General features: G+C 28.0%; 2 protein-coding genes across 5 annotated transcripts; one reads left to right on the top strand and one right to left on the bottom strand.

The window, feature by feature from the left end:
- Positions 1 to 6,447: 6,447 nt before the first annotated feature.
- Positions 6,448 to 27,823, bottom strand: LOC122506309 (failed axon connections). 2 transcript variants are annotated; one of them, XM_043618426.1, is made up of 4 exons: positions 26,787 to 27,823; positions 12,246 to 12,584; positions 9,873 to 10,010; positions 6,448 to 7,782 (listed from the first exon to the last, which is right to left on the bottom strand). In XM_043618426.1, the coding sequence occupies exons 1-4, from the start codon at positions 27,108 to 27,110 to the stop codon at positions 7,435 to 7,437; spliced, it is 1,149 nt and encodes a 382-aa protein (XP_043474361.1). In that variant the 5' UTR covers positions 27,111 to 27,823; the 3' UTR covers positions 6,448 to 7,434. The 2 variants fall into 2 exon arrangements, with proteins under 2 accessions (XP_043474361.1, XP_043474366.1); XM_043618431.1 differs by lacking the exon at positions 26,787 to 27,823 and adding an exon at positions 19,623 to 19,754.
- Positions 27,824 to 31,805: 3,982 nt separating this feature from the next.
- Positions 31,806 to 63,356, top strand: LOC122506298 (amyloid-beta-like protein). Of its 3 annotated transcripts, XM_043618399.1 has the most exons (16): positions 31,806 to 31,951; positions 33,404 to 33,542; positions 41,436 to 41,489; positions 41,990 to 42,121; positions 43,384 to 43,510; positions 45,898 to 45,988; positions 46,109 to 46,239; positions 46,472 to 46,724; positions 46,929 to 47,136; positions 52,917 to 53,099; positions 55,424 to 55,495; positions 55,608 to 55,798; positions 55,877 to 56,037; positions 56,345 to 56,571; positions 56,691 to 56,837; positions 58,248 to 63,356. In XM_043618399.1, exons 2-16 carry the CDS (start codon positions 33,486 to 33,488, stop codon positions 58,356 to 58,358), a joined length of 2,145 nt encoding a protein of 714 aa, XP_043474334.1. In that variant the 5' UTR covers positions 31,806 to 31,951; positions 33,404 to 33,485; the 3' UTR covers positions 58,359 to 63,356. The 3 variants fall into 3 exon arrangements, with proteins under 3 accessions (XP_043474334.1, XP_043474344.1, XP_043474352.1); XM_043618409.1 differs by lacking the exon at positions 31,806 to 31,951 and having other exon boundaries at positions 33,051 to 33,542; positions 53,022 to 53,099; XM_043618417.1 differs by lacking the exons at positions 31,806 to 31,951; positions 52,917 to 53,099 and having other exon boundaries at positions 33,053 to 33,542.
- Positions 63,357 to 63,928: the final 572 nt, after the last annotated feature.

Raw genomic sequence — 63,928 nt, 5'->3', positions numbered from 1 at the left:
CATATTTTAATTACAGATTTACAGTTTTCACTCTCACCTCTACTGCCTGCCTGCCTGCGCAGGCAGGCGCCATAAGAGTGAGAGAGAAAAAACATTTAATTTGAATTTTCTGACTCTCTTATTCTTATGTGTTACCATGTCAACCTGCAGGCAGGCAGGCAGGCAGTAGGAGCTGTGCTAGCGCCTTGATATGTCATTTCGGGCACTTAAAGTGCGCGCAAAGTAACTGATTCTCGCCCAGGGTCGGGGAAGCGGGCGCAAAAGTTCTTTTATGAGGAATCCACACTTCGATCTAAGATGCATATAAGCGGGACGCTTTCTCGTGACGCACTTATGCGTATATAGATATAGTAAAACATAGGAAGCGCCACGAAAAAGCGTCCCGCTTAGCTTCTTAGATCGAAGTGTGGATTCCCTATATGAGATGCATATAAGCGGGACGCTTTTTCGTGACGCTCTTATATATTCAAAAATTTTACTAGCTTCAGAATAATTTGTTTTTAAAAAATTTTTCAAAAATCTAAGTTATTTAAAATTTCTAATTAAATTCATTAAAAATTGAAATTTTTTCAAATTTGAGATTGAAATCTTTTATGAAGTTTATCTATTTTTATGAAAATTGTAAACTAAACTCTTTTAGAATTTAATTAATTTTGAAATATTTAAGTAAAATTATTCATGAAATAATTTCTAAATTTTTATGACAGTTGGTTGAGAAGGAAGTTATTTAAAAAAAATTATTTTCATAAAGAGACAAAAAATTGAAAGTTTTGTATTTGAATTCGTGGTAATTTTCCTAATTTATGAGGCAACCAAAAAGATACTTATAAAAATTCAGAATTTTCTTATGAATTCTAGAAATTAAATTTTTTCTATCTTAAAAGATCAATGCAAAATAGGAGAGGCTTATTGCAACACGGAGAAAAATAAATAGTAATAATTATACTATTTTTGATGAAAAATTATTACTTTCAAGTGGTAATTTTGAAACTGTTCAAGAAATAGTAACTTTTGCTTCGTTTTCAAACGATTTTTACTTTTTTAAAAAAGTATAATTTACTTCAAGGAATCTAAATTTTATTAAAAGCCGAGCAATATTTAAAATGTCCCGAGCAATTAATACTCTGAGTGAAGTAACTTTTATTACGAATAAGAGCAATTATTACTATTTCGTAAAGATTTTTACTCGAAAAAGTAGTAATCCATACCCACACAATGACGCACCTTACACCGAATATTCTGATTTTACTCTAAAAATTATTAGATATACCGAAAAAAATTTCTTTTACTTATTTACGAATTTCTTTAAATGTCAAACTTGGTCAAACTATTCAGAAACATCAATAACTTCCTTTTTAAATTATTATTATTTGTCCATAGGAATTAAAATTCTTCAAAGGATTCGAATTCAAGCCTGTTTGAAATTGAACAATTAAGTTATTATAATTTGAAGGGCTACAAAACTTACTCCGCGAGGAAGGGAAATACTCATTAAAACTTCATTTTGTTTTGAATTGTTTCTATTTCCAACTAAAATTTATAAAATAGTAACAATAATCCATATTCATCCTGACCACAATGGACCCTTAATACAGCCACCGTCACAGTTGCATCCAAACACATTACAGGGTCCAACACCGCAATAGAATCCCTCTTTTTCCTTACCATCAGCGCATACTGTGATACAACACGCCTTGGATGATGGATCTTTATCATTCAAACAAGGACCAGGAGCTTTACCACCTATGTTGCAACATTCAGCACGACTCTCATTAGGAATTAATAAAAATGTTACAACAAATAACAGCAAGTAAGTAGTTTTCAACATTGTTGATATTTTACAACTGTACTTTTTGCAATGTTTCAATTTTCAAAATGTTTTGGAACTACTTTATTATTTTTATTTTAATTATTAATCAAATACGCGTCCACTGAAGAAAGGTTTGAATTTATTAAACTCGATTGATAATTACGTGGCCTTAGAAACTGCAGTTTGTCATATATATAGAGGTACGCGAGTTATTAGACATAGTAATATCTTTTATAATTTCAGAGTAATTCCACTTACTAATTACACGTTGTTATATTTTTTCTTAAAGAATTATGACTATTTTTATGCGTCGAAGAAAAATAATCACATAGCAAATTTCTATGTTTCAAAAGAGTTAATTTATGTATCCGAAACAACGATAATTTTTCTACTATTATTTTCAATTTGTGTTTTACATATTTTTAAAAAATTATTTTTTTTAATGAAAAAATTAATCATTATTTTATATTATAAGAATATTGTTACTATATAACATCTTCCAAATTATTTTCATTATTTCAATTCAATGTTATGTTCTTTTCAAGAATTTTTAACTAAAATTCATTTTTTTTTATAAATATAGGTAAATATTTTTTTATTTTTAATCATTACTGAAAAAGTTGTTCGAAAATTTTCAAATTCCTTTGTTTACAAATCAATTTTACACGAAATTTCGATTACTTGGAAATTCTTCAATTAAATAATATATACTAGAGAATAAAATCTTGAAATTATTTCAAAAAAAATTAATTCTACAGAATTATTATAGTTAAAAGTATGAAAACTTCAGATTTTCAAAGATTTTAATTTGAAAGCTTTTCAAAATTCTATCCTTTCTAAAAATCTCCGTTATAATGCTTTCAATATTCAATATATGTGACGCTCCACGAGAAAAGGGACCTTATGACAAGAGTAAATAAGGTCCCTTTTCTCGTGGAGCGTCACATATATATATATTATATCTAAAATTTTAACTGAAATTATTCATTTTTAAATCAACTTTTATTACAAAATTCCACGAGAATTCAATTATTTAAATACAAAAATAAATAATTTATTGAATAATTGAATGTTTTGATGAATTTTAAGAATAATTACATTTGTCGAGTAATTTGATTAACATTGAGCCTCCGGAAAGTATAACCACACATAAAATTCTGACCAGTTCTATATAAGAAGAGACGCTTGCATTCTCAAACTTAAACAAATATTATCTTTGTCTGATTTTTATCACATTCTGTTTTTAACAGAGTGTTCTAATTAAATTAATTATTTTTCTTTCTTTAGGTTTAGATTAGTAATTTAATTTTTTTTTTTTTTTAAATTTTTGCTATATGTTGGTATTTGTAAAATATTGATTTCAAACGTTGGTTCAGTATTGGTAACCAATAAATAACCAAGCATTAATTTAATTTTAAAGCATTGGTAATTAATTGGTCACTAATATTGGTCCAATCTTTGTTGCCAATGAATATCCAACGCTTGGAAAGTCCGGCATTTGTCTTGGCAGCCAATAGTGATCCAATATTGGCTGCCAATGCTTGGCAAAGTCGTGATCATCCCAAGACTCTGGCAATAGTGGCCCAATATTGGTTGCTATTATTGCACCATCATTGGTACTGCTGGCTCCCAATATAGGACCATTATTGCGCCAATGGTTAATTTCCCATTGGGTTTATTTGATATAATAAAAAAATTAAGAATGTCGTAGAGCGTATATTTTATTAAATAATAAATATTTTTGAAAATAATGTAAGTGCAGGAATTACCGTGGTGCTCAAAGCTTCATGATCGGAATACCGTGGATGATCTAGTTACCGTGTGCCTTATACCGCGAAAATTTCAACTTGTATAGAATTCGCAAACGGTTGAATGAAATTAAACAAATTTGAAACAATGGTCTATTAATTTAACAATAAATTTAAATATTCTTATATTTTAGCAGATACTAATAATAATCACAGAATTCGTTATAAATCTATTAATAACTGTATTTAGTGATTTATTTAGTACCTAATAAAATTTAATTATATATTTTTTATGAAAATAGTATAATTATTATTAAAATAACAATAATAGTATTTGGTCTAAATGATTTTGAAATTATTTTTTAATTCCTGCGGTTTTCCATTAACTTGAAAATCACGATTTATCACTTTACATATATTATTTTTAATGATAATAACGACCCACGGTATTTGGCGCACAAGTTCAAAACGTTATCCAATTACCGTGTTGATAAAATAAAAATTAAAATACGTTGAATCTTAATTTACCACGAAGTTTTGACTTTAAAAATACATTAATTAATCGAATATACAAAAATTAACAATAATGTTTAAAAGTATTAATAATAAAAAAAGCGATTTATATAAAACTGTATTTTTGCATTACAATGAGCAATTTATCAAACTTTCCGCACCTACGAGATTTATAATTTTTTTAAACGAGAAATGTAAGTTAAATAACAATAACTTTTTATTTATTAAACACGTACAATATTAAAGTAACTATCTGAATTTTATGGGTCAACAAATTGGAACATAAATGATAAAATTTGCCAAAAATAGCGAAACCACGGTAACTCACGCACCCACACGGAAAAAATAAATTTAGCAGATTTTACGAGACTGTTACGGAGTAGCGGATACAGCTTTTTACGAAACTGAGTTTTGTAAAATGTAAGGAATATTTCAGGATAAACTTAAAACATATTCAGTATAAACTACGAAAATTCGGAACTTTATGTCTTTATATATCCTGAAATATTCCTTACATTTTATAAAACTCAGTTTCGTAAAAAGCTGTACCCGCTATTCCGTAACAGTTTTGTAAAATCTGCTAAATTTATTTTTTCCGTGCACGGTAATACCCACATTCACCCTAGATTTAAAAAATCATTGAATTGAGGAAAATTTTTAAGAATAATTGAAATTTTGACAAGAATTTTATTGAAATTTTTGAAAATAATTAATTTTTGAAGAAGATTTTTGGATGAATTTGAATTAAATTCTTTTGCGAAATTTTATGAAAATACTGTAGATATTAAAAATCATTGAATTTCGAATATTTTTTTAAAATAATTGAATTGTTTTAAAGAATTTGATTATAATATTTGAAAATAGTTTTTTGATTTCTAGTATATGCGAATTTAAAGTAGTGGAAATTCTAAAAAACAGAAATAGTAGCTTTTAGTGGTTGAATTCTAAAAAAAGTACCCAAACAGTAGCATAACGTAAAAAAGTAGTAAATAGATAGATGAGTGCGAAGCCTGATATTATAATTTTTGATAAAAAAAAGTTAATTATTATTTTCAGACAAAAAATTATTATTTCACATCCGAAGCAGACTTTAAATCCAATAATTTCGTGGACGTAAACGTTGGTAACTTTATAGTTTAATCTTTTTTGTTCCGATTCTTTCAGATTCTTTGTTATGGATTTTTTCTTAAATCAAAGTTGATATTTACGAATAATTATTACAACCTGTGAAAAAAACCTGTGTAACCTGTGTGTTTTATAGATAAAATGATAAATGATAATATATTCACAGCCGATAATCAGTATAGGAGATGAAAAATTATTTTTTGAGTCTTTAGCTTCAAGTTACACTTGGTGTTTTATTTATATGACTCTCGAATTAAATTTTTTAAAATAAATAAATGAAAGATACACCCTGAGTATACTCGCGGGTTAAACCGTAGAGAGGTTAACTAAATGTGAGTTTTAATTTTATTAAATTAAGTAGACATTAATTATTATTAATTTTTAGTTAAAAATAAAATTGTATAAATTAACTAAAAAATGTAGTCAACTTTTCTGTAAAACATCAACAAACTTCTTATCAAAATCACTAGCCGTTTACAAACTATATAAAATAACTATAGAAGAACATTAGAAGGAAATATCGGTCTGACAGACCGAGAAAATACAAAGCGTGAATTTTTTGCATACTTTAAAAGTTAAATCTTAACTCATACATTCATAGCACTTGGAAAATAACTTCTTCTAAAAATACGAAAAAAATGCAGAATTTCTTACCTGTGAAGCATGGCTGTAAGTATATTTTTTGTTCTTAATAAATTATATTGATTAATCTAAATAAAAGCCCATGTAAGCCGCAAATATTTGTATTTCAACTTGCGTTTACAGATAAATATTACAAACAGTATTTTATAAATTTTTCGTAGTACAAAGTAAACTTAAATAATGGGACGCCTAAATTTTAAAATATAAAAAAAAACAATTTTTGTACATTTATTTTTTTAAAGCTATACTGAATAATAAATCAGTTAAAACTATCCAGAAATGTGTTATAAGTGAAATATGTCATAAAATATTTGAAGACTCAGATGTAGGCTTATGTGAGATTTTTAAGTTTTCCAAAAAATTTTTCTACTTCTTGGTACATAGTTCTTGAAATTATTTAAAAAATCAGTAAATTTTATATTATCACATGGGTACAAAAGTGGTCTAAAATTACCTTATTCTTAAATAATGTTAGTTACAGTCCGCAAACTTCGTTTTATTTTATATAAAGTTTCATATAAACTTTAATCAAGAAGTTTGAAAACAAAATAACTTTCCAAACTTTATTATTCTTCTAGGAATTAAAAGAAAATAATATTAGTATTCTGAAATTCATGTTTGGAATTAGCAGCTTTCACGGAAAACTTAAATGTCTTATTTTCTTGAAGCCAAAGTATCTAAGTTTCAAGATGTTTTGTGACCTAAATATTCACAAATAATAGTTCTTCGTAGTTACTTTTACTAGACTAGATGCTCGACATGGGCGAAAATTTGTCCATCGTTAAAATCGCTTGAGACGCATCACGAAATTTAGACGTCCCCTTAAAATATTTTGCTATTTTGGCAATTGTGAAACAACAGCAATAATGAAAATTTGACCATTTAAACAATATAGTAGCAAAATATTTTGCAGTAATTGTTACAAGAGAGCATTGCAATGCGCCCATCGAGTGACAAAATTCAGAATTCATTCTCTTGGCAGTACATATTTATGACACCTACGACTGCACATTAAATGTTGATAACCTGTGTTAAATGTTTAATTATATACTTAGTATAATACATATTTTTTAATAAAAAGGTTTTACTTTTGTTAAAAATTTTCTACAAATTGCTGTGATATTCATGTTATAAAGACTTCATTTTTGACATGATTTAAAAACATATCAAATTTATCCATTGGCAGATGTCAACGTTTAAGAAAATGTACTTAAATATTGCTTTCAATTTTAGATTCCAAAGATGATGAATCTCCACTGGTAGTTTTAAACTTCTTTATCCAGACGGAGAAGAATCTTCTTTGGGTATATTTATGTTCTCGTTGCTTGTGTGGTTGACTCCTAGATAAGTAAAGTTTATGCAATATCTATACTAGTTACTATGTAATCATTTTTTATTTAGATATAAATACTGATATTTGTATGAAGGTAAAAAGAGAAGAAAGATTCTGATGCCAGTGGTTTCACGACTGATACACATGTTTATTAGACGAAAAAATCCCTATCTGTTCCCTTTTTCTTAACATACATTCTCTTTTTCTACAAAATAAGCTTAAAAATTGTCATTTTGCTTAGAATAACACAGACTTATTGCTTTTTATTTTTCATCCTTCTTATTACCATCGATTTCCTTTTCCTTCTCAATGTCTTTCTCTTCTTTATCAGATTTCTCCTTGTCTCCTTCCTTTTCTTCTGTTGATTCTTTCGATTCCTTAGCGTCTTCTTTGTTCTCCTTGTTAACACTCTTTAGTTCCTTTGGTAAATGCGTGTTCATTGCTAATGAAGTGCAAATCTCGTCCCAATCTGTGAAGCAGCGTTCTTTCATTCGTGAACAATGTCCTACTAGATTTGGACATTTATCCTGAACGAAGTCTCTCAAAGGAAAACGAATATCCTTATGAATGTATAAAATTTGTGCTAAATTTGCGAAGGCCACAACATCTAGCTGTAAAACAACAAAATTATCCATTTTACATACGAAGAGTATTTATTAAATTCTAAAATTAATTATTAAGATTGTTGAGCGCGATCTCCTCGGGCAAATTTAAAACTAATTAGTGCCTTATGCTTTTAAAGCTAAAGACATTGCTTGCTGCAATAGAGACCGAGACCAAACTATAAAGCTGCTGGAGGTGGAAGCAGCTTGTATTCGAAAAATAGAGGAAGGATGTCCAGAAAAACGTCAATATGACGATCAAGGACGGACTAAAAGCATAACAGTTCATACAGGAGATCAAGAACAAGCACGCAGCTGCAAAAAAGTAGACAAAAGGTTCTACCAAAAATTGGTTCGCAGCAGTTCTGGAAAAAATCCGTGAGGAGGTAAACCCAGAAAATAGCCATACAATTTGTGTGGCAGCTAGACCCACCAAGTGGGAAGACCTCTTTATCAATCTTGTAGGTTCTTCTGATAAGCAAGCGTTCACCAATGAGGTGACAAGGGTGATAGGTGACTTGGGTAAGGTGCAGATTGTGGACCGGCCAACAACTTTGGAGATCCACGATTTTGATTATCTTACAGAACCAACAGATGTCCAGGAGGTCCTGGATAGAGTTTCAACAATGCCAGTAGGAAACATAAAAGTAACGGTCCTAGAACCTAATAAGCGAGGTGTCAAGCTCGCTATTGTAGTAACCAGACAGGAAGATGTAGAAAAGCTAAAATGTATATAAACTCGACCACATAAGGGTTGGCGTTTTGTCTTGTCCAGTGAGGAATAGAGTTATGGTCACAAGGTGTCATAGGTGCCTTGACTACGCCCATATAGGTTGAGATTTCCAAGCAGTAGATAGGTTGGCTGTGTGCTTCAAGTGCGGAAAAACCGACCACAAGGTAGCCGATTTTAAGAAGAGCCCATGCTGTTTCTTATGCCAAGCGACTCAAACTCATAGGTTAAAAAAAAAGTTTTGGAACCGGTTCTAAGAGTTCTTAGTGATCTGCAAGAGTTGGTCAAGCAGTTATAATGCGTGATCTATATTCGCCAACGTTTGGTCCAGTACCGAAATCTCCGCAACATTTTCAGTGCAAAGTAATTCCTGTCGAGTGTGACTTGTGTCAATCAGCAGCCGAGTAGAAAGGTGCTGCGCTTACTACATCTACACTGACCTCAGACGCATTATCTAAAAATGGGTTTCGGTCTTCTAACAAATGCAATAAAGGTAAATTGATCATAAACTTCTTTACTACATTTTTCTGATTTTCTATACAACTAATAAACACCGAATTTTTAAAAGTGGTTTGTTGGTCTAAATAGAAACTGGTTCTCTTTCACGAGTTCTCAATATTATCTCTGACATTCAAGAAAACCTATTTGTAACTTAATTTAATAATCAACATCTAACATTTATTGACCCTTATCCTCATCCTAAATAAGATTTCTTCGGAATTTCTTATTTAAAACGAGAAACTAAAATGTTAAGAAGGTAGGTCACATTACGACGTAATAGGAAAACTATTTGCCAGTCTTGTCCAGGCGGAATTCCCTCTGACGAGCAAGAGAGTCTCAGAGGTGTTGTTTTGTGAAATTTGGTTAGTTTTTAAATTTGACTAGAAAATGAATTGACGTCTAACGGCGAAATTTATTCATTAAAGTTTTTAAATTTTATGTTTATGTTAAAAGTGTCAGATTCTACTGACGTTAAGCAGAAAGTTTAATTTATTTAAATTCATACATCGTTTACACAATAGAGATTGCGACCTAAGCGACAATGTCACTCGCTGCCGTTTTCAAATTACAAGGCAGTACAAGTTCCTATATGAGAAAATCTTTTATAATATAGTGATGATGTATGATCTCATGTACATTTGCACTGTTTCAATTTCTCTTTTGGGAATTTGTATATGAATATTGAAGTGATGAACTTGTACCAAAATTTGAAATTGTCCGGACAAAATCAGCTTTTCATTTGAAAAGTTGCAGAACTACTGCTGTGTCTTGATCGCAGTGAAAACACCGGGGCTTTAGCGAGCACCGAGGTTTCACTACCTGAGCTATATAATTGGCTATTAATGTAAATATTATATTATATCCTTACCATTGTTGGTTCATCTCCAAAAAAGAATGGTTTGTCGGCAAGAACATCACTAAGTGCCTTCAGATCCTCATTGCCAAAATTGACCACTTGATCAAAACTAAATTCTCCTATTCCATGAGCCTTTACTTTTCTTGCACCCTGAAAATAATTTAACTATGTGTATTTAGAAGAGCACACTGTTTGACATTTACAATAATTATTATTCTCAAATATTCTTCAACATACAAATATTTCTGTTTATATTTTCTTATTTTTCAATAAGGATGTTTCTTATTAGTTTAAGAAATCACATCAAGCTTATATCTCTTGATTTTCAAGAAACTACTGTCAGACACTGTTTGAATTCGGAAGCCAAACATTTGTCAGAAACACCAATTGGAGATTTAGACCCAATAAATAAAGTATGAGATAAAGTTTAGACCAAGGTGAAGTGCGAGTCTTAGTCAAAGTCTTGGTCAAGTCCAAGTATTAGTCTTGGTTAAAGTCCAAAATGGATTATTTTAATCTTTTTTGGTGTTAATTTAATCTGCAACGCGTTTTGATACCTCACAATTTACTGTGGCAAGTAGCTTAATTATTTTTTTATTTGTACTAAAAATCGAAAATTCTTCAAATTCAACATTTTCCCTTTATTTTAAAGCAAGTAACTTAATTATTTTTGGGCTCTTCAAAAATACTTTACTCCTTTTTTATGCTTCAACCTTTGGTAAAAAAAAATTACCCTTACCACCAGCGACAAAAATCGAAAATTCTTAGGGTACGGTCCCATGTTGAGCAGAAAACACAATGCAAAGCAGAATTTCGTGAGAGTGGAAAGGATAGTGATATCTGACTATCTCTCTTGCACTCACGAAATTCTGCTTTGCATTCTGTTTTCTGCTCAGCATGGGACTGCACCCTTAAAGTTCAACATTTTTCTTCTATTTTAAAGCAAATTGCTTTTTTATTTTTGGGCTCTTCAAAAACACTTAACTCGCTTTTTATGCTTCACCCTTTAGTCAAAGAAACTACCCTTACCATTTGTACTAAAAATAAAAAATTCTTAAAATTCCACTTTTTTCTTTTATTTTAAGGCAAATAGCTTAATTATTTTTGGGCTCTTCAAAAATACCCTAACCATTTATTGGGCTCCAACCTTTGGTAAAAAAAACTACCCTTACCACTTGTTCCAAAAATCGAAAATCCTTCAAATTTAAGCGCTAAATTGGGCGCTAAATTATAGGATATTGATAAATATTTTTTTTACGATTTTAACGCGTTTTTTGTATTGATCTGGCCAGCGGAAGAGATTGAGCCAGCTTCACAGACCTTTTAAACACATTTGGTTGAATTGAGTTCGCAAAAGCGAGACTGCATTTTCATTTATAAGTCGTAAAAAACTTGTTCCAAAAAAGCTTATAAGGATCAGTTAGTAACTTTTAAAGTTATTGCGTTATGGAAATTTTTATGAAAAAAATCTCTGACATTAATGGTAGTCGCGCATTACATAAATACAAAAACCTGTTTTTTCAAAATTCACATATTTTGAATAACAAAACAATTAAGAACTTATTTTTCCAAAGTATGTATCATACAATAACTGATAAATTAGTAAAGAAGACACGAGTTCACATGAACTTTTCCTTTACGTCCGTAAAATAAAACAACACCTGTAATAAATTTTGAAAGAAAAAAATCTCTTACAATTAGTGTAGCACTTGAAAGTAGTCGAGTACTGATATACTGAAAAAGCTAAAGCTCGTTTTGGTTCGGCTCAATTGAAGGGTAGTCCAAAATGGGCAAGGAAACGTTTGAGTAGTGCGTTTTATCTGAATACATTTCTATTCTAACTAACGTGCTGCTCGAACGTTTACATGCCCGTTCCCGACCTGCTTTAAAAACAAACTTTGAATTATGTAGCAGTTTTGAAACAAAATGCTTTAAATGCGCTTTCGACTTAGTTTTTCGATTACAACGCAAAATTCAATAAATGAATTTCAAAAAGTTTCAAATTAAAATCTTTGAATATTTAAATTTTTCATACTTTTATCTAACAATTCTGTAGAATTAATTTTTTGGAAAAATTTATAGATAGATAGTTAGATAGATATAGTTAGTTAGATAGTTTTCTGAGCATCTAATAATTTTTAGAGTGAATCAAAATATTCTTTAGAGTCATGGAAAAAATAAAAATTTTGTCTGTAAATCAAGGAAAAGTCAGAGAAAAACAAAATTAAATTTCTGTGGCAACCCTGTAGTAGCAAAGTAAATTTTCTTTTGCATATTCTATGGTGAAGGTTCTTGAACATTATAAATACCACCGTAAATTATAAACATGAGAAAAATGCAACTAAAAATAATGAACGTTTATAATTAGAAAGATTTTAATCTTACCTTGCGCCCAAGTGTAATTTTAAAGAAGAAATTTAATATTCCATTAGGTATTCGTGAACCTAGGATTTGCTGCAAGTTGAGATTGTAACCCTTCAACACTAGATCCAAATTTTTTGTACGCCAATATGTGATAACCCAAACTAGATGGTTTTCTATCATTCGTATTAGAGCATGAGATACACATTTTTGTTCATTTGTCAGAGTAGCATCCAAATCCTTTTCGAATTTCTGTCTTAATTCTTCTAAAATAATGGCGCTGTCAGCAATTTCCTCTCCATTCAGTTCAACAAATGGCAAGCGTCCCTTTTTTGAGCGATATTTGAGTTTATGATCTACGTTCTGAAAGTTAAAAAGTTTGCTTCATTAATTAATCATAAAAAATAGAATTAATAATAGATTTTGTATAGTTCCTTGTGATACAGAAAGCCATTGATCATTAACATTTAGTGAATAATTTTTAACAAACACTTCGTTTTCTTGTTTTTGGGATCGCTGATTACGAATTTTTGGAGTCAGATTTAAAAAATTCAAGTTTGGTGGACATTTTTTTCAAAATTACTCATATTCGCTTGAAATTTGTTAATCAGGGTTTTTCAGGGTTGCCATTTTGAATTTCAAAAAAACTGTCGTCAGATTCGTAATCAGCGACCCTGAAAACTCACAAGTATCAAATTTTATGCAAATTTGAGTAATTTAAAAAAAACGTCTGCCATATTGGATCCGCCATTTTGAATTTTAAAAATTTTGAAAATCTTACTTTATATTCGTAATCAGCGACCCTAAAAATCCCCGAATAAAAAGTTTAAATAAAATCTACAGTCTGGGTTTTCCGGGGTCACGAAAGGGTTAAAAAATAAACCAAAATTGCATTTAGGTTGTATCTGAAAAAGTAATACCAACTTTCTAAAACTTATTTAATACGTATGAAAAAACTCGATAGCCATTCAAAAAATGTCTATATATTTAAAAATTATGTCAATTAAATTTTGTGATATCTTACACTGAAAAAAAAGTGCTGTTGAATCAAATATCTCCATGCTATTGAATTCCCCGTCATTGATTCAATGACACATTTATTAATCGAAAAGTATATTGCTTAAAATGAAAAAATGAAACTGTTTAAATTAAAAGTACGGTACTGTAGAATTAATGATATTGTGCAAATTGTTTCTATAGTTCATCTGTACATAGCAACAGAATAATTTATTGCTTCTTTGACATTATTCATTTGAAGCATCTAATAGATAAATTTGAAGAAAATGCGTGTAAATTTAAATCAAATGAAAAATTGTTTGCTCTAAAGAAGCGCGCTCTGAAAACGAAAGCATATGCTTTCGTTTCAATGAGTGGTGCTATTGCGGACTGCCTATAGCATATGCTATAAAAATAAGAACACTATGTTTTGAGACATTGACAGGTACTAAATTTATTGAAATACTTACCCACATATATTTATATGTTTATTAAACCTGTCGTTTTTGAGATTCCAATATAAAAAAGTATTATTTAAATTCTTTTAATTAATTAATGACTAGTTAAATATAAATTCCCTATATAAATTCCCTTATATACGCGAAAAATCTCGAGCACGGTATTTAACCACAAAGTAAGTGCCCAACGTTGAGAAGCGGATGTATTACATTGCAGCGCGGCGGTTCTCGTCTATCACGGAAGTTAAGCGTCGTTGGTCGCGGTTACTAAATGGATGGGTGACCGCTTGGGAATAGCCTATTTTTCTGACTAAAAAAGATAAGTGTGTTTGAATGTGTATGTGTGTGTGTGTGTTTAGCCGTTGGGAAAAATGAAAATAATAATAAAGATGTATATGTTAGTGTGAAAAATTGAAAAAAAGATGTGTATAAAAAGTGTTGTGTTAAAGGTGTGAGAATTAATTATAGTATATAAAAAACATGTGAACAAAAATTCCCTTTTTTCAATTTATCGTTGGTATATATTTAACCACATAAAAGAATTGAATTAACAGTATGGTGTTATTCAATCGATAGCAACAACTAAAAAAATTAAGAGTACAAATTTTTGAATCATAAAAATGATGCTTTTAAATTTAAAAGTTATAGTCATTGACTCAAAAGCATATACTGTTAAATTAAAAAATGTTGTTTATTGATTCAAAAGGATTCACCTTCGAATTAACATAGTATGCTGTCAATTTAAGAAATATGCTTTTGTTTCAAAGAAAGTGATACTATCGAATCATTAGAATCGGTGCTTTCAAAACAACAGCATATACGTTAGGCAGCCCGTTATGACACTATTCAATGAATCAAACCCATATGTCATTGATTCAACAGCATTTTTTTCTCCGTGTATAATATTCAAAAGAAAATTCTACACTAATATATAATTTGAATATAAATATAAACTTTGTAAAGTTTAATTTTTCTCTATACACACTATTCTCAGTAATTAAAAAGTTTACATTGCGAAAAGTCCATTGACCCTTTTACTGTACACAGATCGATCGATTACTCATTATTCTTCAGTTAACTAAAGATATTATACATTTGATGAAACTTAAAATGAATTTAACTCTTTTTAAAAACATTTTCTGTATTACTTTTTATAAAATAATTACTAATTTTTAATTTGAACTCGATTTATTCTTGTACATAATAATGCTCAACAACTGTTTCTTTAGAATATAAAACTTTTACTTTATTTTCATAAACCTATTTCCGAAGGTATAATAGAAAGTGTATAATTATGTAAGCTTATGTCGTATATAACACTCTGTTTACAATTAACTCGTGATTTTATAATTACCCCTGGGAGTTGGGGTAAATGTAAACGAGCAATTAATCACTAAATATGTAAAGTAGAATTTTCAAACAAATTTACAAGATTTAATTATATATACGAAGAAGTAGAAATATTTTCATATAGTGAATCGTTGACGTATATTTAAGTTTTAAATTTAGCGAAATTTCATTGATTAAACTGTAAACATTAATTAAACTAATTTATCATTTATTATTCAATTTTCATATTTATAGTATTCGATTCTTTAGTGTTTAATAATGATAACATAATATTTAAATATTAATTTTCTCCATAAATATGTAAATCGACTAAGATTTTATAATTACATATCTCGAATAATATTCGAATATTATTCAAAAATTCTGAAAAATAATTGAATTTTGGAAGACTTGCATTTCAAATTTTCATAAAAAAATTTTCAAATGGTTTTACATTGAAAAAATATTAAATTTTAAGCCAATGCAGAATAATAAGTATTTAAATATTTATTTTAACAAAAATGATTGAAAATTTTGAAAAAAATAAGGTTTTTAAAAAATTGTAATTAAAATTATTTAAGATATACATTCAATTCCCAAAAATAATTCTAAAAAATTGAAACAATTGGAAATTTTGTTAAATTGCATTAATAAATTTTATATTTTAAAAAATTTTAATTTTTCATCTTTAAATATTATTTATAAATATAATTGTATTTTTTAAAATACATTATTTCATAAAATAAAAATTATTTTATTTAAATAATTCAATCCTCGCTGTTGAATTCTGATAGAAGTTGATTTAAAGAAAAATCAGTTAAAATTCTAGAAAATAATTGAATATTTAAAGCGTTATAACAGGAATTTTAGGAATTAATTAACATTTAAAAGACTTTTAAATTAAATTCTTTAAAAATTAAGCAAAAGTATAAAAGTATTAAAATTTTTATTTAAAAAAATTACTAATTACATTATTTTTCTTTAAAAATGCTTAAAGTTTTGAATAATTTTATTTAAAAATTCTTGAAAAATAATTGAATTTTAGAAGAATTACAGTTGCAATTTTTAGAAATAATTAAATTTCAATAGGTTTTTTATTAAAATTATTTGAAATTTCAATTCCTGTGGGAAAATAAATAAGAATAAGTTTTTAAATTTTTATTTAACGAAAAGTATTGAAATTTTGAGTGATTAAATTTAGAAGCTCCAAAAAAATTTGTTTCTTGAAAAAATGTAATTAAAATTTTTTTAAAATAATTGTATTTCCGAAAATACAATTTCATTGAAATAAATTTTATATTCTAACGAATTTGATTTGTTTACTTTTAAAAATTATTTTGAAATATAATCGTATGTTTGAAGAATTCTAATTGAAAATGTGGAAAATAATTGAAATTAAAAAAAAATAAACTAATGAAATATGCATTGACAATTTCATTAGTTATTATAACTATTGAGAAAAACATGAGAGCATGCAAAATGAATTTATTTGGAGAATCATTCATAAATATATAAGTACTCCAAAAATTAAAAAATGAAATAAATTTAAATTAATTTATCTCATGTCTAGAGTATAAATATATCATACTTATAGGTATTGAATAATTTTAATTTTCTTTATATTTATAATCCTACAATTGATCCTCTGACTGTTGGATTTAATTCAATAAGCAAATAAATAAATAAAATACAAGATTCTTTAAACTATGTCGGGGAAAAGTAAAAATAATATTCATGCTCTTGGTATAATAACTTCTACTTGATACAATTAATTAGCTGTTAATAATTTCAGCCTTAAAGTATATTATAATATATTAAGAATGATTATTAGATTTCTTAATAGTCGGCAGTCTTATTGTTGGAAATGTATTTTACCAGCATCCAGAGGATCAATAAAAGCGCGAGTGGCAGCATCAAGGACTTTTACAATAGTAGATATGTTGACTTGTGGAAGGGTTGTTGCCAAGCGACGAAAGCTGCCTACTGCGGGTTCGTCGTCCTCTCAATTATTTTACTAGTTAAAATTATGTACTGTGTACAGTTTTTTGTTTAAAATATTTTATTATATACATTTTCCGCCTTTATCCACAAATACAAGCTTGGATGTATTCTTTTCAAAATTTCACACAAATTAGTGGAGGCTTTTTAAAAAAAATGTTACATGAAGCTCATCAAGGGTTGTATTTATGAATATTCCAAGTTTTAATTATTTTATATTCGTATAAAATATAGCAAGATAAGCAAATAGGTGCTGCCCTGGCAAGAATTTTGTCAATAATCTGATGTTCGCAATCTCAGTTATTGAAAATTTTATAAGGGAATTTCTAGTGCTTTGTGGAATTTGAATACTTGGCAATGTCCCAATGGGAAATGCCAGTGTAGTGCCGATGTTCACCACTGGCTTAGTACTCAGACGATTGTTCGGCGTAGTCTAGCCGAGCCTCGACAATCAGTGCTGGCGCAGTACAGAATTTTTGTTTCGCCAAAGCTTGGACAAGCCACGGCGGCAAGTGCTGGCTGAGTATAGAAAAATTGTTCACAACGCTCTTTGCCAACATTGCTTTTTTGACATAAACTTGAAAAAAATTATAAAAAAAGTTTATAAATGTTTATAAATTTATTGAAAACATTAATATTTTACTTTTCAGTTGTTCATTTTTTATTCTTGTCAAATTTAATAATAACAATTTAACACAATTGTCTAATTTTGTAAATAATAAATTATTTAAACAAATTAAAATTATAAACAAAATTTAAACTTTAATCTCAATAATAATTTGGTTCCTATTAAAATACTATTATACTTCTTACTATGAATAAAAAATTATTAAAAAATTACCACGTAATTTAAGAATTACGTAAAATGTTAAATGCAATAAAAGTAAAGTAATTTAATTTAATTTTTAAAAATTTAGTTTAATTTATTTTATTTCAATTTATTATTTCTAACGTATCCCTATTTTTTTCTCATCTTTGACTCAATAATTGTATGTCTGAATGATACTGAGATATTAAAATTTTACTGCACACACGTGTCGTTAGCATAGTGGTTAGAGCGTTAGTCTGTTAGTCCGTAGGTCGTAGGTTCGATTCCCCTCGTCAGCAATTTTGTTTATTTTCATAGGTTTGCGATATTTCTAGGTTCCAATCGTTAGGTACTAAAATATGAAAATCTAATGCACACTTACTGTAATTGTTTATTATTTAATTTTTAAATGTTATAAACAATTTTTTTTACTTCATTTACTATATCCATATTGTTAGTCTCCATCTTTAATACAATTTCTTTAAGAAGAGAAATATTTTATGAATAATAACTATTTATTAATATTATTTACCATTTTGTTGTTAAATTATTTATAATTATGAATTTACGACTAATTAATAGCAATACGGCATTTATTGCGGCAATATTCTCAGCCAGCACTGGTCCAGTGCTGCGCCAGCGCTGTCTGGCAGCACTGACAGACAGTACTTCGGCAGCGCCGGACGGCGTTATCATCCCAGAGTTATGCCAGTGCTGGCTCTCAGCCTTGCCGCCAGTGCTGCCAGTGCTGGCGCAGTACTACGCCAGTTGTAAATTTCCCATTGGGGTAATATTATAAAAAAAATTTTATAAGTGATGTTAAAATTTGAATAACCATTTATCCTAAACCAAGTTGAACTCCACAACTCACGCAGTGGGGAAAAAAGTGACTTATTCTATTAAAAAAAATATTTTATTCAAAATTTCAATGGATTTCTACGATTTTTATTTTAAAATTCTCAAAAAGGATTGGACTAAAACATGTCACTACGAAATCATGTCAATTACTCAAAATAACCTTAAAAAATGTCAATAACTAAGAGAATTATAGAAACATCACAGGAAAAAAAAAGTCTGACTCCGTTTACACCTTAAATTCAGCCCATGTATTTCACATAAGTCTATCCTTGTTTAACGGGGCTGACTCCGTTTACATCTTAAATTCAGCCTCAAAAATAGGCTGAAAGTAAAACTTTTTTTTTAGTGTGATGGTTGCAGCAAGATTGCTGCAATGTTACGCGCTATATGGAATCTTTAATTTTTAATTTAAACCCCATATTTTCGTAACCAGAATTAAAAAATTCTGTAGTGTTTGCCTTTGAATAATTGCAATAAGCAACAAATTTATACAACCATGTTTCTTTAATTCTCTCAGTTTTTGACATTTTTTAAGGTTATTGTAAGAAATTGACACAATTCCTTTCTAGGAAATTTAAAATAAAAATCATAGAAATCCATTGAAATTTGTATTGTCGATGAATTTTTGAATAAAATAAGTCGCTTTTTTCCCACTGTGCAATGTTGCCTCGCTATGTTAGCAATGTTACACGATAATGTTGCCGCAATGTTATTGAAAGCTTAATATGTCCCACCTCCACAACATTATATGGCAAGGTTACCCCAAAATTGCACGGTAACCTTCCGGCAACATTATCGTGCAATATTGCAGTAATGTTATTTGGCAACAAGCCAACAAGCTTGGGAATAAAAGTTTTGAACTATTTTTTTATTAATTTTTCATCAAATTTAAACAATATGATGTTTAATGTAATTAAAAAAAACAATAAATTACAAATTATTTTGGAAACTTACTCTGAAACCTTGCAGCAACATTACTACCGTCCATAATTATAACTGGACACCCCTTTTTTCATTAAATATAGTGTAAAAAACGTTAAGCATAGAAAAGAATAGATATACAAAAAATATTGATTTTACATCCTTTTCTTAATTTTTCAATTTCTTCGAAGCTAATTAACATTTTTAACTCTGTTGGACTCATTCTAATTGTTATTCAATGTAGAATTAAATTTATTTATTGGTACTTTGGTAAATATTTTTCTTACAATGTGCAAGCTGGAAAAGTAGGATCATAAAATTTCGGAAAATTGAAGATAATTATAACTTTTGCAATAAAAAAATAATGTTTAAAAATCAAGTAAATACATTATTAGAAAGTTTTGTTGAATTTTTTCCTAATTTATAAAATTTACATATTTTATTCAACCATTTTTGACATCTTAATACTAATAATAATTTTTGTAATTTTTCTGATCCAAGTTTCATGACTTGCACCTAGTGAGAAAAATATTTATCAAAATACGGATAAATAAATTGAATTTTACATTAAATATCCATTAAAATGAGTCCAAGAACATTAAAAAATGTTGATTAGCTTCGGAGAAATTGGAAAATTAATAAAAGGGTGCAAAAATCAATATTTTTTTTAAATAATATCAAACAGAAAACTTTGACGTAAGCTCTTGTATTAGGTGTCATTTTTTCACAATTTTATTACCTTTAATAGAAAAAAAATGGAGAACCTTATATGTTAACGAAAATATTGACAACTTATTCAGTTTCATTATAAAAGTTAGTCTAATGTCCTGATTTCGAATAATTTTATATGAAAAAGATAAATTAAATTTAGTGGAAGCTAAAGAATTAAATTTTTAAAATTTTAAACATTTAAAAGTTGCATTTGAATAAAAATTGCAATTTTCTACCATAAAATTGTTATTTTTATTCAAATGCGACTTTTAGTTGTTTAAATTTTTTATCCTTCTACTTGTTTAAAGTTTTAAATAATTCAAAAAATAAAACAGATAATAAGAAAACCAATATAGTGTAAGTGTACCAATTACCGAGGGTATCCTATTTGTCAATGTTACCATGGTAATAACCAAAAAATATTGTCTAAAATGTCTCATTTGTTTGTGAATGTAATATTAATATATTTTTCACATTTATAACGCACAAGAAAACAAATATTTATCACTTTTTGCATTTACAATGTGATACAATGTTTAAATAAAATACAAAGTTTATGTTTACTCGACAATTGGTACGTTTACCCTATATCTTATTAAATATAAAAACACTGTGGTAATTAAAAAGAAGGCGGTAGTCATTTATTTTTTCAACATGTTCGGTTAAATAGTTTTTTAAGAAAAATAAAAGAAGTTATTTTCTCTGTTGCTTCTATTATAAAATTAATTTTTTATTATCATTACTAAAAAACTAAATTCCAGAAGAAATTTGATTTAAATAGAAAAAAGATATTTTATTTTAAACATATGAGGCATTCCATTTCAAACCGACCCCCTTTTGAAATAACTGCCAATGTAAGACAACTTTTAAATAAATATATTATCTTCTATTCCAATGTATATATTTTTCTAATTATTTAATTTAAATAGAAAATTGAGTTTAAAAGTCTCACACAGCACCAAAACTTTCGTTTCCTTAAAATTTATTAAAGATTTACTTGCAAAGTTTAGTGAAAATTTTGTAAAGATTTAAATGTCCCACTTCAATAAATGTTTAGCGTGAAACTTTCCTGAAAATGTAATTTAACTTTAAATTCAGGTTACCTCCGATTTTAATAAAAATTTTATCAAACGAAAGCTTGAATATTCTACTTTTTATTTATCAAACGATAATAATGAATATTTCAGTGATTCAATTTAAAAAAAACGTTTTTGAAGCTCGAGGTCTAAAAAATGTCTCATGAAAATTTCAAGCCCATATTTTAATAAATGACCAAGTTATAACCGGAAGAGTAAACTTCCGCCGAAAGTGTACCGAACTGCTCTCTGTGTATTGTTCCATAAGCTGCTTAACAACTAAAAAAACGCGTTTGACAACAATATTTCGACAGCATAAATATTTTATTTTTTATTTCATGATAATGATTTATTAAACTACAAATGCGTTTTTCTAAAAACCACGTTTTTTAAATTGGCACCAATAAATTTTCTCGATAATCTCTAAACCGATTTGAAATGTTTTGCGTTTTTTCTATATAATTATCTAGTACTTGACGTAGAATTTTTTTCCTTGCTTATCTTTTTTAATAGGCGCAAAATAAGAACCAAGTTAAAAGTATGAACATTTTGTACGCGATAATTAGATATTTTCAATTGTTTTTAATTCGCTTTGATCAAACTGAATTGATACTTGTCATCAATTTATTTTTTGGCAAAATTTTTTATGTTGAATTTTTAAGTTGAGATAATTGAATTTCTTATACAACTATAGATGAAAAGTTTTAAAAATGTGGATCAAGGGCTTATAAATTTTAGTAGAATTTATGAAAAAAGGAGAAGTTGGGAAGATATAATGATTTAATGTTCGAAAGTAGGTTGAAAAGAGAAAAAAGCTAAGGAAAAAGATTATTTTCAAGTACTGTGGTATAAAGATTCGTATCAGAAGAAGGCAACAACAAACAAAATTGGGTGGTAACAGGGAACAAGTATGGAGAGGAGCCATGAGGATAAGACGTGACTAAAGAAAGAATTGAAGTCATTTTTAGAAGGAAAAGAGTGGGTGGCTGGAGGGAAAGGAAGTAAGATAAGTGTGGTCAGAAAAAGAATTTAGGTTGATATTGTAAGATGGGAGCTGATAAAAGATACAGAAAAGGTTGTCAAATAGTGTTAGAGGTACCTATTATAGTTGAAAGGGAGAGAAAAGGAGTTCAAATATTTAGAGTTTAACATTCTATGGAGTATGATGGTAGTTGATTTGGTAAATTGAACACTTAGGTCGACTACTTAACTAATTGTAAATTAGGTTTTTGATATATATTTAGGGCCAGTTTCGCCAACTCCGATTAAAAGTTAATCAATGATTAAAGTCATTTTAACCGCCCATGATTGTTCGGTTAAGGATTTAATCATTGATTAACTTTTAATCGGAGTTGGTGAAACTGGCCCTTAGAGCCTTTACTTCTCATGTTAATTAAAAACAAAAATCTAGATTATTACCTATTATAAGAATATTATAACTTATGATAAAGTTATTATAAACGCATAATTGGAGTATTTTGTTAAGAATAAACTATTTGAAAAAAGTTTATTTATAATTGAATAAATTTTGTTTTATGTAATAAATAGAGTATCAGATTAAATCGGGCTAAGAGTCATCAGCCAGGATTTAACAATTTAAATTTGCAAAGCAGTAGCTTAAGGAAGTATCTTGAAAGTGCAGGGTGCCGTTAGAAAACTTTTATTGCTGTAAAACTGCCATAAAACACTGTGCCATTGCTGGGGCATAACAATTCTTATGACTGTTCTTCAGAGCTGACATATTTCGGCTCACCTGTAAACATTTAGAATTTATCCTTCATGAGACAAATATTCTAGTTCACTCTTAACTTAAAAGTATCAAATTGCAACATAGGTATTAATTCCACATCAAAACTACAACTTGAAAATAAAAATTCAAAAATTCATAAGAATTTTCTTTATAGGAATGAAATTCTCTGCATAAATATATTATAAAACTAATGGAAAGGATCAAAAATAGTTTTTTAATTATTATTTTTAAGAACTATCCCCATCCTCTAGAGATTGAAGTTTCAAATTTATAAAAATTTACACCGCACGAAGAAAAATTCTTTCTCTACATTTTTAGAGCTGATACAAGGAAATTTAAATGTTCACCAGTAATTTTTTTTAAAAACTACCCCTACCCGACTAAACCACTTCTAAAGTTTGAAATTCAAAATTGATAACTATTTACACAAATAAAATTTCTTTTAAACATATCTGGGATTTTACGGGATAAAAATTTATAGAAATCTATAAAAACTATGATGCATAAAGTGTTTTACATTTATGTATCCATACTTATAGTTAACCTAAACATTTTTTTTACAAAAATTATGCTGGAAATGCATTATTATGAAGATACATTTTAAATTAAGATATTTCAGGGTGGTAGCAAAATTTAATTTTCAAAATTCCCTGATTTTTCCCTGACTAATTTCTCATTTTCCCTGATTAACAAATTTTTTAATTATTTAACATTGCTGATTAAAAGTTTTATAATGCTCTTTCAGTAACAATTTTACTTTATAAAGGAAAACATAAGATGAAGTCTAAACACCATATCTAAACATTCATATTTTAGTAAGATTTTTTAATTTGTGGTTTCTTTCGATTAAAATTCAATGTGTAGGTAACGTAATTAATCTCTTGTACCTCTGAACAAATCGTCGATTTAAATAACACAACTTGCATTATGTCTATTAGATAATTCTTGATACTAATTATTCGACTAAAATTATAGATTCGAAATAACAAATATGTCGAAAACTGATAATTCTGTTAAGTGAGTTTTATGGGATAATCAGGATCCCCTTGATATTCCCGTGAAATGTCTTCCTGATTTTCCTTTAGAATGGAAAAATTCTGAGAATTGCTACTTTCAAAAATATTTTAATATAATTTTAAGAATCTGATTTTCATTAATTTTCATTTTTAAATTTACACTTGAAGATATTTTTCATTAAAATTTTTGACAATTTAATTATTTTCAACATTTTTAATGAAAGGGACTTTGTGGTCAAGGATTTAAAAAAAAATTATTTTGTGACGCGCTCCGAAGAAAGGTAAATAAGAAGCAAACGAATTGTAGGTTATGTTTATACTACATTTATCTTGATTAGAAGTTTATTTTTAATGATGTAAATTTGAAATCAGTTTCTGTTGAATATTTTGTCTGCAACTAATATTTGAAGATTAATAATTAATTCTTAGTAATAATAATTAATTCTCTTTTTGTATTTTTACTTCATAAATTAAAAACATAATCCTGAAACTGTTTGCTTCTTAGGTACGTTTCTTCGAAGCAGAACACATTTTTCCTTGAAAATGTTCCTTAATACCATAAAATTGAGGCTCCGGATCTTAAAAGGGCACTTTCACCATGTAAAGTCTATGCGGAAAGTGCCCTTTTAAGATCCGGAGCCTCAATTTTATGGTATTAAGGAACATTTTTGAAAAAATATGCAAAAAAAGGAAAAAAATTTCTGTGCGTAAAATAATTACTTTACCCATTCTTGTGACTGTTTGATGAGAAACAATGAAATAAAGCTTCTTTTAAACAACAATTTACAATCCCATTTTTTTATTTTAGCTTCTAGAAAACTTCATTTAACAGTTCCCCCACTACAACTGAACTTACAGTAATATTGGCAATATTGCTGCAAGTATCATAAATAACTATTTTGAGGTTTGTTGTCTACACAGAGAAAACGGTAATCTAATTGTAAGATAAGCTTCTACTTAAATAGGAGCCAATGGCTCCTATTTAAGTAGGCGTTTCTTAAAATTCGTTTCTTAAAATATCGTTTTTTCTGTGATAGAAAAACCCTTATGAAGAGAATCCTGTTTGAATTTTTAATTTATGTAAAATAGGTTGCCCGGAAACTTTCTCCCCGAAGAAAAGGTACTTTTTGAAAGACGCCACCTACAGTTGCGAAAATTAACTAAAAATACTCAAAAAAAAATTTTTATTCTCTTCTTGTAATATGTAACAATATCCAAAAGGAATCCGAGGCCTGAAATTACATAGTAATGTTTAATTTTATTACAATAATTCAAATACAAATTGTTTATGCATACATAGGATTGATGTCAATTTTTCAAAACAATTCTTTTTGAAAAACTGATTCTTGTTCAACTTGCCCTAAACCTTAAAAGCACATGCTTTCAACCCAAAATAAGATTAATGATGAAATAATTTTCAATAGAAAGTGTTAAAAATACACCAAATCTGTAGAGTTTGTTTTAAATGGTGTTTTCTCCATTTTTTCCACAATATTTTGAAATTAATAATACATTTAATTTGATAAAACCGTATATTAATTTAGAGATAAAGCTGAAATTTGATTTCTGAAATGTAATTCAGTTCAATTTTTCGTTCTTATTTAAAGAAATACTTGCGCACAAAACATTTAATTTAAAAAAATTCCATGTTTTTGATCTCGCATATTCTGTAGATGAAAAAGTCTTATTATTACACGGGAAACCAAATGCAATTTTTTCTATGTTTGTGGAATTAAATAAATTTTCATCCTATATTATGAAGTTGAAAGACTTATTTCTACTCTCTTAATTTACAATAAGAAAACAACTTACAAGGAAGAAAAAAATTACTTTCAAATTAAGGTATAGAGTTAATAAATTTAGTTTAAACAATAAAGATTAATAAGATAAGTTTAAGATAAAACCGAATCAATGATTAGACGAGTATTTTTATACGCAGATACTGCTGCTACTTGACTGGTCAAAAAAAATCAATAAGATGAGAATAATAATTTAAACAGATTAAGTAAATAAAAAGTACCAATTAATTACATCGAAATAGTTCAACATTTGACCGCAATAATTTGGAGATCAATATTTCAAAGATTGCCCGGAAATATTGAGGTGATATTGCCAGGAAGAAAACCTAATTTCGATAATAACCTGCCATCATATTCTGGTCAATATTGTTTCAAATTTTCAAGTATAATATTGCCTCAAGGAGAAAATAATTAAGTTTTCAAAATTACTATAGCACAAATTAATTGCTGTAGCTATTAATTAAGTTCGCTTTGAGGTAAAATTTCTTGAAAGACAATAATGGCCTTAATATTTGCACTTAATTAAGTATTTTAAGATTTGATATTGTCAGGAATAGCGATATTGATTCGTGGTGGACGTAATCAATATTCAAGTAATATTGCCTCAGTATTCAAAAGTAAAATTCAGATAGTATTGTAAGACCATACTATGCTACTTGATAGAGAATCAGAAATGCTTTTTCCTAGACAAAAAATTGAAAAATAACTATGAAGGGTTCACGTAAAATATGAAGAGCGAAAAAAGTATTGGTTCAAATTTAAAATTCAGTGAAAACGTTTTCGGGGATTTAGAGAAAAGTTTGTCAAATCTGTTGTTTTTGAGGAAATTTTGTAATGTTACTCACCTCATATTTTATTCCATTGAGACGCAACCATGTTTCTACTTTCAGACAATAGGGGGAAACAGAAGGTAAGAGAGGTGATCGTGGAAGCTGGTATAAATACACTACATCTTTTTCAAAATCACTTTTGTGTACCGGAACATCTTTTGCTGAAGCAACATTCGTATCTCCGGAAGTTTCCTTTTTTTCGCATTCTTCTTTCTTTGTATTCTCATTATCAGAATTCTGCTTTTGCTGCTTGTTTTCCAATGTTGTTTCAACTTCCTTAATATCCTTAGTATCACTTACTTCAACAGGTGGACTAATTTTCTCCGTTTCAGTAGTCATGATCAATTAGAAATTGTGATTTTCTTTTATACAATAAACAATTAACGTGCTAATATCAATATCACCCTAAAGATCCGTTTCTCTTTAATAAAAATGACTCTTTAACTGTTTACAATTTACTACTATAGTGAATAACAAAGAATTAGAATGCTACGTTTCTTAGAATAATTGAAGATAAAAAAGTATTTTTATACGAATAACAATGAGCCGCACGAAGCACTTCTGCAAGCATCTACAATTCCAACCCAACTCATTCTCATCCCTTTCTTTTCCGTATCAGGGATATCATTACGCATGCGCATGCGCCACACCCCGGCGCTGTTGCTGTATTTAATTTACTGCCACCCCTATTTCCAAGCGAACTCTGTTTTCTTCGAGAACAGCTTAACAGTTTTCAACACAGTATCACACATTTTATTTATTAAAACTAAATTGTCAGGATTTTCTTACAAAATTACAATCTACATGGTAAATTACTGTAGGAAGGTCAATTTTTTTAAATTCGATACATCAAAAAAATACTTTCTACATTGATCTTTAACAATTCTTTTTGTAAAATCAGTTATGAGAATACTATCCAAGCAGCATGTTATATTGTCTTAATAACACTGTAATATTACGTTGGATATACGTAATATTAGCTGTGATTTTGAAGTACCTAATATTATATCACAGACATCAAATATTAATGTATAATAATTTTTTCGACTATTTAAAAAAAAATTCGACTTTTCTTCCAAATACTGTCAAATTTTTCCAAAATTATTTTTGAATAATTTTTCAAATTATATTTTTGAAATATACAATTAAAAAGATTTCGGATAATTGAAATTACCCGTATGTAAAATTTAATTGAAAATAAAAAAACGTTTCGAAACGTTTGAGTAATTTTTATATTAAAAAACCAGTTGTCCGAATGTATTCGCGTAAAAAATTTTTTACCTACTATTCCAATTAAAAATCAACTCGGACGTAAAAGTTTATTCAATATTTTTTTAAGTATCTTATTACAATTTTTAAAAATCAACTTTTCCGATTTTGATAAAATTTAAATGTTTCACTGAACAATAAGGGTAATTTAAAAAAAAATTTATGTATAAAGAATTTTATCAAAAAAAAAACTCAAGAAGATAAAAATTTTAATCCAAATAAAGTTTTCTTGATGTATAAAAAAAATTTTTTTTAAAATTATTTTGAAAATCCACTTGAAAGAGTATTTTCTAAAAATTTCAAAGTAGTAACTTCAAGAATTTCTTTTTCGTTGAATTTTGATTCGACCAAAAAAAAAAAAATTCTTCAAAATTTCAAAAAAAAAATTTTATGAGTATTATGTAACATTTGTTGAAAAAATTTCTTTTAAATAACATTTATTGGTCCATAAAAAATATTTCAAATTTATCAAAATTGGTTAAGTGGTTTTTGAGAAAAATTGATTTTTTTATTTTCCTTTCTCCCTCCATAACTCCCATAAAAATGCACTTTTTGAAGTTATCCTTGGTGAAAAATTTTATGATGGATACCAACTTGTGAAGTAGGGGCAAAATTTTCATTCTAATTCCGCTAGGACCTTTTGAAAATAATTGATTTCTCAAAAATTTTAATAAAAAATCTTCAAGTGTAAATTTGAAATTGAAAATTAATGAAAAAATTAGCTTCTAAAAATTATATTTAAATATTTTTGAAAAATAATAACATTATTTTCAAAAAATTACCTCAAAATATTTTTAAAAAACTAATTCTTGGAATTGTTTTATGATAATTTTTTAAAATTCAATTATCCTCGAACAAAGTACATATAAATTAACAATTTTGTAAAATTTACTTTTTTTGATTTCTTACAATTTTCTAGAAATCATGTTCATATTTATACCCATAACTAAAATTCTTCAAAACATCCATTAATAAACTTTTTCTAAACTATGTTCTATCAGTTGAAGTAAATTACTAAATCCCAAGTAGAAATGTCCGGAGTTAGGACGGAGTTAAACACCGACATGGTACTGACTCAGTACTGACCGTCGGTACTGACTTTCGGAACCCGATCAGTACTGGGAGTATACTGACTCCAAAACCGAATCAGTACTATGTCGGAGTTAGAAAAGTTCTAAAATCAGTACTGGCAGAAAACTGGCTTAACACTAAATCAGTACTGCGAAGGAGTTAAAAAAACAATCAAAATTTGTTATAATGTAAATAAACATTAAACATCGTTTGATTTATTAACAATTAAAATATTTGCAAAGATTTGTAAAAACATTATTCATCAACAATAATATCAAACATTTTATTAATTTATTATTAACTAATAGATATATTTTAATAATATAATAATAAATTATTATTAATTAATTATTTTTAGAATTATTACGTATTATTAATAATAAAAAAAATTTTATTTTTTAAAGCTGTATATATATTTTTATTTATTTATTTAACAAAAATTTTTCTTAAATAAATTTTTTTTTATTATTATTTTAATAAACAATTAGATTATAAATAATAAATAAATAATTATATTAATAATTTTTACCATATTATTATGATGTATCTATTAATTACTACATAATGACTTGATAAAATGTATATAAAGATATATGTATAATAATTTTTCTTGAAATAAATATAATATGCAGTGGATTTATTATTAAAGCACTGTATATATCGGTCCCACAATTCAAAAGGAAGTTTATGCGAGGTAACTCCCGAGCTTGCGTGGCTATGCGGTATGTGTATTCGACTTGCGTCCTCGAGGTCTAGGGTTCGGTCCCCCGTGCGTGCGATATTTTTCCGTCTTAGTTTAAAGTGTTTTGTGTATAATTCTTAACAGTGTTACATAAAGTATAAGTTTAAATAATTAATAACCAGTAATAATAATAATTTAGTCATTAATTTAAATAAATAAGATTTAAATAAATAATGAAAAAATAAGAAAAATATTTTTTTAAAACTTCTTTTAATAAAAGGAATTCTAATAATTAATTAATAATAATTAAAACTAATAATAATTATTAGTATTCAATAAATTACTCCCCATGCTTTAATAATTAAATAAGGAGCTTATACTGACCGCCGGTAAAAATCAGTACTGGACAGCGTTACCAGCCAGGGTTTTCCCAGTACTGACTTAGTACTGGAGTCAGTAATGCAATACTGGCAGTCAGTACAAGATCAGTACTATGCCAGTATTACATTTCTACTTGGGATCAAACAATTTTTAAATTACTTACCAATTGCTACCCTTAAGTCATACATAATGTAATTGTTGAGTGCTTTGCAATTATGGTAAAATGCAAACAAAATTAAAAAGACGACAATAAAACTCATATAATTACGAATATTTTTAAATACAAATTTTTTGAAAATTATTGTTTTATTACATATATTATTTTTTGTACTTCATTATATTTACTTTAATGTTTTTACTGTTCCTTTGAGTGTTTCTAAATAACAAAATTTAACTTTCTCAAGTTCTATTTAAAAAGCTGTTTGTAATCTTTAAAAATTGATAAAATATTTGTCATAAAAAATGGAAAAAAATTTTCTTATTACCATTTTTATATTTTTTATAACTTTACAAGAAATTCATGAAAGCAAACATGAAAGAGTGCGGAGATAACTTTGGCTTGACTTTGGATTTTATATACACGAAATTCATGAGTGCAAACATAAAAGACAAGGAGATAATTTTGGTTTGACTTTGGATTATGCATATATTAATTTGAGAAATTAATATATCTTATAATAATGTTAGCAACATGGTTTTTAAAACTAAATAGTCTCAAAAAAACTTGGTTTACATTACAAAAAAAATTATTTTTTAAATTTATTAACTTTAGAAAGATTTTAATCTTCTTTTTTTTAAAACTCTCGTTATTAAATTCCTAAGAGATCCCTCTCGTGACCGATTTTTTAAAAAATCACTGTAAAAAGAAAGGTACCTTTTTTTATAGTGAACTTTTAATTTTTTTTTTATTTAGAATCATTGACACAAATTTCAATTTGACATAAAACTCGTTTGACACATAAAATTCATTAAATGTAAATTTCATTTGATATAAAATTTATTTAACATCAATTTATTCGACACAGATTTCATTTGACATAAAATTTACTTGACATAAATTTCATTTGACGTATAAAACTCATTAAACATAATTTTCATTTAACATAGATTCCATTTGACATGAAAATATAGGCGCAAATTTTAATATTGACAATGTGTTAATTTAATATTACACAATGTGTTCTTGATAATATCTAATCGGTTACTTTTAATATTCGCTCCGATATTTTTATGTCAAATGTAATTAATGCAAAATGAGTTTTAGGTGAAAATAAAATTTATATCAAATGTATTTTAAGTCAATATATATATATATATATATATATATTAAACAAATTTTACCTCAAATTTCAAGTGCATTGTTATGTCAAATGGGAATTATATGCTAAACGAGTTTTATGTCAAATGAAATTTATGTTAAATGGTTTCATTTCAAATGACTATTATATCAAGTAAGATTTCGGGTGTAGTCATGCGTCTAAAAACCGTCTTATATTTGAATCTAGTATATCATTATTTTATATTAATTGTTTTTCATTAAGCGATGAAAGTAAATATTATATTAAGAAATGCTATTTTTATGCGAAAAATGTTTTTTTCAAGGTTTATAAATAAATAAAAAAAATTAAAGCTTTTTTTAGAAAATCGGCCTCGAGGGATCTCTTAGGACTCTAATAACGAGTATTTAAAAAAAAGAAGATAAAAATCGGTTAAGATTTACGTGCTCTACGCTATTTTGAACTTCGTTTTTCGATTGAACGATGGTGCCACTTGGAGGGTAAAATTTGTGGCGTGTTATTTCAACACCAAATTCGGTGTTAAAATAACACTCATTTTCTGTGGTTGTATATGAAATGAAAAAAGTATCAGTCGCGTTGCATTTCTTTTAACTATTGTGACTAAGCAAAGGGTGTGGAATGATCAAAATTCGGAAAGGACTTTTTCAAGGCCCTAAGCCCTAATAGTTCTCTCAATGTAGAGAAAATCCGTTGCGTGTTGTTTTAACACCACATTTTGGTGTTAAAAAAACACTTCCCTTTTACGTGCGGCCGGGTTCAGCCATGAAACGAACGTGATTCATAATTGGCTGCGTGATGTCTGACCGAACGTTTCTTCTTCTACTTATACTTTGATGTCTGACACGTATTATACGACATCGATTTTCCCTTCGTGTCTCCTCCAACACGTATATACCAAAAATTCCCTAATCCTATCGTGTCGCGACACAACATAAGTATTGATTTTCCGTGTACATCCAGTTTTGAACACGTTTCCAGTAGAGAACTCTGTGGACAGAGAAAATACTATTACGAAATTTCAGAGATTAATTCACAACGACGCCAGCGCCAACAAGTGTGCTCTTTCAACTATGAACATTTCACTTAAATGTATTTGTATATTTCACTTATTGATTAGTGAAGAAAAGTTCATCAATAAAAATACTCCCTCATTCAGAACTTATAGAGACAATTTATTTTGGGGTTTAACTGGATTGAATGGATCTGAAGTTTTAGGAGAAATTAATCATTATACTTCTATTTAGAAAGGGTATTTGTTGTCTATGTCAGAAGACTAAAGAAACCCTAAAGAAACCCTAAAGTGGTCGATAATTTTCGAGTGGGAGGGTATGTACACGTACAGTTTGACAAATTAATGAAACGGACAAAGCTGATCAATAAACTTGATGATTGTCTTTGATGATTGTCAGATTGTCCTTTGATTGGGGGTTGAAAGTAGTTGACAAATAGACTTGAAATATAAACTTCCGTACCATCGAAGATTCTGCGGGGATCTACATTGCCATCGAAGATGGTACAGGGTTGAAATATTTTCAAAACTCAAAAACGAAATTCGCTAAAATTGAAAATTGAAAATAGAAAGAGAAGTAGTTGAATGCAAAAATTTTGACGCCCTTCCATCGACTCCTGTTGATAGAGATTTCCCCCTTGTCGTGGGTAATCACCCTCACACTATCGGTTTCCAAGACCCTCAAGCCACTTTTCTCGTGATGGTAGCTTGCGCCATTTTGAAAGTTTCCTGACGCAGTGACCCACCCAGTGCTAGCAGCACAAATAGTGCTAACATTGCCAATAGTACCTATCAGTAAGGCAACGTGATCGCGCCGGGGTACTTTTTTTCGTGATCAGACAAATATATTTTCTCATCAGTGATCGATTGTCACTCGCCGTGAAAACAGACTAATTTTAAAACTCCTCTCGATAATTCACAGTTTTCGCATGTCGAGCTAAAAATTACACGACTCAACATTTTTTCAAGTGAAGAAAAGTGATTGACAAAGTTGACGGTGAAAAATGCGGGGGATAATTAAATTGACTTTAGCGGTCGGATTCTTTATTGTTCAAATAAAGGTGAGAATATTATATAAATATTATAAAAATATCCATCAATAATTTCAAAAGCAATGTGTAATTTCGAACCATCCCCTAATTTTCATATTTTTTTAATAGTTTCCTTACATTAATATTTTTATTACTTATTCAGAGCTTTTACTATTATATTTCGTTTAGAATTTCAATTTTAATTTAATTTCAATTCAATTTTATTTCAGTTACAATTTAATACCAAAAGTATGAAGAATTAATTCTTTTGTTAAAAAGATTGATATTTTTTTGTTGAACAAAATTGTAATATTTTTATGACAAATATTGTCCTTGATATTAATATTTCCTTTGTTATTGTAATGAGGAAATTATTGTATAACTATTTAAGGGTAACGATGGCAAAATGCAGTAAATATACATAAAATTGTTTATTTCGCGAGAACGACGTAGTCAATTTGAGAATCATCCCCTTTGAAATCGATAAGTCGCTAGTGGACTGTAGATGTCATTTAGAAGCAAGGAATATTATTTAAAGACAGAGTTCACTACGTACAAAGTTTTTACAAAACTAGCATATCATTTGCTTGTGCAAAATAAAAAATCCCATTAAAAAACCAGGTGTATGAACTTTCGACAGTAATAATATTATAATACTACGTACTTTGAATTTTAAACAAACGCTCGTAATATAGTTTATTAAAATATATGGAATTATTTTTTGCCAACGCAATTGTTAAAAATTTATTAACTCAAAACATTAAATTATCATTTTAGTTAATAATTTTGTTTATTATTATTCAACATTTATTTTTAATATTACTGCGTAAATATTATATAAAAATAATAAGAATAACATTTTTAATGATTGTATTTATTATTAGAGTATTATTGACAAATGAAGACAGGTACTTACCTGTTTTCATTTGACAATAATAATTGTCTATAATAATAATTGTTAATAATAATTTTTTATAATAAAATTTTCATAAAATAAAAAAGTAATTACAATACATTATTATAGAAGCAATCACAACAAAGAGCGACGCAAAAATATTTAATGAAGCAAACTGAGTTTAATATGATTGAAATAGAATTATATTGTAATAGTATTACCGTCTATATTGGAGACATTGTCAGGACGAAAAGGACTACTTTTTTAATTTACATGAAAGCAAACTTTTTTTATCAAATCAAAATTTCTATTCGCCTTCAAAAATATTCCTTTTAGAAATATGCAGAAAATGATGGTTAAAAGTATGATTATATAAAATAAAAATTTATTGACAAACTTTTAACCTTTAGAAATAGCCATTCGTGAAACACTTTGCGAGTGGGGTAACGTATTAACATTTTGTTAAATGTCTTGTAATTATTCAAAATTCTTATTAAATTTAAATATTTAAAAAAATTTTATTTTTTACTAAAATTATATAATTACTACCTAAATAACAATTTTGCTATATTATTGCGTATGTTATATATTATAAATAAAATCAGATTTTTGTCTGTACATTGCTTACACGGAAAAAAATAAGTTTTTTATTATATGAATTTTAATTTTAATCAAAAATTGCCATTTTTTTTTATTTTTTTTTAAATTAAAATTAGCTTTCAAGGCAAAAAAATTAGCTGTGAGAAATAATTATTAGTTAACTAATAATAATATAACAATAATTGCTATTCAATAGCGCATATTGAATATTGAAATTGAATACATATTGAATAGCTAAAAACAATAGTTATTATAGTGTGGCTTAAACAGGGTTGCCACTTGAAATATTTTTTTAAAAAATCCATTTAAACTTTTTCAAAAGTTAATTCTACATAATTGTTAGTTAAAAGTATGAAAAATTCAAATTTTCAAAGATTTTCATTTGAAACCTTTTCAAAATTCAATTATTTCAAGAAATTGACGCTATAATGCTTTTAATATTCAATTACTAGGTATCTAAAATTTTAACTGAAACTCATTTTCAATTAAATTTTTAATAGAAAATTCTACGAGAATTCTATTATTTAAATAAATAATGTATTAAATAATTGAATGTTTCTTAAAATTGAATTCTCATAAAGAATTTTATCAACTAATTTTTAAATAAATAAATTTTTTCGACGAATTTTAACAGCAAAATTTTTTAGAATTAAATTATAGGTAATTCTGGGATGAATTATATTATTTATGAAAATTTTTGTATTACTTAAAATTTTACATAATTTATGATAATAATTAAAGTCTTTTGAGGAATTTGATTAAAATTGCATTTAAAATAATTGAATTTTTATAAAGAGTTTTATTTAAATTTTTAAAGGAATTGAAATCTTTAGAGCAGTTTTATTAAAATTTATTGTATTCAAAATAATAACATTTTTGTGAAGAATTTTATTATTATTTATGAAAATAATTGAATTACTGCGTAGAAAAATTTATTATTTATGAAAATAATTAAATTTCAGAGAAGAGATTTATAAAAATAATTCAAATTTTTTTAAATGTTTTAACTAAATTTCTTCTCTAAATCCATTATTTTTAATAATTAATTAAATATGTATTAAAAAATTTCATAAGAATTTGAATTATTAAAATTTTTTTAAAATCTAAGTTCTTTAAAATTCTATAATTATAATTAATTAAAAATTGAAATTTTGTAAAATTTCAATAAACTAAACAGTTTTGTAGTAGGAAATAGGAGTTTTAATTAATTAGACGAAATTTTAATTTTAATAATAATAATAACAACAATATAATAATAATAATAAAATATAATGATATATAATATATTGAATAAACTTATTTTTTTCGCGAAAACTGCAAAATGGTTTTCTTTCACTTTACTCAACAATTTGTCAATGGAATAAAATCCGTATATAAAAGAGACTTTAAATTAAAAAAATCCTCTTAACTACATAAGAATCTACTAAACGGTTTTGCTATTGAGTCTTTATGTGACCTGAAGTTACCCCGAGTCTCTGGTGACTTAATTATATTCTTAGTGAAATTAAAAAAAGAATCGAACTTAAAGTGAAAAGCAACTTATTCATGGTATATATTTTTCTGTAATGGTATGGAATATTGATTTAATGTCATTTACCGACCAGTGGAAACGGACAAAAGTTTGTAGGCGATTTATTTGTATACTATTTTTGCTTACAATATACAGTGAAAACAAACGCATTCGTGTTCCATTTACATTTTCCGGTACTCTAATGGAAATATTCTCAATCATTAAAAAAAATATTTGTTTTTAATGTTCGGATTCTAGAAAAGCTTTTCACTCTTTTGAATTAATATTCAATATAGCAATTAATTGATAGTTTTTTATGAATTTTAATAAAATTCTTCAAATTTTTTTTTAAAAATTTATTGAAGATAGTTCAAGTTTTGTAAATAATACAAAAAGATTAAATTAAATTTCCAATTATTTGAAAATATTTGTCAAATTTTATATTTTTAAATATTTAATTTCTTTACATTTAAAAATTGTTTTTAAAAATAATCGTATTTTTGAAGAATTTAAAATTAACATTTAGAAAAAAATTTTAATTAGCACGGGAAATATAAATTTCTGCTGTCCAAAGACAAATGCTTTCTTATAGGTATTGGATAGCAGATTTCTTTATTAAAAAGTTGAAAATTTTTCATTTATCAGTTTTTAGTCAAATCTCGTTATATCAAAAAAATCTTGATCAAGTTGACGTTGAATCCACCTTCTGTGGAATAGGTTTCTCTTGTGGCATTTTAAATTAGGTTCTACGTGCTGAGGTCACGATATAAATTAAAAGCTTGCTTATCCTGAAGTGTAAAATGTCAGGTACGAAACAGAAATGTGGAATTTTATTAAAAAAGTGCAAAAAAAGGAAAAAATAATTTAAAAGAAATGACACAAGATTCACCATGTGAGTCAGTATTTGGACGTGACTCTTATGGCAAATCCAGACACGCCTGTCTCGTTTGACATTTAAACAAAATTTCATATTTTTACACTAGTCCAGTGAGCTTATTTGTTAAAAATAAGACGCCTGGGGACATAGGCATACTCTAACTGTACTCATTTTTTCTGCAAACTTATTGTGACTTTTCTATCTTCTAACATAAAAATAATGTCCAGAATATCCTAAGAAAACATCAGAATTTATAACTTCTTTATTCTAAAATTTTTGAGATTATTTTTAGCTATTTAAGACTAAATGATTTTTAACGCTTTCTATACCGAAGAATAATATAATTATTTCACTACGATTTATATACCGGTACATTTGGGTGCAATCCGTTAACTACCCAAATGCGACACTTGTCAAATCTCCCATTTTTGGCAACTGCTCAACCTTACAAAAGGAAATTTAAAAAAAATTTCATCTAGCAAGATTGGGCAGTTGCCAAAAAATTGCAAATTTGACCAGTGACGCATTTGGATAGTTGACTCCATGTCAGCAGAGCTTCATTTTGCAGGCTTCTCACACATTTACTTAAACCTACTATTTACTACTTTTTTTACGTTATGCTACTATTTGGGTACTTTTTTTAGATTTCAGCCACAAAAAGCTACTATTTCTGTTTTTTTTTTTTTAGAATTTCCACTACTTTAAATTCGCTAATACTAGAAATCAAAAAACTATTCTCAAAAATTATAATCCAACAAATTCTTTAAAACGATTCAAATATTTTCAAAGAATATTCAAAATTCAATTTAGTGTCAGAAAATTTCCCAAAAGAATTCAATTGTTTAAAAAAAAATTGATAAAATCCATCTAAAATTCAATTATTTTCATAAATAATAAAATTTCCACAGGAATTCAATTAATTTAGAATATCATTTTCAAAAAAATTTCGAAAATATCAATTATTTAACAAAATTTTTATACAATTCTTCACAATAATTAAATTACTTTCACTAATAATAACATTTTTTAACGAAATTCAATTATTTAAAAAAACTTTTGAAAAAATTTTTCGCAATAATTCAATTATTTTCATAAATAATAAAATTCTTTCCATAACCATTAAATTATTTTCATAAATAATAAAATTCATCGTAGGATTTTAATTATTTTTACTACGATTTTACAGGAATTGCTCAAAAAATATAATTATTCTTAAAAATTTTAATAAAATCGTTCGCAAGAATTCAATTATTTTTATAAATATTAAAATGCTTTTTAAGAATTCAATTATTTTCAAAAAAATTTAATAAAATACCACGCACAGACATATTCGATTATTCTCAAAACTTTTAATAGAATTCTTTGTAAAATTCAATTATTTTTAAAAACTTTCCGTAATTTAATGATTTTCAATATCTACTATTTTCAGAAAAGTTCCAAACAGATTTCAATTATTTAAAAAAAATTTTGTAAAAATCTTCGTAAGAATTCAATTTATTCTTTTCATGAATAATAAAAATTTCTTAAGAATTCAATTATTTAAATTATAATTTGCATAAAATTAGTCGAAAGAAATCAATTATTTAAAAATTTGCATAAAATTCTTTGCAAGAATTAAATTATTTTTATAAATATTAAAAAATTTTAATTCTTTCGTGAATAATAGAATTCGTTGCAGGAATTGAATTTATTAGCAGGATAAGAAAGAAGTAAATATTTTTGTCAAAAATTAGGATATAGTCAGGAGAATTAGTCAATTTTGTGAAGTGTCTTAAACGAGTTTCTTTGGTCGTCAAGTTTAATTTTTCGATAGCTACTTTTTTTACTACTTTTATTAGTTTGAAAGCTACTTTTTGCTACTCTTTTAAAATTAATTATCGAGTTCGAAATCTGTACCTGTTTACATTTATTGTAGACGGTCCATTATACTCTTGATATTATTTCAAACCTAAAAAATTTCTCGTGCTTCGCATCCATTTGAAAGTGTTGACAATGAAATTCTGGGCCAACCTCTTTCATCGTTATTAATCAACTTTTTTATAAATATAATATGAAAGTGACACCATCTGCTCCTATCGAGAAACTTATAAGCCATGCTAGTAATGATTTTTCGCTCCAAGGGAATAAAGGTCCATGGGGGATGGAAATTTTGAAATACAAATTCTTCTCAAATAAAAAATGTTAAATAATGAATAATTTATACAATAATATTATATCGGAAGGATATCCATAGGATATTGTATATTAACATTTTTTGAATTCATTTTGCATTTTGTATTAACCTGCTTCATATACATATTTAAATTTTGTATTTCAAATAAAGAAGAGAAAATTACACTGGAAAAAGAAAATCTTAATTTAAAATCAGTCTTAAATTCAGCACTGTCTACATCAATGTTAAATCCTCCAAAACCCATTATGAGTAAATTCAGCATCGAGTGTCTTGAAAATGTTGCATCTTAATTTAAGACTGCCTTAAAATAAGACCATATTCTTACTGTGTTTTTTCATTTTAAATAGAATTTATAACATTTTTTTGCATTTTATATGTTAAATATTGTAAGTCCAGCGAGATGGTCAAAGTTTTTAAAGGATTGTAAAAATTATAGTTATACTGAGAGATGCCCAACGGGAAGTTGCCAATGTTAACGATTGGTTCAATAATAAGCCATGCTTGGTACCCAATGGTTTTTTCTTGGCAAAACAATTGGCAACCATCATTGGACCACCAATGGTTTAAACTTGGGATGATCACGCTACTGCCAATGATCGGTAGCCAAGCATCGGGCCAATATTAGTTGCCAAGGAATTGCCAAGGAAACAAAATCGATTTTCAAAAGCTTGATTTTTTATTGGCAGCCAACAAAAAACCAAGGTTTTGAAAATTGATTTTTTTAAATTATTAATTAAAATATATTTTTCAAAAATTTATTTAAAAAAAAAAAATATTTTTCAAAAATATATATTTTTTTTTAAATTGATAGAACATATTAATTTAATTTGTCACCTCTGGTAAAACAAAGATGAAAGACTGATAAATTCCCTCACTTTATATCTTACAGTGGAGGGATAACTGTGAATGTCTTTGCGAGAGAGGAGCAGGTACTTATAGAGTCAGTGAAACAGGTCACAAGCGAGAAGGAATCACTAGCATGCACTCTGGCGGCGCTTGTCGGAACTGTTTTCTGGCGCGCATGCATATCCTGACATTATCGACACAGCGCTTGGCAACCAACGTTGCGCCACTTCCGACAAGCGCCGCCAGAGTGCATGCTAGTGATTTCTTCTCGCTTGTGACCTTTCTCACTGGCTCTATATAAGTACCTGCTCCTCTCTCGCAAAGACATTCACAGTTATCCCTCCACTGTAAGATATAAAGTGAGGGAATTTATCAGTCTTTCATCTTTGTTTTACCAGAGGTGACAAATTAAATTAATATGTTCTATCAATTTAAAAAAAAATATATATTTTTGAAAAATATTTTTTTTTTTTAAATAAATTTTTGAAAAATATATTTTAATTAATAATTTAAAAAAATCAATTTTCAAAACCTTGGTTTTTTGTTGGCTGCCAATAAAAAATCAAGCTTTTAAAAATCGATTTTGTTTCCTTGGCAATTCCTTGGCAACTAATATTGGCCCGATGCTTGGCTACCGATCATTGGCAGTAGCGTGATCATCCCAAGTTTAAACCATTGGTGGTCCAATGATGGTTGCCATTAATGTTCTAATAATGGAACGGAGTTCGCCAAGCATGGCCCATTATTGAACCAATCGTTTACTTCCCATTGGGTGACCACATGTATGCTAAAGATGTGGTCAATATAATAATAATTTTTGGCTTTTAGCTTTAATTTCATTTTTAATCGTTAACTGTTACTTCCTCCGAATTAAAAGAGAAAAAGCGGTTTCTGCATAAAAATTGATGGTGTTGATTAATTTTACTACTCGTGAAATATATTATATAATTATCTCTTTGTAGCCATCTGTGAATTGAAAGAAAAAATTAAATTTTAATAACTCAAAATCTTTTATTTTATAGGCCATTTCGGAAAGACTTGAGCTAGCATCTGTCGGAGGAAGGTTCGAACCACAGGTGAGTCGAATACGTTATAATAAATGTATAAGCGTCTCAACAAGCAGGGCACTCTCGATTCTTTGCTTAATAATGTAAAAACCACTATCTAGATTTTGTTAAAAGTTTATAAATCTCACTCGTTTTTATGAAACTAAGTTAAGTCAACATCAATTATAACGATTTTTTATTTCCAAAGATTTATTTCACCACATGAAAATTGTCAAAATGTTGCTATCTTTGAACAAGTTTTTTTAAACAGTTATTTTAAACCTATTTTATTTCACCGCTTGTGAGAAAGATTCGAATTAATAAATTATTGTTCTTCAAAATAAATAATTATGTTTTTATTATTATAAAGGATGAAAACATGCAGAAATTGAATATACATTTTGAAAAATAATTTTCTTGAAGTGGTTTTGTCGATATTAGGAAAGAAATTTATCTGTGGGTTCTTTATGAAAATCATAATATTTACCGTGCTATGCAATGTAGATAATAACAAAATATTTTCCGTTCAGGTTGCTACTCTATGCGAGTCTGATGAGGTGTACATGGCTCAACACATGGGCGAACAGGGAAGATGGATTTCATCTAATGATCAAACAAGCTGCCTGAAGAGCAATTTAGAGATACTCAAATATTGCAAAAAGGTGAGTTTAACAAAATCAGAGTACCTAGCCGCAAAATTCCATATTTTAAATTTCCTCACTTTCATCTGACTAACAAATTTTTTAATCTCAAATCCATTAAAACCGAACAACTGACCTTTGCAGTCATACCATTGTTTTAAAATACAATTTTAATTTTGACTCAAGTAATTAATAATTCATGTCAAGCAAAAAAAATTATTTATTTTTTCAGCTTTTATAAAAGAAATGAGATCGAAACTCGACACAATTTGAATTTTAGTAAAATACTGACTTTTTATGGACTTTTCAACTTTACGAAATTTTAGGATGAGTTAGTTTCTTTTAATAACACTATTCTTGCTTGGTCCTGAAAAGTTCGGAGAAATGAAAATTCGGAAATGTAAAACATAGTTTGCGTCACAAGCTTTAAAGATTAATCATCTTTTAGTAATTCCGCAGTGGATTCGTGCCTCCCACTATGTGCTATCCTCTTTCAACTAAATTCGTCTATTCAAACACTTCCTTCCCCATTGCAGAATACTGCAAGGCAATATACTGTTTATATACAGACGCTCTTCGGGTGTTCCCACTAGGCACCTTAATAAAAGCACTGTTGACTGTTGTTTGAGTTGTTAATCGCAACTCACAGTCCGCGCTACCGTACAATAACGGACATCAATCGCTTATTGGTATTGTTTCCCCTTAGAAATTCTTATTAACTAAACATTAACTACTGCGTCTATAGACTGACTTGAAACTCAAGTAGGTACTCGCTTTTGTTAGTACTGGAACCAAAACAGCACGCGTTGCGTGCCCACTCCTAGTTTAATATAACTTTAATAAAATTTTATATTAGTTTTGTTGTAAGTTTTGAATTACAATAATACAAATAAAAACTTACCTTTTATCCTTATTACACACAAACAAACTTTTTTCACTTTTTTTCTATTTTATTTTATTCACCTCGTGTTTGTCACTTTTTCACTTTTAATATACTTCTGTACTTTTTGACACTCTTGAAATATGAACTCAGAAAGTTAACCAATAGCGACCGTCATCATCATATTTTTAACCAATGACAAGCGTTATCATGGTATTTCAATCAATCTCAACCGTCAACTTGCCGAATCTAGCCAAAAAAATTAACTGTTTTTTTATTAGGATTCTATTAGGAAATCACCGCCAGGAAAGAGAAAAACTGTAGAAAACTTCTGAGTACAACCTTGATGATCGCACCGTCAACCTTCTTTGATGATATTTATGTTTATTATTGTTTGTTTCAGGCTTATCCGAAGAGGGACATCACCAACATCGTAGAGTCGTCTCACTACATCAGAATAAGTGGATGGTGTAAACCTGGAAAATCCAAATGCAAATTATCTCGATGGATAAAACCTTATAGATGTCTAGGTAACTTAATGTATAAGACTACGGTAAACCCGCTCACTAGCGATTTGACGCTATGAACTCAACTCAATATTGGTACTGTGAATAGTACTTAAGATTCAACTTATATTAACGAACTTTCGTTTAGTTTCATGAATTCAACATAGAATCAGAGGCAATCAAATGTTTTTAGAGGTGTCAGAAAAAAACGTTTTTCGGATTTTTGAGTTTTTCGATCATTATTTTTGAGTCTTAATTTATTTGGCAAATTTTTTTTGTTGCTATTGGATGTCCTTTTTCGAAGTACATATATAGTTTTGTCTTATTTGAAAAAAAATTTTATTAAATTTATTCTGAAATGTGAGGAATACACTCGGGGTAAAGTCGCTCACGTGAAGTCGGGGTAAAGCCGCTCACTTTGTTTTAAATTTAGAATTTAGAATAAAATAATTTCACGTATTATATTTTAACAATAACACAATTTATGACTTATTAAAACCAAAATTGTAACTACATTTCACTTTCTCTTAATAAAATATAACATTATTTAAATCCATAGTTGTAATTCATGAAACCTATATTCATTATTTATTAAACCAATTTGTTGTTTATATAATTGTTTATAGAACTCATAGTTTATCAATAATAAATCATACTTAAGACGGGAATAAGAGAAATTTTAATATTAAAAAAATAAAAATGTTCCGTCTTGAAAAGATAAAGTGAGCGGGTTTACCCCAGTCTCCCCTACTTAAATAATTTATTCAAATTGTTACGATTTAATCTAATGTAAAACGTGGTGTCCTGATTAGAGATCTAATTATGGTCGAAACTCATCGAACAAAGTTAACCTATTAATCTTGTTGGGCAGTGATATATTATTGACAAAATGTTGTCAATATTGATGCAAATTTCGATGCTGCAATGTCTCTATTTAACGAAATTTGGTGTTGGATAAATCATTTTAAATGCGCGTCTCCACCTTCAGGTTTTATTTAACATAAAGGCGATGACCTATTTGCGACATTGGCCCTATACCAGATTAACTAAATATCGACGGTCATTGGGAGTCTTTTTTTTTAAACCCATTAACCCTCTGGGCTAAGAACCATGTTCGTTCCTAAATCGTTCTTGAAACGTTTTTCGAACGTTTTATGTCCGCCAAATAATGTTCATAGAATAATATTTAAACATCCATGATCTTAAACTGTGTTGTAACTTGTAACATTATTTGATCGAAATGAAACGGTTTTGGAACGAACATAGTTTTTTGCCCAGAGGGAAGATGGTCCTCTTCGATTTTCCCAGACTCTTTGCTTTAATTCTCACAAATTATGATCCTTTCGTTAAACACTTTTTTCTCGAGAAACCTCAGTTCGGAATACAATTTCGCTCCCTGAATACTAATCTAAAGTCTTTCTTTTCATTGAGTCATGATTTTTTTTATAATGTAGAAAAACATGTCGGATTTTTTGTGGTATACAAATTTTTTTTAAGTTGATGAATTTACACGAAACATTGTGGGTTTTTGGAGTGGCTAATTTACAAATCTAAAGTTAGATCCTTTAAACTTAAAATGGCGGATCCAATACAAGTTGGCTTTTAATCCCTCATAGTTCAGACATAAACCTTTATTAGTGTGGGATTTTCAGTAGATTTTGATGCATGACGTAAATCATAAATTCTTGAACTCATAATTGTAGGTTCTCATTTTGAGTTATGTATCAAAATGAGTTAACAGTAAACTTTAGGTTGTTCAAAATGAATCTGCATTTAGTCCTTAAGAAGGACTGTCAAAGTCAATGCGATTTTTCCAGTGAAGCTCAATGCAAAAATCCAATCGACTTTGACAGTTTCTTAAAGGCCTAAGTGGAATAGAAACTTAACCGAAACATTATTTGGCCGACATGAAACGTTCTAAGAACGTTTTATTTATTTATTTATTCAAAATCATTGTTCCTAAAGACTAATAAGTCTACCAAGAAACAAATACATGTTTCATTTTAGATAAAAAAAAAAAACGTGATCATGATCTAAGGAGAAAAAAAACAAAAGAGATTGCACCCAAAGCATCGCGAATTTGGAGTTAGTCCGTATGTTTGAGGGCACATTTGGTTATTTGGTAATAGGTATTAATTACAAATAAACAGTAAACCACGTTATCGACTCTATTGTCGACATTATGACATAAAATGGATGGGTTTTCCTATCGTAATCCCGAGAATTGAGCTGAGAGCAGGCGCATCTCTCTTAAAACTGGAATGGACATGTTGATAGAATCGTCGAATATGCTCTGTTTTATTTAGTTTCTTTGAAATTTATTTCTTATTTTGTAATTTCTCGTCATTTACACGTATTTAGTTTTTATAAATATGTAATTTAAAAGATGATATTGAGAATTTTATTTCTAGAAGGACCGTTCCAAAGTGATGCTCTACTTGTTCCGGAAGGATGTCTCTTTGATCACCTTCATAACCAAACAAAATGCTGGGAATCACACAGGTGAAGTTTAATTTAATATTCGCTTTTATTGACCACTGGGTTATAAGGGGAACTTAGTACAAAATTAATGGAGAATATTTTTGTGCACAAAGTCAAAAAACTGTTTTTTTGGTATTTTAGGTGGAATTCTACTGCAGCAGACACTTGCAATGAACGAAACATGAACCTAAGAAGTTTTGCTATGTTACTTCCATGTGGAATATCACTTTTCGCTGGAGTAGAGTTTGTGTGCTGTCCAAAACATCCTGACGGTAATATCATTTTTCTATTCCTGTCTACAAAATAGTGATTTTATTAGAAAATTAATTGATTGCCTCGTTTTTCAAGATACTAATTTTTTCTGAATCGGAAGTAAATTCTAAAACAGTTTCGAGTACCTTTGTATGTTTCTTATATTCATACTACAATCTAAGTTTGAATTTAGTCGAACTGTTTTTTTTAAATGTTCAATGAATAAAAATCAGTTATTTTTATTACTTGCAGAGAATCTAAAGTCTAAGAAGCACTATGAAGTGCCAATCTCTAGAAGTTTTGATGAAGATCTCACTGAAGACGACGATGACGATGATGATGACGACGAAGATGACATTGCTGAGCAAGATACATTGATTTCTAGTAATGATGACGACTCCGACTCTGGCACTGATGTCGATATAGGAATGGAAGACATACTTAGCGACCAGTCAGAAGATCCGAACAGTGAAGAATATTTGGAAGATTACGACACAGTAACAAGGTAAAAGACAAAAATTTATTTAATTATTAACGGGACAGGCCATTTCGTACATAGTACTCCTAAATCTAATAGTTACACTTGTAACAATACCAAAAATAAATTTAAACTAAATGTAAATAATTAAAAAACTATGTTCGTTTCAAATTTTTTGAATACTTATTTAGAATATCCGAAATTATAGATGGTAACTATTTTCGGTTGCAGGAAAATTTCAACTTCAGTATCATCAGTTGAAAAGCAGAATCACGAAACGACAGTTCTGCTTCCGGTCAGTACGAGTATTCCCACAACCACTCCAACACAAGGCACTCGAGATCCTTACATGACTAATTTTGATCCAAGATCAGAACACAAAAGTTACAAGCAGGCGCAAATGAGATTGGAAGAAGTGCACAAGGAGAAAGTAACCAAGGTAATAACACTACATTCTTTAGATAAAATATTTCAATTGTTTAAATAATATTCTCTCTTATCATAACGACTCCTCCCTTACTTATAATGCTTATTGAAAGGTGAATGTATACTGAGTTGCCACAAAAATTTAACTTTATTTTTCCCTGACTTTTTCCTGATTTTCAAACAAAATTTTTACTTTTTCCCTGACCCCAAAAGAATATTCTGATTCGCTCTCAAAATTATTAAAAACTCAAAACAATGTTCTATTACATTTATTTACGAATTTCTATAAATGTAAAATTATTAGATAACATCAATAAGTTCTTTTTTAAATAAATATTTAATCATTATTATTTTTTCATAGGAATTAAGATTTTCAAAAATTTCAAATTCAAACCTTTTTGAAATGTAAGAAATTATAAGAATATTATTATGAAACATGAAGATAACGATCACTCCGAGTCTTCGATTATCTTCATGTTTCATAATAATTAAAGATGACCGAGTGAATCATTATTTTATACTGTAAGAATATTGTTACTGTAACTTTTTCAAAATTATTTTTATCCTTTCAATTCAATTATTATCTTCTAGAATTTTTTGATAAAATTCTTCTATAATTATCTTCTAGAATTTTTAGCTAAAATTCTTCTATTAATCAATTATTTTTAATAATTTTTAAAAAGGTTTTTCAGAATTTTCAAAACCCATTTGTCTACAATTCGATTTTACGAAATTTCTATTATTCGCAAATTCTTCAATTAAATACACATTAGAAAATAAAAACTTTAAATGATTTCAAGAAAAATTCAATTAAAATTTTTCAAAAAATTAATTCTATAGAATTATAAGTTAAAAATATAACAAATTCAGATTTTCCAAGATTTTAATTTGAAACTTGAAAAATTCAATTAGTTCTAAAAATTCACGCTGTAATGCTTTTAATATTCAATTATTATCTGAAATTTGAACTGAAATTCATTTTTAAATCAATTTTTATTAGAAAATTCTTCGAGAATTTAATTATTTTAATAGGGAATATGGTTCGGTTGTGGGCATCCTTTTGTTTTTGACTCATAACTTGTGCCCAGGTGGATATTAAGCAAACATATGCATATGGATTTAAAGCTAAGGACCTTACCCAACGGGAAGTTGCCAATGTTAACGATTGGTTCAATAATGGGCCATGCTTGGTGCCCAATGGTTTTTTCTTGGCAAAACAATTGGCAACCATCATTGGACCACCAATGGTTTAAACTTGGGATGATCACGCTACTGCCAATGATCGGTAGCCAAGCATCGGGCCAATATTAGTTGCCAAGGAATTGCCAAGGAAACAAAATCGATTTTCAAAAGCTTGATTTTTTATTGGCAGCCAACAAAAAACCAAGGTTTTGAAAATTGATTTTTTTAAATTATTAATTAAAATATATTTTTCAAAAATTTATTAAAAAAAAAAAATATTTTTCAAAAATATATATTTTTTTTTAAATTGATAGAACATATTAATTTAATTTGTCACCTCTGGTAAAACAAAGATGAAAGACTGATAAATTCCCTCACTTTATATCTTACAGTGGAGGGATAACTGTGAATGTCTTTGCGAGAGAGGAGCAGGTACTTATATAGAGCCAGTGAAACAGGTCACAAGCGAGAAGAATTCACTAGCATGCACTCTGGCGGCGCTTGTCGGAACTGTTTTCTGGCGCGCATGCATATCCTGACGTTATCGACACAGCGCTTGGCAACCAACGTTGCGCCACTTCCGACAAGCGCCGCCAGAGTGCATGCTAGTGATTTCTTCTCGCTTGTGACCTTTCTCACTGGCTCTATATAAGTACCTGCTCCTCTCTCGCAAAGACATTCACAGTCATCCCTCCACTGTAAAATATAAAGTGAGGGAATTTATCAGTCTTTCATCTTTGTTTTACCAGAGGTGACAAATTAAATTAATATGTTCTATTAATTTAAAAAAATATATATTTTTAAAAAATATATTTTTTTAAAATAAATTTTTGAAAAATATATTTTTTAAAAATAAATTTTAATTAATAATTTAAAAAAATCAATTTTCAAAACCTTTGTTTTTTGTTGGCTGCCAATAAAAAATCAAGCTTTTGAAAATCGATTTTGTTTCCTTGGCAATTCCTTGGCAACTAATATTGGCCCGATGCTTGGCTACCGATCATTGGCAGTAGCGTGATCATCCCAAGTTTAAACCATTGGTGGTCCAATGATGGTTGCCATTAATGTTCCAATAATGGAACGGAGTTCGCCAAGCATGGCCCATTATTGAACCAATCGTTTACTTCCCATTGGGTAGCTAACTACTGGCGGAGATACTAAATTGATTCTATTCACTAGAAGAATTTTATTAAGAAATTAATAAATTTATCATTTTTCTCAAAAAGAAAATTTTATAGGAATTTCCGTGCTGTATCACGAAACTCTTAAAATTCATAGAACTCAATCAAATGTTGTAATAAATACTTATTCAGATTTTTAAATAATGAAATACTTTCGAAGAATTTTAATAACATTTTTAAGCAGGGTGGCCGCAAGTCAGGGAAAAACTGGAAATCAGGGAAAAGTCAGGGAATTTTTAAAAATTCTTTAAAAGTCAGGAAACTTTGATCGAAAGAAACCACAAATTAAAAAACTTTGATACATAAATGTCAATTCAGTTTTTTTATTTAGACGTTTTTGTAATATAGCTCATTATAATGGTACCGTCACATTTTCCATAAGTTTGGACATTTTTATGGACCTAATAAGATTTTGTTAACAAACAATTTTTAATTATCTTATTTTTTCCTTTCTAAATAAAATTGTTACTTAAAAAGCATTAAAAACATTTCAATCAGCAATGTAGAATATTAAAAAATTCAAAAATTTTTTAGTCAGTGAAAAGTCAGGGAATTTTGAAAATAAAATTTTGCGGCCACCCTGTTAAGAATAATTACATTTTTTTGAGAAATTTGATTAAAATTGTATAAAAAATAATTGAATTTTCTGCCATGAGTTTTATTATTTATGAAAATAATTGAATTCCTAAAAAGAATTTTATTATTTATGAAAATGATTGAATCCCTGTAAAAAATTTTATTATTTATGAAAATAATGGAATTATTACAAAATCCATTTTCCGCAGTCCGAATATTATATGATTTATAGATTTAAACTGAAAAACCAATTGAATTAAAAAAAAATGCTTTACTGTATAGAGCTGCATCCTCTTGTTAAAAATAACACTAAAATGTCCGTTCGGGAGATCGCAGCATTACCTGAGAGGTGTAAGTTTTGCTGTCTCAAAAAGAATAACAGTATCTACACGCTAATCAAAATGGAAAACAATCATAAACTTTTTTAAATAAAAAATAAATAATGTGTCTATCCTTCTCTAACTTATTCGTATGGATATGTTTGAGATTGCTATTACGGTTCTGAATCCATTTTGCTTTAGCCTTCACAGATTCGTCTTTCATTAACCATTATATAAACGGAGGGAGTCGATAAGTCATTTCAATTTTACTTACTATAAAAAAATATTATTAAATAATATGTGAAACTACATTGGAGCCAGAGTATACAATATGAATCGCGAGTAAATGAGTATAGAACTCTGTTTACAAAATAAAGAAAAAATAAGGAGAAATAGCAGAAAATTTTATAACCTGAAACACTTACTTTAATGTTAACATTGTATAAGTAAAAAATCTATGTAATTCATCTTACACGTTTAGAAGTGGCGTTTCTTCAACAAAACATTTTTTTAAGTAAATTTCCTGTTGAAAGTGTATCATATACACAGGTTCCTGTTTCAAAAAGAAACAGAAGAATAAGAAGAAGTTTCCTGATGTGTACAATCTTGTATAGATTTCTACGTAAATAATTTGTTAATTGCGCGTGTACCCCCTTATAACTAGTATGTATCAGAATCATCGAAATGGATGAATAAATAGAAATGTTGATAAATACTCATAAATTCAAGATCAGCCTTTCAGGGTTACTGCATACGAACTTAATGTGTCAATTTTTTAATATTCAGAATGGCGAATGCAACATGTCTGACAAATATTATCAAATTCATTAGATTCATTAGATTTACCTACATGAAAGTTGAAACACGTTACTTTTGGGGTTTCTTGAGGTAATTGATTGCATATTTTAGTCAAAAATAATCGCAGTATGAGCGCTAGTGCACGTATTTCTATTAAAGCTGAAAAGATTAAAATATTTTCGCCGGCCATACTGGATCCGCCATTTTGAATTTTTGAAAATAATACAAAGATAGTGAACTTTATAGATAACTTAATAACTCTTTATGGAAAATATCGATTCTGGCATTTATATTAACCCTATTTCGGTATTTTAATGATCATGCTAGTAAGTTAAATTAATTGAATAATAAAATCCTTCGATTTAATTACAAATAAGATGGTAAAATACAGCTTTTTGATTATCTTCTTCTAAGAAATTCCTTTATAATTATGCTGAAATTAGAGCACAACTTTACGTATAATATTCTCCTGGCCATTAAAAGTATCTTTAGTAACCCCTTGACTACTAGTTAAAACAGTAAAGTAAACTACATTTTCTCTTGTTTGCAATATTATTTAAGAGCAGCCCTTTCACCTTTCCATGCTCTGCTTCCAAGTCAATTCTAAATCATGTTTTCGATCCACTTAATATGGTTATAACGCAATTGTTGGTCGTTTGTATTGAGGTGCTCAAGAATGCATATTCTATTTTCAGACGAGATAGAAACAAGATAAATTATTCTTTAAGTCATTCTCTAACTCATTCTTTATCAGTTTTGTAGGGTCGCTTTTGTAAATCTAAAGTTTTTTTAAAATTCAAAATGGCGGATCCAATATGGCGGACAAAATTCAAATTCAATCAGATTCGATTAAAACTTGTTACTCGGGAGTTTTCAAGGTCGCTGATTACGAATCTGAAGTCACTTTTAAAAAATTCAAAAGGGTGGATCCAATATGGCGGAAAAAATTTTCAAATTTGACCTAATTTGCTTAAAGCTTGTAATCATAATAAATTGTTTACATTATAGTAACAAGTTTTAATCGAATCTGATCAAATTTGAATTTTGTCCGACATATTGGATCCGCCATTTTGAATTTAAAAAATAACTTTAGATTTATAATTAGCTACCCTAAAAATTTTTAAAGAATGTGTTACAGAATAATTTACATCATTTCTAGCTTTTAATTGATAAAAGTATTTTAAGATTTTTGGACTTTTTGACTTTTGACAGCTTATTGGCATCGAAAATGGAAATTTTAAAAAACGTCCATCGGCATCTTAAACTACAGGAATGTAGAAATCTTTTAAGCACTAGAACGTTTAAATCCATCAAAACTTGCAAAAAACTAAAAAAGTAAAAATATAGTACAAATTGTTGTATATATAAATATTAATTAACACCTCTGTTGTGTTAACTTCAGATTTAAGTTTTTGGAAAATAACATTATTTATATACTAAAAATATGTATAAATTGAGATGCACGCAGCAATTCACAACCTGGACCAACTTAAAAATCATTGAATTTTTTATGCAGAAACAATATCGAGCATAAAAGTAGATAAAAATTTGACTCACAACGTTTGGTAAAATATGACCATTTTGTAAATGCGCTTACAATATTGCTGGCAGGCGAGACAAAAATGCTCCACTATTCCTATTTTGTACTGTGGCTCAAGTTCCATTTTCATCCCTTGTATTTCATATGCATATGAAAAGAATTTAAAAGAATTTTCACAATCATTTACCAATTTAAGGTAATGAAAGATTGGAGTGACTTAGAAGAGAGATATCAGGATATTCGTGCTCGAGATCCAGTTAAAGCTGATGAATTCAAAAGATGGATGACGACTAAATTTCAGGAGACAGTTGCAGCCTTAGAAGCAAGTGGAACAGCTGAAAAGCACCAATTAAGTGCTTTGCATCAACAACGCGTTCAGGTATTTTTTTTATTAACTTTGTTTAGGAACTGTCTCTACAAAAATTTACAGTTTTGACTTGACACTGATTATAGTCCTTATAAACAAACAAATAGCCACGTGCTGACTATTTCTGTGTAAGTCAATCCTTGTTTTGACACTCCTGAGTTAAGTTTGCTTTTACGATATTTCTATAAAACCTTTATATGAAGTAAACTTGATTTCCGATCGTTTATTTTTTACAGTTAGTCATTCAGTTTCCGTAGGCATAAAAGTTGAGTTCTACTAATTTTTTATCTTTTTGAATTGCAATGAAAATAAAACCCGGGGGCGAAGCGACATTGTCTCTGAATAATTTTGTTGAAAGCATTACATCGATTGAAGTAAATAAAGAAAATGGATAAATTTAAGATGAAAATGAAAGTAATTGAAGAGTAGAGAAAAAAATTGTCATTTGTTTGGCTATGAACAGTTGAAGGGCGACAATTGGATTTCCCATTTGCAAAAGAGTTGAGTAGAAGAAAAAATTGGGAAGGAACGAAATAACAGGACCTGATTGGTTTTATTCTTCGATTTGAACAAAAAAAGTCACTAAAAATAACTTTTGAGCCACAAAACATTTGGAACATTGATGATGCGGGTTGGACAAGTTTTATAAACCTGGAGATGTAGTGAGACGCTGTGGTTGCAAACAAAATGGTCAAATAACATCGACCAAACGTGACACACTAGTTTCTATTTGCTTGACTATTATTGCACCCGAATGCGCCTTCAATGCATCCATTGAAGTACAATTCCAACCACTCTTTCCGATGATGGTTCCAAACCTTGTTAGAGTTGTGTACGAATACTTTTAGATTCACTAAGCCTGATTCCTTTCTTAAAAATAAAATCCATTTATTTACGCATCATCTTTTCACATAACTGCAACAACGGAATGAATCATTTGTTGTGTTTGTTTTTGGTCCAAATTAATAATAATGCTTAGTTTGGAAGATAGGGAATCCTGTACGTGAGATGAAAATTCACGATTTTCTACTTGTTGAAAATGGATAAACATTAATACTTGGGCGACAGAAATTAATATCATGTCGTGTTTTAGAACACCTGGAATTTAGCCACTGAATCGTCAAATATTTCAAGACATTGATTATACACCAAATCAGCCAGACATTGAAAATTTTATTGGCAACGTAGAATTTGATTCAGCATCAGTTGAAATGATTTATGAGGCAAAAAACAGATACTGAGGAATGGAAGACAATCGCTGCTATAAAACATGTTAACGTGTCGCTTCGCCCCTAATTTATTTGCAACGCAAAAAAATTTTAACTGTAGTGTAACAAAGCTTTTGATTTTTACTACAACTGTATTATAATGTTTGCATGATTATATAATTTTTTACTTTTCATTAAATTCGAGTCTTGCAGATATATGAGACTTAACGGGAGTGTCACAGCAAAGTATTTTAAAATCTTTCTATCTTCGCATTGAAAATTTAGATTTTTTATAAGCCTTCCTGCAAAAATGTTACCGTTTAATAATACTAAACAGAGGAAAGAACCTTCTTAGTATCTTATAATTAAAATTTTAGTGAAGGAATTGTTTAAACATTATGTCATCACAAACGTTAAAGTTGACATATAAATGCTAAAGTTTTGAGTTATTGTACTTTGATAACTTGTCGTTATTAGATCATATAGCAAATGGTTTGTCAACTAGGACTATAATTCAGCTACTGCATTGTCGTTGCCGTCGTGACGGCAAGGATCACAATATAATAACACCATCTAAATACACACTTTAATTAATATTATCATTCCCTTCAAATAAATTTTAATGCACTAAACTAATAAATCAAGATTCGCGGTAGAGAATCGCCGCCAAGTAAAACCGCGAATATAATATCGACTATTTAATGTAAAAAATTGAATAGCTCAAGTAAATCCGAACCAATTTTATTCAATTTTTAAACAAATCAAAATTAGTTTTAGTAATATAAATAATATTTCAATGTGTAATTTAAAATTAAGGATACTGCAACAATGAGCAAAAAAACGTTTCTAATTGTAAATGCATTTTTAAACTTTAGTATATTTTTTTATAAATAGTAAATGAAAGAACAAATTTTTCAAATGCAAAGTATATTAAAAGCATTTTGAAAGTATAAATTGTCTCGATGAAAAGCATAATGTTCCTATCTCTAATTAATAAATTATAGCTGTTTTCAACAGAACGATTTTAAGAATAATTATTAACAATTTTCTTTACACTCCTTATAAGTTATAATTACACTATAAAACTATCTTGTTTGTAATACAAAAACTTTTCTGTTTATTTTATAGGAGTCAGTCAGACAGAGAAATGAAGAAGCTATGTCTTGCTACACGGCATCCTTAAATGAAATTCCACCAAACGTAAGTACACCATGTGTTTCATTTCATTAATTATAAGATGTGGTTTTTTAATAGTCAGTAAGGTCGATATTGAAAGAGACAAAGCTACATTTACAATAAATAATTTTTCTAGATGCATCGAATTCAAAAATGTCTGCAAAAGTTGCTTCGTGCACTTCATAAGGATAGGCACCACACAATTGCTCATTACAAACATCTTCTGGACAGCAGCATTGAACAGGCGCAGCGGGAGAAGACGGCTACTCTAGAGCACTTGGCGGAAATTAACAGAATAGCCAATCAAAGCATCTTGATGTTGGAACGGTACGCTTTTCCAACTTGATGTTTTTCAAACATAGAAACATTATTTAGTACTTGTTAATCTAATGCTTTTGTTAATAGGTACCCAGAACTAAGTGCGAAAATAGGACAGCTGATGGATAATTATGTACTGGCACTTCGAAGTAAGGATGAAACTCCTGGACTGTTCTTAGCTATGCCCATGGAAGCCGAAGCAGCAATTTTAGATAAATATCAAGCGGAAGTTACTAGTAAACAGCAAGGTAAATTCGGCTAGACTATAATTGATGATTTATTTTTTGTCTCTTTTGATCCAATACATTTTGTAAGATCATGGCCTTATAATTATATAACTCGATTTACGTTCGGACGCAAATTACAACATTCAACTAAAGTTTTTAAGTTATGAAAAAGTCAAGGCACTCTTAAGCATCTAAATTTCTTTGAATTTAAATGCGTTAACTTCTATAATTAATAAATATAGTTTATAGTACACAAAATTATGTCCAGACCTATAGCATTCTGCTTCCCATATGAATATTTTATTTTTCAACTTTTTAATCCCACTAGAAAAAGAACATCAGAAGCAACTGGAACGAGAAAGAAAAGAACAGCGCAAAGCAGAACGGGGAGTCCAACGGTCTGATAAAGAGAAACATGATACAATAGAACCGGAAGTTAAGGAAGAAGCGTCAGGACAACCCAATGAAGAATCATCGCAAGTGGCTGCTGTGCACAATGAAGGAGTTGTTCGAGCATCTCATAGCATGCTGCATGACATCTCCCATTCTGAATCTGTAAGTTTTTTTTCAATTACAGTCATGCCTTTTCAACTTGTAAATTGTTTGTTCTTCTAATCAATTATGCGGTAGGTTTGCAATGTAAAATAATATTTGACAAATTTGTTTCTTTTCAGAGCTACTCCGTAAGGCGTGAAATTTTCCATAACGAAAGCAGATCTCTCTACTTTACTCTGGCTTTTGCTGGAATCGCATTAACAGCTGCAGTTATCGTTGGGGTTGCAGTTTTCAAAAGACGCAGCGCCAGAAACCCTCATCGACAAGTGAGTCATTTTTTTAATTTTAATTGATTTATTAATTATTCGTTTTAATTAATTTTTAATGATTCTACAGAAAAAGGACACTTTTATTTCCCCATTTAATAACTAAATCAGTTAGATATTCTTTAACGTCCGAGATTTTTTATAAATCAAGGTAAATAAAACGAAAACATTCGGACAATGATTAAAACATATTTACTCCAACGTTTCGAAATCTAAATGATTTATTCTTCAGAGAGTCTATCAAAAAATATACAAAATTAAAAACAAATTGTCTTTATTTATTTAATTATTTTTTAATTTTGTATATTTTTTGATAGATTTCCTGAAGAGGAAACAATTTAGATTATAATATTAATTTAACATTCTAAAATATAAAAGTAGTTACTTATAAATTATTGAAGAAAAATGAATTGATATTAATACAAAGTACAATTTTTCAAAAATTTGTTTTCTAGGAAAAACTTTATGTAAAAATTTTATGTATTTTAACCCTTTCGTGCCCCCAGGAAACCCAGCCAATGGATTTTATTGAAACTTGTTCAGATATTCAAAATTCAAAATGGCGGATCCAATATGGCAAACCTTTTTTTTGTGAAAAATTTGATTAAAATTTTTGAAAATTCTAATTAAATTCTTTTTGAAGAATTTCTTTGAACTTTTTTTTAAATAATGGAGTTTTTTTTAATAATTTTAATTAAAAATTTTGAAAATAATTGAATTTTATGAACGATTTCTTTCAAGTTTTTAAAACAATCGTGTTTGTTAATAATTGAAATTGAACATTTAATTATTGAATTTTATAAAAATTTAAAAAAATAATTGAATTCTTTTGAAAAATTTTATAATGAATTAAGAAAAAAATTTAATTCTTTCGTGAAATGTTCTTAAAAATACATAATTGAATTTTTGCAAAAAAAAAAATTCCCGGTCAAGAAACAAATTTCCTGGCATTTCCCGATCCAAAAAAATCTGCTGTTACTTCTCGGTTTTTCAGTTCTGCGGTCACCCTGGTAACACAAATTTTCCGTTTTATATGAATTTTTGTCTGTTAACTAACAAAGAATTTAGTAATGACAATTAGTGCCTTCTATTGTCATGTAATCGAACAATGTTTAAAAACAATTAACAAATTAAAATAATCCATTTTTAAGACTTTGTTCATTAAAAACCTCGCGTCCACAAAATGGCTCCTGTTGACGTTTGTTAATATTCGAAAATCGTACACTGCGTATTGATGAAAAAAATTTGTCCAATATTATCAAGATTGCTAATAAATAGCAGTTTGGTTATTTCCAGAAAGCGTATTATTTTTGACTTTTTAAGCAACTACGTAACATGTATTTTCATTATTCAGTTAATCATCATTTAAATCAATTTTGATTTTTGAATAAAATTTTTTTTCAATTACAGGGATTCATTGAAGTCGATCAAGCTGCAACACCTGAAGAAAGACATGTTGCAAACATGCAGATCAACGGTTACGAGAATCCCACTTATAAATATTTTGAAGTTAAAGAATAATATTTTCTAATCTTCAGTTGTTAAAACATTGTTCTCCTTAAGTTTATCTTTAATTAATTAGAATATATGCCATTCGAAGATTCTTTACATCATTAGGCATATATTTGCGGCGAAAAGAGTACATATCTCTAAAAAAACAACAGTGGTTTTGAATGTAATCATTTATTGAATTTAATACCCTTTGAGAACGAAATTCAATCAAACATTTAATAAATCAGAATTGTTTTATTAATGCCCAAGTTTGACTCTTAAATGGAGAAATGGCAATATTTTTTAACAAATTTCTTCTCTTTAAACAAAGCCATCTGCCCATATGCTTATTTTCAAAGACATTTTTTATCCGCCTCATCAAACTTTTATTTCCAAATGTTTAAGTTTTATTAACGATATTCAAAGACCTAAATCTTAATTAATTAATTCTTGAATAATTATTATTGAATTATAATAAATAGTTGCGATTTCTCAATTCGCTTTAATTTAAGTGAAATATTTTCAGCGTATTTACTTAGTGACACATAAATAAAAGTACAAACATTTAAGAATTTTAAAACAAGCTTTGAAAATAATCGTATAGGTGAATATGATTGAAAGTCCGATTCTAAGCTCGACTAACGAACTTGTTGAAAAAACTTGTTGAAAATTCTGTCACCCCTTCGGCACATTTACAATTTAACTGCAAATTTTTTTTAATAATGGTTTTTAATTGTTATAAATAACGCGTAAAATAGAAATGGTGTTAAAAATTACTGTAGTCATTCCAAGTAGTGAAACTGAAAATAACTTTGTGTACTTTCGTTTTGAAGTTTGTAAAATGTTAATATTTGTTATTGGCAACATTTTATGTAAAACTGAATTTGTGCAATATTAATTTACAGCTGCATACTTTAGTCTATGTGTAATACTGTGTAATGTATAGAAGCATTACACAAGTTTTGTACTTATAATTATTTTATGTTTGCAAATAAAGTTTCGTATAAATTTTTACATTACATTTAAAGTTCTATAATCTTTGTCTTTATAAGATTTAGACACTTTTTCTGTTAGTACTCCATTTCATTCAGTATAAACTTTTGTAATTAAAAGTATTTTAATTTGAAGTCTTCCAGTGAGGGGAAATTAACTTGGAAAATGATACAAGAATTTTCAGCTTTTAAAAATTCCTACCTATTTTATATCGAAATGTGCTGAATTTGGAATAAAAGTGCAAAATTATAAAAAATGTTTTTGCATTTCGACATTAATACAATTCCAGCAAAAGTGATACGACGACTATGATGGATGATATTTAAAAACTTATTCACCCAGTAAAAAGTTAATATTTTTGGTTCTTTTTAATATTTTATGCATAAATTGACTTCTTTTTTATTTTATAAATTGTAAAGTACAGTAAACTAAAGTTTATTGTACCACAAAAACAAGTATGATTTAAAAATATTAAAAATATCTAACTTTAATTGTAGGAACGACCCCGGTTGGCATATTTTGCAAGACTTCTTTGGTGTTTATTACCAGACTTATTGATGAAAGTTTGCCGCAAGTTTAAGATGTCAAATTAAATTTTTTCCTTTTTTAAAAATTTTTTTTAGACTTTTATTCAAACTATTTTCTTTTTATATATAGTTTTTCTAAGGATATCAAATTCAGACAAAAATTGTACGTTGCTTAGCTACAATTTTGATACTTTCTTTTTGTCTCAATTTGCTATCCTTGGAAAATCTGTGATATAAATGTTTTAATAAATATAATGTTTGTGATTAAAGCAACTTCCAGTAAGACAATTTATTTCTTAAAGCGTCAGATTAGTTTTCTTTTAATTACCCGAAAAGAATCGACGTCAATAACAAATATTAAATTTTGCAACAAATTTTCTTATTCTTTATGCGACAAAGATATAATTATAAAATTTATTTTACCATGTGTACTCGTGCAAAAGAAATGAAAGATATTTCAGAAGCGGACTCACAATCTTTTGATAGCTTTAATACGTTTTTATTTTTTTGAAAATAAAAAAATTAATATTCAGAAAGTCGAATTCACTTTCTTGAGAGGTTTGTAAAAATTTTGTATTTTAAATTCAATGAAAAAACCAGCACTGAATTTTAATTTATGTATTGCACATAAATCTAAGTTGTTAATAAGTCAGGCTACTCAAGTCGATACTTTCAGCAAAAAAAAAAAAAATCTTTAAAAAATTTATAATTGTTTGTTAATTTTAATGGCGGACAAAGAAAATTGATGTTTTGAGCTATTGATCAGACGATGACTATTTTATGTTTTTGGGGTCACAGAAGCCGAATCTGAAGTTTATTTAACCCCATCACTTCACGGTTCTGAGATATCCTAAAAGAAACCAAAATTTTAAAATAAAAAATAATTCTGACCATTTAAGTTTTACCATGACTGCTTTATGTTTTTTGGGGTCGCTGAAGCTGAATCGTAAGTTCATTTAACCCCATTATGTCAGGGTTTTGAGATAACCTAAGAAAACTCAAAATTTGACCCCAAATTTCTTAATCAAGGAAATTTCTTACGTCTAAGTCTTATCATGACTGCTTTATATTTTTGGGATCACTGAAGTCGAATCTGAAGTCTATTTTATTTGACCCCATCACTTCAGGGTTTTGAGATAACCTCAAAAATACCCAAAAAAAATTTGAAATAATAAAAAATTCTAATCTTAAAGTCTTACCATGACTGCTTTATGTTTTTAGGATCGCTGAACATGTCATGGTAAGACTTAAAGATTATAATTTTTCATGATTTCAAAATTTTTGGGTATTTTTGAAATTATATCAAAACCCTAAAGTGACGGGGTTAATTAAACTTTAGATTTTACTTCAGCGACCCCAAAAACACAAAAAAGTCATAATAAGACTTACGTATAAGAATTTTCCTCATTTTTAAAATTTTGGGGTCAAATTCAGGGTTTTATAAGTTATCTAAAAACCCTATCGTGGTGGGGTTAATTAGACTTTAGATTCAGCTTCAGGGACCCAAAAAATATAAAACAGTCATGGTAAGACTTGAAAATTCAGAATTATTTTTTGTTTTAAAATTAAAAAAAAAATTTTAAATACATAAAGCAGTCATAGCAAGACTTACATATAAGAATTTCTCTTTATTTAAAATTTTGGGGTCAAATTTAGAGTTTTTTTATGTTATCTCAAAACCCTGGTGTGGTGAGGTTAAGTAAACTTCAGATTCGGCTTCAGCGACCCCAAAAACATAAAGTAGTAATGGTCTGCTCAAAAGCTAATAACATGAATTTTTTTATGAGCCAATGTTTTTATTAGATATGACTATTATTTGAATTAAGGCAAATACGTCCAAGAGATATAAAAATAGAATAGAGCCATAATGTTTGCGAAGCTAAGAAGCAGTATTACTTATCTTTAAACGATCTTTTTTCCTTTTCTCTCAAATGAATCCTGCCACGCTCTTCTGTTGTTGTATCTTTTTGATGTTTACTGTCACTTTCTTTTTTTCTTTCTTTATATAATAAAAACACAAACAACACTAAAGAATTGTCACACTGCAAAGCATCTTCTAAGGAAACGTAAACATTTGTCTTTTGCTAAATTAAACAATGGATTCCAAGTTTGTTATTTCCGTTAGTAATATGTACATAACGTTTCACTTCAACATTGAAAGACGTACACCAAAGATAAAAGCTTCAATGTTCTTATTGCTTGGAAATTTCAAGTTTATTAAAAGAATTTATTTACCAACCAGATAAAAATATGGGCACATGCTTCAATATTTTTGCAATGCATTACTTAAAAAAATAGTTTGCAAATACTCACTAAAAAGTTGAAAAAAATATAGTGTTAAACCAGACGACTAATGTCAAAACTAACCGTCTAAAGGTTATAATTATTGTTTTATGGGCTGAAAAGTATTAAAATATATACGATAATAATAGATATTAATACATTTTTATTGTTTATGTGTAATTTGTTATAGTAGGCACAGCTTTAAATGAAGAGCAATTTAATTTTAGCTTAATTCTATGAATTTCTTCCTGTGTCTTTTAAACATTTGAGTCGTAGTCGTAAATAGGAAATAAAATAGTATTAAGAAGTTTATCTGACACAGTGCAAGTTTCTAGTCAGCCTTTTAGTCACAATGTTATATCATTTATCTCATTTTTTCTATCATTAAGCCTAATAATCATTTTCAGCCATTGTATGTGTATAAGACAAGTTTTTTATAAGCAAAATTGAAAAAGAAATTATTCCTAATATATTTTTCCAATTATCGCCAAGAAAAAAAAAAAAGATGAGATCTGCTTTATAAACAGAAATTCTGTAGCAATAAAAAATGTTTTTAGGAATTCTTTCAAAAAGAAAAACAATAAATTATACGATTATACGTTTTTGGATTTTCAATGATAATAATAAAGAGGATTTGTAATTTAAAGATTGATTTTAAGAAATAAAAAACTATTTGGTACTTGATCACCCAATAACTTTTTAAGAGGTATTAAAAGACAAGGATAATAATGGAAAATATTCGATGGCTTTATTCGACTATGCCAATAGTTTCCCTTTTCAAAGATGTATATGTGAGCAGAAATACTGAATTAGTCATGTTGAAGTCGACGAATAAGAGGAACAGTTACTAAGCGGTGGTGTAATTTTGAGTGGTACAATACCTCTAAAGATGCTATAGATATATATAAATATATATGTATATGTGCGCATGTGTACATGTATAAATATATATAGAATATTTGTTAAAAAAACAAAACAATACTGTTAATACACTAAATATCTTAGAATATTATTATACCTATATATAATGTCGATGATAATGTAATACACAAGACCGCTCAAATGACGGCCCTGAAAAATTGTATTTAAATAAATTCTTTTCTTCTGGTATGAAAAGGATTTTTCCTAAAATTCTAACGACATCTTTCATTATTTTCAACAAAATTACTTCACATTGTAAAACTGTAAAAGCAATTAATTTATTAAATGTTATTTACATCCTGAACCTTATTTCATACATAACTTTAATTTAATAATATTTTTATATCAATAGATTATGTAATATATAAGCCGCTAATAAAATCTCTTTATTTTCTTTTCATTAAGAAGATACGTTTTTACTATACAAAAAAACACTTATTGCATTTTGTATAATTTGAGAAAAAATTTTCATTTTCATGCAATTCAAATACAATAAATTTTAAAATCAAATCATTTTTTTTCAATTTCTTCATACAATTGACGATTGTTTCTAATAAAAGCGGATTCCACTAAATTGCAAAATTGTGGAATTTTAAATTGAAAGAATGAAATTGATATTCAAATTTGTCTGTCCTATTCTCTTTCTCATTCTTACGATTTAATATTTTTAAAAATTAATAATTAATTATTTAAATACACGGAGATAATTTATTCGGTTGGACTGGGTTGAAAGGCAGGGCTCGAACTTATTTTTAATACAATTTTAATCAAATTTCTCGAAAAATGTAATTCTTCTTAAATATTTTATTAAAGTTCGTCAAAAGAATTCAGTTATATAAAAATTTATAGATAAAATTCTTTATGACAATTCAATTT

The sequence above is a fragment of the Leptopilina heterotoma genome, unplaced genomic scaffold (assembly GCF_015476425.1).
Source record: "Leptopilina heterotoma isolate Lh14 unplaced genomic scaffold, ASM1547642v1 Lhet_113, whole genome shotgun sequence".
NCBI classification, from domain to species: domain Eukaryota; kingdom Metazoa; phylum Arthropoda; class Insecta; order Hymenoptera; family Figitidae; genus Leptopilina; species Leptopilina heterotoma.
Note: the sequence above shows the minus strand (reverse complement) of the source record. Positions and strands in the feature narration are given on the sequence as shown.

What these genes read in the sequence shown, in the direction of transcription:
- LOC122506309 (XM_043618426.1), bottom strand. Translation starts at nt 27,110, where the DNA reads ATGACTACTGAAACGGAGAAAATTAGTCCACCTGTTGAAGTAAGTGAT. An exon ending in TCAATGGAATAAAATATGAG is followed by an intron (nt 12,585 to 26,786) that starts GTGAGTAACATT and finishes TTTAACTTTCAG; the next exon opens with AACGTAGATCATAAACTCAA. An exon ending in TTGGAGATGAACCAACAATG is followed by an intron (nt 7,783 to 9,872) that starts GTAAGGATATAA and finishes GTTGTTTTACAG; the next exon opens with CTAGATGTTGTGGCCTTCGC.
- LOC122506298 (XM_043618399.1), top strand. Translation starts at nt 33,486, where the DNA reads ATGCGGGGGATAATTAAATTGACTTTAGCGGTCGGATTCTTTATTGTT. An exon ending in GAGGAAGGTTCGAACCACAG is followed by an intron (nt 41,490 to 41,989) that starts GTGAGTCGAATA and finishes TTTTCCGTTCAG; the next exon opens with GTTGCTACTCTATGCGAGTC. An exon ending in TACTCAAATATTGCAAAAAG is followed by an intron (nt 42,122 to 43,383) that starts GTGAGTTTAACA and finishes TGTTTGTTTCAG; the next exon opens with GCTTATCCGAAGAGGGACAT.